Source organism: Diadema antillarum, unplaced genomic scaffold, assembly GCF_040938485.1.
Source record: "Diadema antillarum isolate AM-2024a unplaced genomic scaffold, OU_Dant_1.0 seq00000799_RagTag, whole genome shotgun sequence".
Taxonomy (NCBI): domain Eukaryota; kingdom Metazoa; phylum Echinodermata; class Echinoidea; order Diadematoida; family Diadematidae; genus Diadema; species Diadema antillarum.
Genome location: NW_027271683.1, coordinates 1,360,734 through 1,432,822, shown reverse-complemented (window position 1 = coordinate 1,432,822; position 72,089 = coordinate 1,360,734). Strand labels below are relative to the sequence as shown.

The 72,089-nt window shown below is 38.5% G+C and overlaps 1 protein-coding gene across 1 annotated transcript; it reads right to left on the bottom strand.

Moving 5' to 3' along the window:
* Positions 1–27,178: 27,178 nt before the first annotated feature.
* On the bottom strand, positions 27,179–49,031 carry LOC139739483 (succinate dehydrogenase [ubiquinone] flavoprotein subunit, mitochondrial-like). Its single transcript, XM_071650086.1, has 16 exons — positions 48,818–49,031; positions 47,482–47,580; positions 45,344–45,505; positions 42,165–42,220; positions 40,190–40,277; positions 39,218–39,382; positions 38,231–38,379; positions 37,618–37,742; positions 36,416–36,584; positions 35,879–36,074; positions 35,190–35,390; positions 33,968–34,060; positions 31,902–32,000; positions 31,263–31,406; positions 29,301–29,414; positions 27,179–27,495 (listed from the first exon to the last, which is right to left on the bottom strand). The coding sequence occupies exons 1-16, from the start codon at positions 48,881–48,883 to the stop codon at positions 27,409–27,411; spliced, it is 2,013 nt and encodes a 670-aa protein (XP_071506187.1). The 5' UTR covers positions 48,884–49,031; the 3' UTR covers positions 27,179–27,408.
* Positions 49,032–72,089: the final 23,058 nt, after the last annotated feature.

Below are 72,089 nucleotides of genomic sequence, written 5' to 3'. Positions count from 1 at the left end.
GGGACCACACTCCATTCCGGGTCAGAAATGACAAGGAATGAGGTCAGGATTATGACCCCATTCAGAGTCATGAATTGGGTCAGAGTGACCCCATTCCGCCCGGTCTTCATGACCAAATTCCAAGTAATTTTTGACCTGGACCGGAGTGTGATCCAAACGGACCCTTTTCCGGGTCGGTTCTGACCCGGATGTTTTTAGAGTGTAAGATATACTCTTTACATGTATTGCGTGTATTGCCTCTTTACTAGATAAATGATGAAAATGAAAGATCGGAGTTGTAGTAGTAGTAGCAGCAGTAGTAGTAGTATAGTAGTAGTAGTAGTAGTAGTAGTGGTAGTAGTACTAGTAGTAGTTATAGTAGTAGTAGTAGTTATAGTAGTAGCAGTAATAGTAGTACTAGTAGTAGTTATAGTAGTAGTAAAGAAGTAGTAGTAGTCATGGTAATAGTAGTTATAGTAGTAGTAGAAGTGGTAGTGGTAGAAATAGTAGTAGTAGTAGTAGTAGTAGTTATAGTAGTAGTAAAGTAGTAGTAGTAGTAATAGTAGTAGTAAAGTAGTAGTAGTCATGGTAGCAGTACTAGTACTAGTGCTAGTGCTAGTACTACTGCTAGTAGTGTAGTAGTAGTAATAGTAATAATAGTATAAAATAGTATAGTAATGTCTCGTTTATCCAGTGTAGCCTCTTCACCTAATAATAATAATATATACATATATACATATATACATATATACATATACATATACATCTATATACATATACATATACATATACATATACATATACACTGCAAAAAGTCCGGTGTTAAATAGTGAACACCGAGCTGGTGTTAAATTTTCGGTGCTCATTTATGGTGTTAAATTAACACCTCCGGGTGTCATTTCCAAATTTTAAACTGTTTTTTGAAGAGTTTCTTAGTAACTGCACTTCTTGTTGATTTTTAATTTAAACAAGACGATCAAGAATTTTACATTAAAATACTAGATTTTTGAAAAAATGTGAAAATAAATTAACACCAAAGTAACACCAGCTGGTGTGGTCCCTTATTGAAGCTGGACGGGTGTTAAACCTTTGATATTAACACCAACAAATATCAAATCAACACCATGTGGTGTCATTTTTTGATTAACACCAGTACAGTGTCAAACTAACACCAGGTACAGTGTCAAATTAACACCACGAAGTGTCAGGTGAACACTTTTCAACACCATCACAGTGCATTTTTAACACCTGTGGGTGTGGTCCTCTATTGAAGTTTGATCGGTGTTAGATTTAACACCCGTGGTGTTAAATCTAACACCGATGTTTTTACAGTGTACATATACATCTGAAAACCCACTTGTTCCGTTAATATCAATAATCCACTGGTAAAGCGCATTTGAACATGTATGTTTATGGAAAATGCGCTATATAAATGTATTATTATTATTATTATTATTATTATTATTATTATTATTATATGTAATTATGTACGCGTTCAAACTTGACAACAGAGAAGAAAATGACAAACAACAAACAAACAAGCAAACACATACCAGATAAAGAATATAATTGTTCCGAACATTATATAGATTGCAATAATATTATATTGTGATCGAAACTTATACAAACACTTAAGACACAAGTGAGTTTTAAACTTTTTTTTTGACAGTATAATGACATTATCTCAGCAGTGTGTGGAGGAGATGATATTGCGCTGCATGTATACTCGTACGCGGACGGCGGACGATACTATGACCTTATTGATTATAATTAACACATAGCCCACATAGCAGGGGGCATCCCACGCTATGACATTGACATTGGCCTCAAAGGCTAGCTTAAAAATAGATGTACCTATAGTCTCTTTCCAGTCTCTTTCTTTATTTCCTTACCATTGATGCGACTTGTCTTGAGAAATAGTCTCTATACCCCCACACGCATAATATATATAAATAAATTTAGGCATCTAAAAATTACGTCCATTACCGTCGTGCTGCACTGTATTTCACGTCCTAGGAATGTAAAGGTACACAGGACTTATTGAGATAGACAATGGGTTTTGAGAAGAATAGAGACCGATTTCAAGTATTCGCATGATCCGCATGAGACATACAAAATATTGCCCTTCATGGTGTTGCTATGTTTACATGTAACAACATGACGCCCATGTACTCAAAATGCCGAAACTCTCTACTTATGGTAACGATTGGAAGAGTGAAAGATAGTGATGCATTCCCAGCTACTTATCTTCTATATAGTTTTGTTGTTGTTGTTGTCTGTACATTTTTGCACTTCACTGTCATGTTTTTACCCCTCCTTGTGAGCTTTGTTACCTAAATATCACACACACGCACACACACACACACACATATATATATATATATATATATGTATATAATTATATATGTTATATATATATATATATATATATATATTCATAATATCATATATTACATCAAACATGGGAAACTGATATCCTACAAGCCCTATAAGACTTTCCTACTGGAAAGAACACAGTGTCCCACAGTGTGTTCACAGTGTGTTCACATACCCGACTACGTGAAAACGCTCGATTTTAACAGCGTGAAGATGATTTCACACTGGTGTGGTTTTTCACACTGTCCACATAGTTATGTTGTGCTTCACACTGTGAATTGAATAATTCACTTTGTGTTCACATTGTGTCCGCAATGTTAAAACGCTCTAACGCTCTATTTAACAGTGTGAATTTAGCGGTGTAAGATATCACACCGTCTTCACAATGAGTTCACACTGTGCTTCACATTGTGTTTCACACTGTGGAACACTGTGGGTTTTTTTCAGCAGGAAACTTATTATGACAACATAGTCACATTACCACTTTATTCGATCATTCTAGAAAATGCTTTTTTGAAATGAAGCAATCATGACGGTTTTCAGTCCCGCGACGTTGAGTTAGTCACCACTTTGTTTGAACGACTTCCAAGAAGTTTCGATTCATTTCAACCTGCATGTTGCATTCACTGCCAGGAGATCATTTTTGTCTAAGGATGCACTAAGTTCAGGAAATATTGCAAACATTGCTTTCGATTTCTCCTTTCTAGGCGGGGGGGGGGGGGGGGGGGAGCTAGGGAGAATGTATGGACATTAATTGGTTTGCTTCTGCATCATCGTTGTCAATTTGAATCTAATTTGCCATAGATGTTTCTTTCCTTCCTTCGTTTTCCTTTCCAATCAACATGTCAACTTCTCTTGAAAAGATCAGTTAGATAATCCTGCTATTGATACATCATAAAAAAATGAACGCGTTATGTGTGCGTGATCATGCAGTGCATGAAAATCTTCAACTTTTGTTATTCTCTGCACAAGCATGAAAAAAAAACAACAAACTATCATATTGTATGCATCTAGTATTATTAAAGTTCTCAGAATCAAATCTGTACCTAAATCGTCCAGTTCTGATTAATACCAGCCATTCGAAGAGGAAAGGAGGAAAAGGAAATAATAGATGTCTGTTCTCAGTTCCAGGAAAAAAAAAACAAACCTATAAAGTGCTTTGAGTATATATCACACGCAATTGCTAATGGATGCCTTTTTCGTTAAGACGTCGTGCAAGAGTTATACACTCTAGCAGTTTTTGTGTGCATAATCGTATTTCTTTTAATCGCAGGCCCTAAAACATGTAAAAGTCTGATCAATCTGGGTCGCCACTGTAACACCGTCAGTATCCGGATCAATTTGGCGGTGTTATAGAACTATAGGTTACTCGAGGTTTCCCTGTATTTTTTCTTTTTGACCAAGAAGTCCGGGCAAATATTGATGAGTCGTCTGACAGTAAATTTCCCTCTATGTTCGTGGGGACATATTTATAAAGAACCTTTCTTTTTTATTCATGGAGGAGAAAGATTGTTGCCTATTTCATTTCTGATCTTCCCTATTGATTATGAGACATCCGTCCGCACCATCCCATCAGATCCGTAATCGTTGCATGCATAAAGTTGGCAACAAACAGACAAACCTGACGAACGAACGATTGCAAACAAACAACTCTCTGGGTGAAAAAAAAATGTAATCTCCCTATGATAGCGGACGTCAGAATTCGTGCCACATGCCCCTTTCGTAATTGTTGTTATTATAATGCTGTAATGTCATTAAGTGAACCGTGAAAGATCACGCATCACCTTTTGTATCTGTAAGAATTATTTATTATAACTTATCATTAATGATACGTCATTTTATCTCATTTTGTTTATCAGGCAGAGTCATCTTTCATTTTACCCGGAAGGTTAAAGTGGCATTCCACTAAATTCCCAAAAAAATTTGAAAAGCGATTCAAAAGAAAAGAAAAGGAAATGAGCAGGACAAGTGATTTTTTTTTAATTCAGTGCAAATCAATTTCCATGACCACATTAAGTATTTCAAATACAATATTAACGATAAAGAAAACCCACTGCAATACAGAGTATATTTGAACGTAAATACATTTGATGGCACAATAAACAAAGACATAACCTATATTAAACTATTTGAACAAAATCACGGTGCTATTGGAAAAGAGGGGTCCACGAATAAAGACAAGCTTGTATATAATATATGGAGATGGAACGATGGACGTTTCATTGAAATGAAACAAAGTGTGAGGTTTTTTTTTTAAAATTCCACACTGTCTGCATCGCTAATCTCCTATTATAGTATCATTAGTTGCAGGTCGACAGTTATTACGTAACTATCGCCACACTATTCTCTTATTTGCATCCGGCTAAAAGAAACCAATGTATAGAGATCGTGTGTCTTGACAGTAATCGAACAACTGCAAGCCAGCCTTTGAAGAGAGTCGCTCTCTATAAATTAGGACAACTCTTTGATAATAATGATGCCAAGAATACTCTAATTAATATCGTTTCAAACGAGAACATTATAGTGAAGTTCTTTGTAAATGTGGCACGAATGTCATCTGATTTAATCTATTCAATTGATTGATTTACTAACAATATTTTACAAATTGTTTAGAAATGCATAAATTTCTTAACATATATAAGTTAGAGTTAAGTGACACTTCTTTTCTTATCTTTGATAGATTTTTCTAGAATAATATGTATATATATATATATATATATATATATATATATTATATACATATGAAGAGCTTTCAACCAAAAGGCGCTGCTAAATCCGTTGAAAAATGATGGATTTAGCTCCTTATGGAAGCAGGGTAAGCTTTTCATTTTTAGACAAAGTGAACGTTTACTTTGAGTGAATGGTGATATAACTACTATAGTCACGTGTTTGTAATTACTGACGAGGATATCACAAAATTGGACGCGTGCATAATTCTTGAGATTGGCGTGATACGAAACACGAATGTTATAAAGAGAAGCTTTTTTTTTTTCGAGAAGTTTCTTCTGAGAGTTACGTGACAGCGCCGCCCATAAGGATATAAGGAAGCGATTACTAGACGGAAATTAATAGAATGACGACATAAGTATCATTAAGAACATTAACTGTTTCTTGTGCCAAAATCTTTGGACAAAGTAAAGTGTACAGAGCTTTAAGGTTTTTCTATGCCAATCGGCATGCACGCAACGCTCAAAGGATTAAGTTTGGGTTCACCCCGATGTCACGAGAACCTTCCTCCACTAAAAACTCTATAGATATGAAACAACAACTCATCATCACATTCATGGAAACGAAAAAAGTAGGATTTTATAAGGAAAGGCCAAGTAAAAATCTGTTATCTTCACTTGGATATACATTTGCCTACATGCAATTTTCTGAAAGTCACACAGATAACAGATTATCGTAACACGAAGAAGTTGATATTTCTTCAGACAGAAACGAAAGGGTGTGTGTGTGTGTGTGTTTTGATATTATTTCAAGCGCCAAAAGGCGATTGAAAGTTCACTAAGGACGTTCTCTGCCAAGTAACTCGTCGACCCTCTTTATTTATTTTTTTTTTTTGAATTTGTAAATGTTTCCGGGTGTGAAAGGTGTATATGGAAATTGGCCTCAAGCCAATGCGTTGTGGCCCGGGGCATAGCAGCCTGGAACTTTCTCTCGAAGATAGCCAGGTAGGAACCCAGTCAAATGTTGTTGTTGTTATTTAAATTCTTAAGGCGCGTGTCAATCAGTTGTGAATATTTACTCAATCAAACCGATAGTCTTTATTTCAGACTAAGGAATGACTGTACAGTATGCCCCCCCCCCCAAAAAAAGGAAGAAATACAATCGGATTTTTGCATTGATGATTGAAAATGATTGCATTATCTAAATGCTACCTCAGGGAATGAACTATAGCTTCTTACTTCCGGTTTGCAAAAAAAAAAAAAAAAAAAAAAAAAAACCAAAAAAAAAAAAAAAAAAACCCAGAGAAAATAAATGTGGATCGTCGTATAATATAGCATGTCGCGGTTCCGTTTCTTCCCAGTTCAGCATTTGGATGCTCTTGGAATGATTTATCAATATCGTTATCACAACTAATTGAATTCCTGCCTAATAGAACTTTGAGAAGGAACAGATGCAGAGACTCCAACCCAAAGCACCTTCTGATCTGGAGATTCTCCCACCTGAAAACCCCTAGCAAACGGGAGATTCCAAGTTGATGTGTGCGAAGCGCCAAGTTTCCAGGGTTCTTATAGATGCTCTCTGGTGCTTTCTAGGGCTTTTTTTTTCAACATACAATAGCAATAAGTAAGAAATCCTTTCCAACGAGAGACACAGAGCCAGGGCGGGAGAAATTAAATCTCAAGCGGGAGAACGGGAGATTTTGCAAAAATGGGTTTTCGGCGGGAGATCTCCCGTCGAAAACGGGAGAGTTGGAGTCTCTGCAGATGAATGAAATACTTCATTACTAGGCAGTAGGAAAAGAAACATCCTGAAATACTTTTACAGAAATGGTCTATTCTACATGGCTTGAGGAGACCATAATACATTTGATGCTAATGGCAAGGAACGTGTGCACTGCTAGGGCTAGAGATTGACAGCGTTATGCTCTCAGATCTCGGCTCCTAGTAGAGTTGTAGTTTTGACAGGCAGTGCTGTCTTTAGGTCTTGATAATTATATGAGGATCCCGGATGCTAGCGGAAGGATGGTTCTGACAGCTATGTTAGTTATATCTGTATATAGAGCGATTTCTTGAGGCAACGATTCAAATTTCTCAGTTCGTCGGCGAGGTAATATAGGTGAGATGGTTTTGACTAGTTCGTCGGCTAGGGTATACGATGAGGTGTTTTGACTAGTTCGTCGGCGAGTCTTGACTACTTCGTTGGCTCTAGGGTATACGATAAGATGGTTTTGACTAGTTGGTCGGCGAGGGTAGATGAGATGGTTTTGACTAGTTAGTCGGCGAGGGCAAATGAGATGATTTTGATTAGTTTGTCAGCGCGGGTAGGTAAGATGGTTTTGATAATTAGTACGTCGCTGAGGGTAGATGAGATGGTTTTGACTTGTTCCTCGGCGGGGGAAATGCGATGATATTGACTAGTTCGTCGGCGAGTCTAGATGAGATAGTTTTGATTAGCTCGTCGATGAGTCTAGATGAGATGGCTTTGACTATAGTTCGTCGGCCATTCTGATAGGGTATACGATGAGATGGTTTTAACTATAGTTCGTCGGCGTGGATAGATGAGATGGTTTTGACTAGTTCGTCGGCGAGGGTAAGACGGTGAGATGCGTGGTTTTGACTACCTCCTTCGAGGTTGAGATTCCCCGTTTCTGGTGGGAGTAGCTATTGGGGAATTTGTACATTCTTGGGGGTCAAGGGTTTAAAGGGTTTTACTTCCGGTGATCTCCCCGTAGAAACAGCCGAGTCGGAAATGACGAAGCAATTAGGCCTACGTCTATTATCCTAACGTAGAGAGTTTGTAGGTCAACATAAAATGACAGAATCTCAGGAAATTTCATTTCACAAGCCCGGGATATATTTAGACACTGCCACCCACAATGCAACCCGTTTTGTATTTGAGACATCAAAACAGCGCCAGGGACTGCACTGCAAATAGTCCTTTTACAAGGAAATGGGCACACTGCAAGAATTATATAAGACGTCCTATAGATTTACGCAACAAAATTTAGTAACTTAATAATTATCTCATGGAGAAAATGTCAAAGGAGTCGGAAAATCTAAGGGGCTGGTCAACTTCAAATGAATTTGAACTAAGTTTTCGAAGTTTGAAATTTTGAATGGCAGCGAGTCGACCAATAGTGACCTCTTAAAACACCCTGTTTAGTCACATGACGTCACTTCCGGACCTAAAATTCATTGTATGCGCTATAATAATAAATGGATGGTTTACCATAATACAACCTTTTCTAGCCACGTCCGTATACACATCGATTAGTGTTACATAATACTTATTCCCCCAGTACTATACGTATGTGCCATATACCCATTCATTACACATGCATACAACAGAATCGGTAAGGCAGTGTTATAAAACACTATATTCTCCAAGAATGCAGTGGGAAACACTTGGAAAAGGGTGATTCTCTATTGAGGGTCTGGGGCCCAATTGTCCGCTGAAAGACAAAATATGATTTATATTGACTTTATTATGAAATAATCAACGTCCCGGAATCTAAGAAGAAATTCAATATCCTTTAATATTCATGCGTCCTTGAAATGCTTTTATTGCATGACTTCATAGGGTCATGAACTATTTAAGATTTCTCCCGAATGATTTTCACTGATTCATCGCTCTTATTTCGCATTCTATCCCCAGAATTCACATGTCACTGTTGGATTTATAACATGATTTATAAACTTCCACAGATTTCATTAACATCGATGACAGCATCCTGATCGATACGTGCCGTCATCACTGCAAGTCATCACGCACATACAATGTACTACACTGTTGCATTTAGTGTGCCATCCCCATCATGATTTTGTCATCATACCCTACGACGCAAAAATAACGTCTAACTTTATCCTAGCGTCGTAAATGTCTGGTTTGGAGCAATATATTTGACTTCTTCGTGCAAAATACATGTATCCGTAATGGCTTCACTCGGAGAACGTCAACACTTGGGGCACTTGTTCGCAGATATTCGGTCGCTCTCCGAAGTTTCCTGTTATTGCAGACAAACCCAGGTCTTGATTGATATCTCTAGGCCTGGATCCGCTGTAGTATCGCTTGGCCTTCTCCCGATCCATGGGATCATAGCAAGCTAGAATGTATGAATTCATGTCCACATCAAGTGAAGAGAAGATATTATTGAGGAGGATTTACAGTAAGCTAGCGGCCTATTCACTTGGCGTTTTTCTCTTCTTTTTTTTTGTGGGTGTTTTCGTGTGTTTTTGTGTGTAAACGGGGGGGGGGGGGGGGTGGAGAGAAAGAGAGGGAAAGAGAGAGCTTGTATTACTCAGGCCCCCGAAAAAGAAAAATCAAATGTCATTTCATCATACATGTTCATATAATGAACATGATATATTCAAATGATTACACATGCATGCATATTATGATTGCGATGTGTGTAGGCCTACATTTTTTTTTATTCCTTCCCTGCACGAAAGATGTCAAGATGTTCAACTGAAGCAAAATATATTGCAAACTCCAGAGGAACAACGTTGAGTTCGTTGCTAGATTGCATTTACATCCCTGCCTAAAGAAGAAGAAGAAGAAGAAGAAGAAGAAGAAGAAGAAGAAGAAGAAGAAGCAGAAGAAGAAGAAATCCATGCGGAACTATCTCTAAACAGGCTATTGATAATGGAAAGAGTATATCTTTCGGGCGCTTTAAATACAGGAACAAGATCTATGGATTGTAGTAGTCACAGCACGGTTGGCAAATCATCAAAAATCCATCGATGTCCTTTAGAAGGTGATGCTCGATTGCTATTTCATTGAGAAAATTGTGTCAATGTCATAGGACTCCCTTTTCAGACTGTTAAACTTGGCAAACTATACAGTCCTTTATGTCCTGTCTATAGAGAGCAGAATGATGGAACTTGCTCCCTTGGTAACGGAGACCGGTATACTTAAAGGACAAGTTCACCTTCATAGACATGTGGGTTGAGTGAATGCAGCAATATTAGTAGAACACATCAGTGAGAGTTTGAGCAAAATCGGACAATCCGTTAAAAAGTTATGAATTTTTGAAGTTTCTGCTCAGTCACGGCTGGATGAAAAGACTACTATAGCTTGTGATGTCACATGAGTACAACGATATAAAGAAAGAATAAAGAAAATTCAACATATTTCCATTTTTCTAGCATAACAAAAGAACACTCGACTTCTCTCTTTCAGAAGGCAGGGGGAATAATATTACCCTTAACATACGTTAGTAGCAAGTCGAAGAACTGTGCACTTTATTCAAAAAGTAAAGTTTTGTGAAATTCTCTTTTTATTTTCCTTATGCAGTTGTACGCATGTGACATCATACACTGTAGTAGTCTTCTCTTCCAGCAGTGACTGCGCAGATACTTAAAATATTCGTAACTTTTGAACGGATTGTCCATTTTTCCTCAAACTTTCACTGATGTGTTCTACTAATATTGCTGCATTCTCTCAATCCTTATGTATATGAAGGTGGACTTGTCCTTTAAAGGTATTATTTGCCATTTGCGAATGAAATACAAACCCAGCTTTAGTGCTTCAAAACAGCTCAAAAATGTGAGTTAGGGACAGAAACAACCAATGTAAAAATGGTAATCGGTATAATCAATATTAAATATTGTTAGCTTTACAATATGTGAACAATAGTTGAAATAAAATTGTTTCCAGAATAACCCGTCTACAGTTATGGTTTATTGAGAAATATAGTGATATCTTTATTGGTAGTGATAAAAGTAACCTACACATAATGCATCAAATGTGATAACTCGAATATACAGTGTATATATATATATATATATATGTATATTAAATGACTACTCTCAACGGTAAACAGTACCTTTATAACTGAATGGACTTTAAGTTGAGATTCAACTAGTAGTCGATGTATAGTAAATCTTGTTGCACTCATTATTACCAATGGAGTTCAAGTTTTTCGAATCGCTTTAATTTGATATGCTTGTTGTTTTAATTAGGTAATGTGAAACCCATGACATTCACATAAATCAAAGTACATGTAATGGCAATTTTGTAGTTTAACAATACAATACAATACAATACAATACAATACAATACAATACAATACAATACGATACAATACAATACAATACAATACAATACAACACAATACAATACAATACAATACAATACAATCCAATCCAATACAATACAAAATGATATAATTAGTGCTTGGTACGCAATGGACAGTTTGAGAACTGTTTCCGTTTTTTTTTCTGTATGATCCTATGACAACTTCGGTCGTGTTTTATTTGACAAGACATGAAAGTTCATAAATGCATATACATTTTGCATGGAATATAGTAAGCAACTGGTGCTGACCGTCTTGATTAAGAATTTGTAAGCATTTTCTGATATTTTTCTACGACTCCCCCTTTTCTGAAGAGAACTTATCTTGAGAATTAATAACGACCTAAATTGAAAGTCATTTCAATCACTGAGGTAGGGAAGTTGGCAAGACTTTCTTTCAAGACAGGAGAGTTCCTATAGGAACTTCAGCTAAGTCCTCTACACAATACCCTTGTGGAGTGAACTTACCGCTTCCTTCAATTTCTTTCCAGAGTTTAATTGACTTAAGCTGACCCAACGAAAATTGTCCAGTGGAAGTTCAAGAGGATTAGCGTAATACCACTAGTTGCTAAAATTGTCATAAGGATCTGAAGCTTATACCCCTGATATGTTTAGGTCGAGGAAACCAACTCCCACTCCCCTAACGGACAGATTATCACAAAGTTTCCTGTTTTTTTTTTTTAAGGTAGGATAAACGAAGAAATGATTTTGAATAAAAAAGAAATCCGTTGAATTCAATTCAAATGAAATTTCATTTCCAATAGCACATTTTTGTTGTCAATACAAGTTCAAGGAAAACAAAACGTGCAATCTACTACATATACACATACATAACAATTGGCCAAAATAATTGTGCTATTGGAGAAAAGAGGCCCACGTAAAAGACAAGCTTGTAGATAATGCGGGCCAATCAATAAATCGAACTTACAATAGAAAAATGCAAAGGTAAACTATGATAAACTCGAAAATGAAAGAACGAAATAATGTTAAGGAAATAAAATGACATGAAATGAAATGAAATGTCACAAAAATTATAGTGAAAACTACGAGGAAACAACTGTGACGGAAGACTATTGCGTCGTGTGGGGTGGGGTTTGTTATTTTCCGGTCGGTCACACGGACACGTGCCGAGTCGTGTCTGAGCTAGGAGCGTGATCATCGCTGTTCTCATATAACGGACCTGTCAATCACGTCAAAGGTCACGTATGTATGATATGTCGCGCGGAGCTGACAGCTGGCCTGTCATCGCCGCGTCCGCTTGTACAAGACGGACTCGATCGCATTGACGCGATTCGCTGAGCCGACTACCTTCGGTTGGCCAATAAGGTCAGACTACGGGTCTACTAAGTTAGTATAGTGTTTGTTGTCTCCTATCCCTTTAGCCTTCAATCAAGGTTTCCAAGACAGGTTTTTTTAGGTGATCCGAGTATCCTCTCGGATCACCTATTGTATCTGTACGGATTCTTTCTTCTTCTTCTTCTTCTTCTTTCTTTATTAGGTGATCCGAGTATCCTCTCGGATCACCTATTGTATCTGTACGGATTCTTTCTTCTTCTTTATTTCTTTCTCCTCAAATCTTGTGCAGCGGTTAACTCAAAAAGTCCCCCACCTATCACTTTCAAACTTATACCATGTATGCATCATGTCCTAAGGACGACAGATCTAGTGTGTCAATGTGATCAGTTGACCGTGACGTCATTATGACGTCATTATCTGAAATCACGTTTACATCAATATCTCATTAATGGAACGGAATTTTTGAATGAAATTAAGATATCATATAGTTCAAGTCAAGGTCTATTGATATATTTCATAAAATTTGGTCACGTTCATAGTAAACGAGCGCGTACGCGCGCGTTGAAATTTAAACATGCTCTAATCAACCTCAAAATTGTTTTGCACACGTTTCATGTCATTTACAGCATTTCAAAAAAAATCGACGGACGCGTACGCGCGCGCGCATATACGCACGCACAGCTCATATGCAATAGAAATTTCCCGTTTTATCGCACGGATCGAATGTCTGAAATGTCAAGGAATATTTCTACCAAGTTTCAAGTCGATCCGACTCAATATGACGTCATACGGGCCAATCAAAGTTTAAATTCCGCGCGCGCGTCAATGGCGATATACAGTGCAACTATGCCAAAAAACCGCCAATTTTAAATCCGATTTTACTCGTCAGGATGGACGGTGACCCCCCATTTTCTTTACATATTTTGAAAGCTGATGAGTTGTACATGTCATTTCATGGGGTGGTAATGCTGACAAAATGATCAAAAGATATCAAATTTCTTAATAAAGTAAAAAAGTGAATTTTCAAAATGACGTCATCAAATTTCAAGTTTATTCGAGCATATCTCACTAGTCCTTTGTCAATTTTCACCCAGATTTCAGTATATTGTAGCTTATTTAATGTTCTTACAAACAGAAAATTACAAAGTTTTGATTGGATAACGGTATCACCTCGTAAAAATGGATTGAAAGTAATCTTGTCAAATTTGACCAGTTTACGTGTTATCTCTATGGGAGTGCAGTTTTTTCTGGAAATGAAAATTGACATGACTATCTTTATCGAGCACTAGCTCACTTACCCTTCGGTAAATTTCTCCCAGATTTTAATATGTCGTAGCTGAGACTTTACGCTACCGTAAGTGTGTCCTTCATTTTTTCATACGCTGTCGGGATCACGTAAAAGATTTTGGTTGAAATTCAAGCTTATCTTCGATGTATTGAGATATTTCTTTCTTTCTGCAACTTTCTTTGCAATAACTCAAGAAAAACGGCCTTTATCACTTCCATATTTTGCACATGTTAAGTTCATGTCACGTAAATTATTTCATAAAATAACAACTACTTGATCAGACACCATCTTGGGTATGTAAATTAGGGTCAAAGGTCATAAGTATTTCATCCTGTATCTTAGTGAATACCTGTACTATCTTTCCCATATTTTGCACACGCATAGACCATGTTACAAGGATCATTTCACAAAATAACTACTTTTTACTCAGATGCCATCTTGTCTGTGCAAATTGAGGTCAAAGGTCATATGTACTTCTTTTTGTATCTTCGTTATGACGTGTTATCTCTATGGGAGGGAATTTTTTTAAATGTGAAAATTGACATGATTGTCTTTATCGAGCACTAGCTCACTTACCCTTCGGTGAATTTCTCCCAGATTTTAATATGTTGTAGCTGAGACTTTACGCTACCATAACTGTGCCCTTCGTTTTTTCATACGTTGTCGGCATCACGATAAAAAAACTTGGTCGAAATTAAAGCTTATCTTCTATGTATTGAGATATTTCTTTCTTTCTGCAACTTCCTTTGCAATAACTCAAGAAAAACACGCCCTATCACCCCACATGTTTAGTTCATGTCACGTACATTATTTAATGAGATAACAACTACTAGATCGGACATCTTGGATATGTAAATTAGGGTCAAAGGACATAAATGTTTCATCTTGTATCTTGGTGAATACCTGTCCTTATATCTTTCCCATATTTTTCACACGTATAGACGATGTCGCGAGAATCATTTCACAAAATAACCACTATTTCATCAGATGCAATCTTGGGAGTGCAAAGGTGGGTCAAAAGTCATATGTACTTGTTGCTGTTTCTTTGTTATAGTGTATGCAGAATTTGGTACCAAACATGGCAGATATGACTCCCTTTGCTAAATGAGAATGCAAACATCACACGGCCAATGTCTCTAAACACAGATGGAACTTGTATGGTCATGCCTATTGCAATCAGGACTCGAATCATTGATAAAAAAAAATCGGATCACCTTAATTTGTCAGTGATGACAAATTACAATCTCTAGTTAGGTGATCCGAGTATCCTTCGGATCACCTTCTGTATCTGTACGGATTCTTTCTTCTTCTTTGTTTCTTTATTTCTCCGCAAAAGTTGTGCAGAGGTTAGCTCAGAAAGTCCGCTGCCTATCAATTTCAAAATTATACCATGTATGCATCATGTCCCAAAGACGAAAAATCTAATGTATCATTGTGATCAGTCGACCGTGACGTCACTATGACGTCATTATATGAAAACACATTCTCAATCATATCTCATTAATGGAATGAAATTTTTCAATGAAATTTACGTCACATATATTTCAAATTATGCGCATTCTACTCATGTTCTCAAAATTCATATTTTCTATTAAAACGTGCGCGTACGCGCGCGTTGAAATATTTGTATGCTCCAATCGAGCTCAAAATTTTTTTGCACACGTTTCAGACCATTTAGAGCATTTTTTAAAAAATTGAAAAAATCGGACGGACGCGTACGCGCGCGCGCATATACGCACGCACAGCTCATGTGCAATTGAAATTTCCAGTTTTTTCACTTTGATCGGATGTATGAAATGTTAAGGAATATTTATACCAAGTTTCAAATCAATGCGACCCAATATGACGTCATACGGGCCCGTCAAAGTTGAAATTCTGCGCGCGCGTCAATGGCGATATACAGTGCAACTATGCCAAAAAACTGCTAATTTTAAATTCGATTTTACTCGTCAGGATGGACGGTGACCCCCCATTTTCTTTACATATTTTAAAACCTGATGAGTTGTACATGTCATTTCATGGGGTGGCAATGCTGACAAAATGATTAAAAGATAGCAAATTTCTTAATAAAGTAAAAAAAGTAAATTTTCAAAATGACGTCATCAAATTTCAAGTTCATTTGAGCGTATCTCACTAGTCCTTTGTCAATTTTCACCCAGATTTCAGTATGTTGTAGCTTATTTAATGTTCTTTCAAACATAAGATTACAAAATTTTGATTGAATAACGGTATCACCTCGTAAAAATGGATTGAAAGTAACCTTGTCAAATTTGACCAGTTTACGTGTTATCTCTATGGGAGTGCAGTTTTTCTGGAAATGAAAATTGACATGACTATCTTTATCGAGCACTAGCTCACTTACCCTTCGGTAAATTTCTCCCAGATTTTGATATGTTGTAGCTGAGACCTTACGCTACCGCGAATGTGCCCTTCGTTTTTTCATACGATGTCGGGATCACGTCAAAAATTTTGGTTGAAATTCAGGCTTATCTTCGATGTATTGAGATATTTCTTTCTTTCTGCAACTTTCTTTGCAATAACTCAAGAAAAACACGCCCTATCACTTCTATACTTTGCACATGTTTAGTTCATGTCACGTACATTATTTCATAAAATAACAACTACTTGATCGGACACCATATGCGCACGCACAGCTCATATGCAATAGAAATTTCCAATTTTTTTCACACGGATCGGATGTCTGAAATGTCAAGGTGTATTTCTACCAAGTTTCAAGTCAATCCGACTCAATATGACGTCATACGGGCCCGTCAAAGTTGAAATTCCGCGCGCGCGTCAATGGCGATATACAGTGCAACTATGCCAAAAAACCGATGATTTTAAATCCGATTTTACTCGTCAGGATTGACCCCCCATTTTCTTTACATATTTTGAAAGCTGATGAGTTGTACATGTCATTTCATGGGCTGGCTATGCTGACAAAATGATTAAAAGATATCAAATTTCTTCATAAAGTAAAAAAAGTAAATTGTCTAAATGACGTCATCAAATTTCAAATTCACTCGAGCGTATCTCACTTTAATTTCGCCAATTTTCACCCAGATTTCAGTATGTTGTAGCTTATGAAATGTTCTTTCATTAATGTTAAAACAACATTTTGATTGGATAACATCATCACCTCGTAAAAATGGATTGAAAGTATCCTTGTAAAATTTGACCAGTTTACGTGTTATCTCTACGGGAGAGCAGTTTTTCTGGCAGTGAAAATTGACATGACTATCTTTTTCAAGCACTAGCTCACTTATGCTTCGGTGAATTCTTCCCAGATTTTAGTATGTTGTAGCTGAGACTTTGGGCTATCGTAAGTGTGCCCTCCATTTTTCCATACGACGTCGGCATCACGTCGAAAAACTTGGTTGAAAAATGGCACGTGGCTTCGATGTAACGTCATTTTGCTTAATACACAGGGCCTATGGAGCATGAAATAGGTCATTGCATAGCGCATCCGACTCGTAATCCTAAGGTCCCTGGTTCGAGGCTCACCCCTGCCAATAGTTTTTTTAAATTTTTTAAACACTTTTTTTTTCTTCTTTTTCTTTAGTTAGTCTTAATCTCCTTTCCTAACTTTATCTTTTTCTGATTTTTTCATGCTTCTCCTTCAAATTTCTATAACAATTACATAATTTTTTCTTTATTTTTCTTTCTTTCTACTACTTTCTGTGCAATAGACGAACAACAACAATGACTATTAATCCCATATTTTGCACATGTTTTGTTCATGTCACGTACATTATTTCATAAGATAACAATTACTTGATCGGACACCATCTTGGGTATGTAAATTAGGGTCAAGGTCATAAATGTTTCATCCTGTATCTTGGTGAATACACGTCCTATCTCTCCCATATTTTGCACACGCAAAGACCATGTTATAAGAATCATTTCACAAAATAATCACTTTTTGCTCAGATGCCATCTTGTCTGTGCAAATTGGGGTCAAAGGTCATATGTACTTCTTTCTTCATCTTCGTTATGACGTGTTATGTCTATGGGAGGGAATTTTTTTAAATGTGACAATTCACATGATTGTCTTTATCGAGCACTAGCTCACTTACCCTTCAGTGAATTTCTCCCAGATTTTAATATGTTGTAGCTGAGACTTTACGCTATTGAGAATGAGCCTTTGATTTTTCATACAATGTCGGGATCATGTTAAAAACTTGGTTGAAATTAAAGCTTATCTTCGATGTATTGAGATATTTCTTTCTTTGTGCAACTTTCTTTGCAATAACTCAAGAAAAACAGCCCCTACCACCTCCATGTTTTGCACCTGTTTAGTTCATGTCACGTACATTATTTCATAAAATTACAACTACTTGATCGGACACCATCGTGGGTATGTAAAATAGGGTCAAAGGTCATAAATGTTTCATCTTGTATCTTGGTGAATACATGTCCTATCTTTCCCATATTTTGCACACGCAAAGACCATATTGTGAGAATCATTTCACAAATTAACCACTTTTTCCTCAGATGTCATCTTGGGAGTGTAAAGGTGGGTCAAAGGTCATATGTATTTGTTGCTGTATCTTCGTTATGTAGTGTATACAGAATTAGTACCAAAGATGGCAGACATGACTCCCTTTTCTAAATGAGAATCCAAACATGACACGGCCAATGTCTCTAAACACAGATGAAACCTGTATGGTCATGCCTATTGCGATCATGATTCGAATCATTGATTAAAAAAAAAATCGGATCACCTTAATTTGTCAGTAATGACAAATTACAATCTCTAGTTTTTTTTTTTTTTTTTTGAGAGCTATTTGTACTAGACGGGTTTTACCAATGCGTCAAAAACTACTGAATAGATGGACCCTTACGACAAATACAACGTTACCCTTAATTAACAAAAAGAAATTTACTTGAGAGTTGCCAAAAAACAAAATAAAACACGACAATAGACCGGTTTACTAACACATTCAAATTTCATGCCTATTTTCTTGTCATTTATTATCATTTTTTCATTTTTTTTTTACACTAAGGTTGTTTCTGACAACCAAAATCTTGCCCGATCAACACTCTAAAAACATCCGGGTCAGTCTGACCCGGAAAACGGTCTGTTGGGGTCACACTCCGTTCCGGGTCAGAAATGACAAGGAATGGGGTCAGATATGACCCCATTCAGAGTCATGAATTGGGTCAGGGTCACCCCATTCCGGGTCTGCATGACCAAATTCCAAGTCATAATTATTTTACCTGGAACGGAGTGTGACCCCTTTTCCCTTTTCCGGGTCAGTTCTGACCCGGATGTTTTTAGAGTGGAGGCTTGCCCAACACACCAACAACTAATGTATGCAGGGTAGAGATCAAATTGCAGTTTGCTCATCAGGGGCAAAAGGAACCCAGGAAAGAAACGTTTATCAATTTGACTATAGGCCTATAGAGCCACATTATGAAATCAGTATATTGCATGCAGACTTCTTTGACTGGATTGAAATGTACTCAACTGGAGCACCTCAGTAGGAGCCTACTCATTTACCAAGTTCTTGCGGAAACGTTAATGAATTTTAATACAAAATGCCCATCTTTTTTTTTCGGACGCGAACTGCCTCTTTCTTAAAGGAAACCAAAACCCAAAGAGAAATATTGTTTAGGTTAGCCTTGAACTAAGACCATGTTTAAGTGTCAATCAAAGAGCTATAATGAGAGTCAATCCAGTTCTCTAATTTTTATTGTTATGTTCTACTGTTGAAGTTCATTTGCAAATCAAAAATAAAACAGTATATGACAGTATACTGAAACGAATGGAATAAATGTCAGATGTATTGCAAGTTTAATAGTAATATACTCTCTAAAAAAAATCGAGTGAAAATATTCACTCCTAAAGAAGTGAATACAAAAAAGAGTGAATTTCGAGTGAAATTGGAGTGAATTTTGAGTGAAATGTTTATTTTCACTCGTTTTAGAGTGACCTCAGGGATCACTCCAAAATCTTCGAGTGATCCTTGAGGTCACTCCAAAATTAGTGAAAATGAACATTATAATGATTTTTTAGTAATATACTCTCTAAAAAAATCGAGTGAAAATATTCACTCTTAAAGGAGTGAAAATGAACATTTTCACTCAAAATTCACCCCAATTTCACTCTAAATTCACTCTTTTTTGTATTCACTCCTTTAAGAGTGAATGTTTTCACTCGATTCTTTTAGAGAGTACTTGTACACTAATTCCATGTGTTTGTTTGTGAGGGCAGCGCGGCGGAACGGTGAAGGGGGGGGGGGATGGGTGCAGCCCCTACCCTACACCTTTGGCTGAAAAGGAATAAGAAATGACACACTCACACACACACACACACACCCAACCATTCAAACAAATAAACAAACAGACAGACAAAAAAACGTTCCGCGGTTCCTGTCTTACGTTTTTATGTACGCCTGATGAATGCAGGTATGTCAGATCTGTATTTTTATTTTGTTTGTATGTGTGCAGGCAGCAGGTCTACGTATGCATGCACGTAGAGACCTTCGTAATATTTGGGCAGAGTGAGGAACAATAATAGGGCGAATTGGCGATGCATCTATGGGGTTTAAAATCGGAAATATCTCTTAGCCAAGTAGATGCTTGTGTTCGCTGTCAGTGACGGATTTCCGTGAAATTTCTGCATTTTTCCGAAGCCTCTAAGCCCATCAAGTCACTGGTAATCTCCCGAATGTAAAGAAACAGAGAACAACATGGTTTATCCCTCGGAATTAATGGGCTGCGAACCGCACGCTCACTTGTCACTTTGTGATCGAGCGTTGCGGTTACTGTCCGCAGTTGAACCGGTCATGGAGATACAGGATGTGGAGAGTTATACGTCACTCGGTGTCAGTATCAACTCTGGTCAGTTGGTTTACTATGCACTGATTCGTACTTTTTGCTTCTTCATTTCTTGAACGAGATATCATCAATTTAAAGGGATTGTACAGTGCTGGTTGAGGTGGGGATTCATGTTTTGAGCATTCCTTAGTGAGACAGTGGGAAACCTCTTATGAAATATGAAAGAGCATGTGGTTTTAAGAAGGATTCAACATTTATTTGATGAAAATTGGTTTTCAAATGGCTGAGATATCCAAAAAAAAAAAGTGATAGGCCTACACGTAATGATAAAAGGCGTCAGGCCACGCCTTTTATAGGATCTCTTTGTTTCACCTTGTTTTTGGATACCTCAGCCAATTCAAAACCGATTTTCATCAAATAAACTTTTGATGCCCCTTAAAATTGCATGCTCTTTGACATCTCATAGAGTGGTTTCTGAATATCTCGCAAAACGTTAAAAGCTAAATCCTCACCTCAACCAGAACTATACACACCCTTTAATTCTTAATGTAGAATAAGTTTTCATCATGGTGGGCAACCTTATATCGCCGTCCACCAAACGAACCGATAAATAGTGTGACATAAGGCACAAATTGTCGAAATTGGGGTTTTCACATAATCTTGTTGTACATACTAAACTCTTTTAACTTCTGACAAATTTTCACACTAAAATTCAATCTCAATTCCGAGAAAATATCATTACCCTTTTTTTTCTAATCAACACATCGGCCCGAATTCACGAAGGTGGTACAAATGAAACCATGGTTGAAACCATAGTTGAAACCATGGTTGAAACCAAGGACAAAAACCATGGAGCGCCAAGTGTCGCACGGAAAATTCGTTACGAAACTATTTCGTCGACAAAATGACCGTTTCGTTAACGAAACCCGTGGACGAAATGTTCATTTAGTTACAAAATGTTGTCATTTCGTTCCAAAATAAACATTTCATCAACAAAATGACTGATTTCGTAACGAAATATTCTATGCGACACTTGGCGCTTCATGGTTTTTGTCCATGGTTTAAACCATGGTTTCATTTGTACCACCTTCGTGAATTCGGGCGTTTTAGTTTAGTTACATTCAATCTTCATAAGGTATTCTTCCTATTTCCGTCATTTCCATTTTGTGTTTACAAATATCTCTTTCCTCTCACTTTGTGTTTCCAGAGTGTTTTCTTTTGCATTCGGAATTTATTTATTCATTCAATTTCTATATATATATATATATATTTGATTCCGTCGTCCTGTCCCCCTCTTCGGCTTCTATCAAAGCCTTCCTTCTTTCATTTCCTCATCATTACATCAATTATTCTTTTAGGAGACCAGCATTAGCCATGTTAGCAGCATGATATTTTACAAAAATGATATATCATCTTTGGAAAAAAAAAATGTGTGTGACGCCGCGGTTTTTTGGGGGACTGCTCTACTTTCCTCGCATGGCCATGCAAGGCGGTTCTTTATAATGACAAACTGCGCAATGATTGTGGACGTCACTTTCATATCTTTTTCGGGGGTGGTTTGCCATGCGGCGAACTTGTGATTGATCGCGGCTTATTTTTAGGCGAAATAGTCAAGGGTGCAAGGACACCATGGGAAAAAAAAGGAGGGGAGGGGGGAGGGGGAGATAATCTTTATCTGCCAGAAAGCGGTACACCAATTAGAAATGGATATCATTCTCCGAGTTATGTTAGTCGACTACTTAAGAACGCCTGTGGAGGGTTAAATTTGGGACTTGAAACGAGAGTGGTTCCCAGAAGCCTAAATATAGTCAGGTTGGGCGTTGATTGCGGACATAAGAAATATAGGACGATGCGGTAATTCGGAATGAGATAGGCCGAAAACTGATCTTGCAATTGTATCACTGCATATATGAGTCATGACTCCCCTTTTACACTGAATTAAACGCATGAAGTTTGAGATTCTTAAATGTCATAACCTGAATTACTGTTGCTTCTTTTTTTCTTTTTAAATCTCAATTATGGTAGGAAGGTTTACTTCAAACCTGGTCTATTCTACACATTGCGTACACTATAGGTTTCTTACAGTGGCGTCATTTTGCCAAAGGCCAGCAGATATGCAGGGTGCGGAGTATAGGAAAGGAGAAGAGGACAGAAGAAGAACAGAAAGAAGATAAAAAGGGTGGAGATTAGGAGAAAGAAAAGGAAGTAGATACAAGAGAAGAAAGGGCAAGTAAAACAAAGGTAGATATAGATACCTAAACATAATAGTGCCAGTACAAAGTACGTGTAACCAAATGAGGAAAAATAGCAATATCATTAAAATGCTGCTACTATACAATCAGTGAAGATCTCTATTTTTGTCTCATTATTATTATTATTACTATTATTATTATTATTATTATTATTATTATTATTATTATTGTTATTATTATTGTTATCATCATCATTATTATTGTTATTATCATTATTATTATCATCATTATTATTATTATTATTATCATCATCATCATTATTACTATCATTATTGCCATTATTTTCATTACCATTATCATTGCTACTATTATCATCGTTATCATTACAATTTGTTTTCATTCTCATTGTTAATACATGTATCATCATAATCATCATTACTGTAATCACTTCTATCATTACATTATCATTGTCAATTCAACTTTGATGCACGATGAAGAAAAGCTAATAAAAAAGAAGGAGGAGAAGAAAGAGAAGGGGCGAATGGAGAAAGACGGTATAATAGGTGGACAAAAAGAGGGGACGTGCCGTCATACCTAAATTCGGGCGGCAGGACGTGGCGATAACCTCTTTTCGAAATGTTATCGACAACATCGTCATGTATGGGCGGGGAGAGTAGTCTGAACTTCACCGAAAATAGATTGCGGCCATAAATGACATTTCTTTACCGCCGTTAAAAATAATAACAGAGAAAAAAAATGTAATGTGCGGGCACTTGACTTTCCAAAGTCTGTCTTTATATGTCAAAAGAGTCTTGAAACATTAGACGCGTGTGTCCGCATCACAACCAACATGACATTCACCACCAAATGTTCCGTACGTGTGATCTACATACGAGCGCTCTTTATATGGGTTGTCACGTAGTATGATTGCATCCTGTGGGTTTTCAGCGACTAGTCTTGAGCATGAGAGGCCCGATTTTAATTCTATTCTCAGCAATCATTTCAGACCAATCGACAGAAATGAAAAGGTGACGATTTCTATTTGGTCAATACCCATATCTAAGCACAAAATGTTGGAACAAAATCACATCACCCCCCTTTTATTTTGGTCACTTTCATGTATCTTTTTTTTTTTTTTTTGGTGTCAGTTCTACGATACACCTCCTTGAAATTGTTAATTTGAGGGATTGAAAATTGTTGGTGCTCATACTTGCAATATGTATTTATATTATTAACACCAATTAATTACACAATCAGTGATCTAGACTGTCCATTGATCTTAGAAATGAACCTTCACTCCTCTTCATAGAAGGTAACTACACTTTTGTCATTACTTTTTCAGTTTTCCCCCTAATGGCATTTCATAATCTCTGAATTTTCCTATTCTGGCTGGCAGAAGTTCAGCAAACTTAAACCAGGCATTAGAACTTTTCCTAGGAAATTAATGCTGTCGGACAGTCATGGCAGAAGTTTTAGGCAAAAAATTACAAGGGTAAACAATGTTTCCAGAGACCAATGACCTTCAGTGGTGGATGGGGTGGGGGGTGTCCCCCCCCCCCCCCTCCCCCCTTGGGCTGTCAAGTGAACATGCGATGTGCACAGAAACACACCTTAGTGTTCTCCTAGCACTCTGTCTCGGGCTCAGCCCAGCTCCCCAAAATTTAGATTTTCATTTTTTATTGTCAGTCCATTTGGGAAGGAAAGTGGCAGGAAAAAAAAAAAAAAAAAAAAGAAGAGATGTCCCCCATTTTTTTGCTTGTCATAATCCATCATCATTGGGTTACTTCCCTCCCCCCCCCCCCCCCCGCCCCAACTGGAAAAAACTAGATCTGCCCCTTGATTACCTTTGACATTCATAATGTGTTTTCTCATAACGGTCTGGGATGAATAGCAGGACGAATGGAAAATAATGGGCTCTGAATGAGGGCAGGCACACACGCACACACACACAAAAGAACAAAAAAAAAAAAAAAAAACCACTCATGGCATGCTTTCGATTCAATTCGATTCAATTTTTAAGAATGTATCCACTCAAAGTGCTTTTAAGTCTAGATATAAAAAATATCTTTTAAATGCCTATTGAATTGTATCAGTCCATCTTTGTTAGTCTTGTTCTGTCTGTTTGTTTTATTTGTGTAATGTAGTAGCATACACAGGTCTTTTATTTCATCTTATTTGTCAATGTTATCTGTAACTGTCATTAAGTAATCTGAATGTAACTCTGAATCTGCATTTGCATGTATATTCTTATGTATTCAACTCTACAAAGGGGATCACTTGTCTCAAGCCTTTGGCTTTCTTTGTGAACTCCCCGACACATTTTACTCTGTATATACATGTATTTCCATTTTTATGATTATCAATAAAGTGAACTGAATTGAATTGAATTGAATTGAATTGAATTGAATTGAATTGAACTTTAACTGGGGAACACGAGAAAGGTAGTCACTGACACCAATCAACCTAAAAGAATGGGATCGCAACAACATCAAGGAAATGGACAAATCAGGAATATGGTTTTACATATTTATTTCACTTAGAATGTTTCTAGTGTATACAAGTTAAAGTTTTCAACCGTTCTTTTTTTATTTCCATACTGAATTCAAAGAGGCATTTCTCGCAAGAAAGCGCTATCCAACTGTCAAAGTTTATTACTTCAGGTTTCACAAAGTGTAATTACAATTTTACAGCCACTAGACATTGAATTAGACTCTCAGGTACAAAAATGATACCATGCAACACTCCAGAGGTAACACTTTTACTCATAAATTCCACAAATTCTATGTTACACAACAATAAAGCAATACTTCTCCTTCCTGCAGACTGTCAATCGGAGAAGCCTCGCTGTATCTCATCAAAATTCTTCCAAATTCTACTGGAAGAACAAAACTGGCATGGGGTTCTGTGCTGACTGGACCAAATTTCCGTACACACATCATGTACATGTCTGATGCCTCTTCCTTTAAGGTTATCGCACTTTGACTCTTGCTGTTGACGTAAAATCAAGCATACAGGGGGTCATAGAGACATCACACTTGCCAAAAATGTGTTTCACAATGAATGTTGTGTGAATTTCTGCAGGCAAATGTATGATTATGCATAGTTTGAGGTACCGGCAATAACATATTCCAAATATCATAATTACCTCCAAGATGATAGGGAAAATAAGCATTACATGAGGTAAATAAATGTCTAATGGCATTACTCAATAAATCAGACTGTCATTGAGATCAATAAATACTTCACTGTGTGATATGTATATTACATTGTCAACCCTCTATGCAAATTATTCACATCTGTACATTAACACCTAATGACTAATTTTTATATTTCATTTGTATCCACATGTAAAAACAAAACAAAACAAAACAAAACCCGAAGTATCAGAAAACACTAAAAGTGTATCACAAATCACATGATAAATGGTGTTAGAGTAGAAAAATGGCATAAAGCAGAAGGCTTTAAGGGTGACCTCAAAATTATCGTAGTGTTTGAAAAACCCATGTCCCAGTAGGCTAATACTAGTAGTCCGGTCAGTATCAGTTTTACAGTAGGAAGGCATCATATGATATTCACAGAAAATAGTAATAATAATAACGCCCTTCTGGCTCTTTTCTGTCAGCTTCTTCAGCTATAGTGAATACAAGAAACATTAGTGTATATCAAAAAGATATTAATATAGAATTTCCTCCTGTAAAAAAGAAAAAGAAAAAAAAGAGAGAGACAAATATAAATGTTGGCCCATCTAATAGAAAGTTTCTGAGAATTAACACATAATCAGGGTTAAGTACTAGCATCTCTAAGTGACAGAAGAAGTCATCATAAAATGTATGTGCCAGACAAGAAGAAAAAAAAACAACCCTCACACACATGAAATATATTATTAATAATTTTATTTGGTATTGCAACACGCTGTCCCCAGATTCCATGGTGTATCAGGACAACATTCAAAGGTCATTCAGGGTCCATAGGTCAACATTCTTTCAACTTTCAGCTATGCACTGGTGTGTACATAAAAAAATGGCATCATACCATCCTAGGAAGTTGAGTATCAGGCTCCAAATATACAAGGAGCACCTGCACTTGTACACAATGCTTGGCCTTTTCATGGTAGCCAGGGGATTGAAACAGGCAATGAATTTGGTTATGCCAAGAGATGTGCACCACACATCTCATTTGCATTAATTTCGTTCATCACGTTTTATCCTGTACTTAATACCCTTCCAATATGATAACTTTGTAACTTGAGGATACATGTAGCTAGCTCACACACACTCGATTACAACAAGACGAGAACAGCTCTGCACAACTTGAACCATACTTGAAAAACTCTGGGTACAAACTCGACACAAATTAGACATAACAGGTCTTGGAGTGTGGTGTTTGTCTTTCTAAATTGACGACAGTTGGAAAAGGGGAGAGACCGCCTCATGAAGGAGCTCCAGTGACTTGCACCAACACTATCCTAACAGTCAAGTCTAAATTTCATGAAGATGTCCAAGCTCACAATGATAGTAAGAAAAAAATGTGAATAAATGCTGCAGTCGCCATGGCAACAGGTTGAAGATTATCCATCTGCCTGCACTCTGATGGCTTGAAACAAATAAGACAACCAACAACACACTTTGTCGGGCCCATCAGATAAGACGTGCAAAATTCTGTATATGTCCGGTGCTGTGGGTTCTCTTTCCTCTTTGCCCACTGCATACTGTATAATGCTTCCATTTGGTATCAAAGACTGGTATCCTTTCTCCCTTAGTAGGATCGCACTGCTGGTGGCACTGTGGCACAGTCCTCCTGGTCCAGCGTGTGGTCAATCACCGGTCTGTAGTCCAGTGTGACCTGTCCGTGTGAAACACAAGTACAAAGATGTTAATGAGTGCCTCAAGTCATACAGCTTTCACGGGTTAGGACACCAGACTTGGAATCTCATACTGTAATAATTTTCATTTCTCCTGTCAAAGTAATTATCATTAGTGCCCATAATACAATTATTGTAAATATTTTTCTTTACAACTTTACCACTTGTGTATGCAAAGAATGTATTCCGTCACCAAAAACGGAAAAAAGAGATTTTATGGAATTTTACGCATAGGATTAATGGAGATGAGCTCACAGCTAAATCATAGATTTGCCAATTTGTGCTTGAGTGATCACAGCTTCAAAACACCATACTTTTTCACAGCTTTGATTAGTATTTGCTCGAACTTTACCTGTCCATTTCCTCTCATATTTCTATTCTTAGTCGCATGAAATAATTTTCTAGGCATACTTTCACTTGAAAGGTTATGTATGCCTTTTGCAAACGTCATAAAATTTTGTACGGTTGGAGAATAATGTCTTGCAACCTGTATGAAACTTGAAACCATAGTACACCTTAAGAGTTTTTTAAAAAGAAATGAACAGCTTGACCCATGTCACTCGAGAATATGGTTCCCTTCTGTACCGTGAATAACAGTTGGATTTTTTATTTTTTTGTTTTGTTCGAACAAATTCACTGGAAATCTATACAATTGTTTCCCCCTTCATCCCCCAAAATTTCAAATTTATAATGAGGAAAGTCTGAGTCACCTACTACAATATACTAACTTATAAAAGGAATGAATTTTGGAGTTGAAAAAAAGGGACACACAAACTTTAAAGGTACAGTTGACCGTTGGGAGCAGTGATTTTAAAAATGTTTAAGTTATCACATTTGATGCAAATGTGTAGGTCAGTTGTATCACAAAACATCCTACCATATAAAAGAAAATTGCAATAAAGCCTAAAATATAAGGAGATATCACTGATTTTCTCAATAAACCGTAACTGTCGACGGTTTAGTGTAGAAACGTTTTTATTGTAACTACTGCTTACATTTTGTATATTCAACAATACTTAACATTGATTATACTGACTCAAATTTTTCATTGGTTGTTTCTATCCTAACCTCACATTTTAGAACTATTTAGAAGCACTAAGCTGGGTCTTTTGTTTCATCTGCAAATGGTATATAATGCCTTTCAAGGGGAAATCCAGTCCAAATATAGCCTGATAAAAAAAGAGTAAAATCTTACAAGTTCAACAGTAAAAATTTGACTGAAATCGGATGAATTATATGAGGAAGTTATGACATTTTAAAGTTTTGCTAATTTCTGCAAAACAGTTCTTGTACAGTGGATATGAATATGCAAATGAGTGAGCTAACCATGTCATATCCTCACAATTTTCCATTGATTGTGTACACACAAAAAAATTACAAAATTCAATGTTTCTGTCATTGAAGTCTGAAACATGATGTTATTCCTGGTTGAATACACTGTAACTTCAGAATAGTGATCAGTTAGATATTGCGTTTGAATTAAAAACTAGAAATTTCAAAATTTCATGTACAAACTATATGTTAAGTTGTGAGGGAATGACAAGCTCACTTTGCCATTTGCATATTCATATTGACTGATCAAGAACTGTTTCCCCCAAAAAATAGCGAAACTTTAAAATGTCGTAACTTCCTTTATTTTTCATCCGATTTCGATCAAAATTCTACTGTTGAACTCGTAAGATTTTACTCTTATTTATCACGCGAACTTATTTTTGGACGGGATTTTTCCCTTAAGAGGGGAATGCCCTTTAAGAGGGGAATGACAGGATATTCTACTTGCACTCACCTTGCCCGTCTTTTCATCCATGTAGGACATGGTGTGTTTCCTCCAGTGTTCTTCAAACGGTTTCTCCTCCTGTCCCTCGAGCGGCACCTTGTAGTCAAACTCGTCCACACGGTCCTGTCGAGGGTAGCACAACGAATGAGTTAATGTTATGAGGTAACTAGAAATGTCGCTACAGCGACTGGTTATACCCCCGCCAAACAACATTTCATAAGCTTTGGTCAAAACAACATTTCATAAGCTTTGGTCAAAAAACTGAGGAAGTAGTTAAATCCGCAAGATCTTTCCTTGATCTTCTGCCATTAATATGCCGTTACCATGGCAACGTACTTTCGGGTACTGTCGAAAAATGCGTCTTGCACATCTACAACCAAAGGCACACATCTGTACCAAGTTTCATGGAAATTGGGCAAAAACTGAGGAAGTAGTTTGCAACACAAAATTTTCCATCATTTTGGCTCATAATATGTGAGCTGTTACCATGGCAACATACTTTTTTGTCACTGTCAAGAAATGTGTCATGCTGACCTATATCCTAAGACAAACATTCAAAATGAATTCCATGAGAATTGGAAGAACACTGATGAAGCAGTTTTGCCATGAAGCATTTTGCCCTATATTTTACCAATAACATGCCGTTACCATGGCAACGCACTTTTTGCCACTGCGGAAATATGTGTCTTGCACATTAACATATTTAGATGAACATCTGTACCTAATTTCATAAAAATTGATCAAAAACTGTGGGAGGAGTTCGCGACGCAAGATTTGTAGCCATTTTTGCCCATAATATGCCGTTACCATGGCAACGTACTTTTGGGTACTGTCAAAAAATATGTCTTGCACATCTACAACCCAAGGCACACATCTGTGCCAAGTTTTATGGGAATCGGTTGAAAACTGAGGAAGTAGTTCGCGACGCAAGATTTGCAACGGACCGACCGCCCGACCGCCCGCCCGACCGACCGCCCGACCGTCCGCTGATTCCTATATACCCCCTTCAAACTTCGTTTCGCGGGGGTATAATAAAGTTACGCTGCAAAACACTGCGTTGATTTCCGTCACTCCACGGTAGGTTTACTGTAAAAGTGGACATTTTCATAGCGTGGATTTTTTCTCGCATCGTTGCAACATGAAAATACAGCAAAAATAAAAACATGCAATCTTTTTTTCTTTATATAATAAATACTTTATATTTCAATTCTGTGGAATTAGAAACAAGAGAGATGCATCATACCAGGCCAAGCATGAAAAATTACTTATACAAAAAATGCCTGCTTTTACAGTATAATAATAATAAACCATTTTGTAGAGCACAAATTACATCTGAGACTCTAAGTACAGTAGTCATACAAATCCATCATTTGATCCTTTCATCAATCACTTAATGCTATGACTTTGGAGATCAAAGAATTCATATTTGCTCAAAGATCCACGAAGATGATGAAAGCAATGGCAGAACCATTGGAGGATATTAAGAGCTCAAGAAGGGGGAAAGAATAAGAGAGGCAAGCTTGCCGAGATGGTTACCAATGGGCAACAAACATACATAAATCACAACCAAGGAGATACCTCTGTGTTGCTTGTATCTTACTCAGGCAACAATACCTATTTTTTTTTTTTTTTTATCAGGGAGACTTGTACACTTTCCTATCTAGACCTCAAGTCCGAATTCACGAAGGTGGTTTAAACTTAGACCATGGTACAAATTTAGACCATGGTCTACAATAAGCATGAAATAGGCATACCTTTGACATGTGCGTATCAATGCGCGTTTGCTACAGGACGTCTTTTGACGTATGCAATCTGTTTAAAATCGTATTTACGCAGAAGAAATTTGCATAAAGCATGGTTTAAACCATGGTTTCAATTGTACCACCTTTGCGAATTCGGGCCAAAGAGCTACTAGAATTCTCAGAAAGCCTCCTGCAGTATCGGGGGAGACATGGTGACTGTGTCTAGTACCTTGAAGTCTTCCCTGGCGTGTGCTCCCCTGCTTTCCTTGCGGTTCTCAGCGCTGTACATGGTCTGGACCGAGTTGAGCAGGAGGTTCTGTAGCTCCAGGGCCTCTACCAGGTCTGTGTTCCACACGATGCCTCGGTCAAAGAGCTAGTGAGGGGATGAGGGGAGTAAAAATAAAGATGGTTTACAGCTGGCTGAGATGAAAGCCTGATTAAAATACCAGTGCCCATTGGACTCATGTACGATCTATCTGACAAAATTGATATTCAATGAAGGCCACTTCAATGACTGAAATCAGAGAGGAGGATAAACAGTGACAACGCAAGGTCTCACTTCGCAGATCGTCACATTTGAATCCTAATGATCATAATTACATAGCTATTTTGCTATAGCATGGTGCTTTGCACTGGTATAGCTAACTGTATAGCTATTCATTCCTTTGGCAAAGGTCTTTTATAGGCATATCTAGTATAACTAAGACAACAAAGACAGGAAATGAGTGGATAGGAAAAGTGGAGGAAATGAGTGGATAGGAAAAGCGGAGTAAATGAAAACATGGCAACTTCTTTCTGCCTTTTTGAGCAAACAAAATTTCATTTCAGACTATGCATACTTGCAAATGTCAGACAGCAATATTCTCACCTTGATGTTGTCCAGGTTCGAGTAGACGTCACTGATCAGTTCGCATCCTTCTATCAGTGTCTCGCCGGTTCTGAAGACAGCGGCATTGTTCTGCATAGTCTGTTGTGGGGACAATCAGGAATTAGACTCTTCAATACCCTTGTCTCACTTGGACTTTTCATGGCACTACGGACAATTCTAACGAAGAAACTTAAAATAAGCGCGCAATGAGAGAAAGAGAGCTTTGGAGTAACACCATGTGTTTAAGGTGCATAGTGCAGGTAGTGTAGAGGGCGCTGTTGATAATACTGCCGATCCACCGTTAGCATTGATAAGAAGATTGCCGAAGTTGAGCTGTCATCGAGAGTAAAGTGCATAGGTGTACGTTGCTGGGTAACGTTGCCTTCGTTGTCTTCTCTGCACATCACGCAGTCTGTAGTAATGCCAGGGTGCGTGCATATGTGCTTCTTATTGTGACATCACAAAAGAAGTTTGCTAAAGCTGCCATCTCCCTCAGCCGAATCATGAGCCGAGCTGTGATTGGACCACTGACTACAGTGGATCGGACTTCTTCGGACTCGGGGAAATGGGCCAAAGCGTAAGCGCTAAAGAGGAGTCGATAGCGTAGGTTTCTATAGGAAACTTGCGCCGTGCGCCTGTGTATGCATTTGACTAAACCACCGGGACCATGTGCCTTTAAGGTGTTACTGGAAACCTCTCCTCATTTACATCACTATGCAAATCTTTTAAACAACTCATAACATGGAATGCTGGTTCACTGCCACTACTCCTCTGCACAAATGCTAGTCAAGAACACAAAACTTTTGTGAGTTATGTCTTCTTTATAGCAAGAAAGCAACATTGCACTATAAAAGTGCATTTTTGCATTTGGTAAGTTATGATGCATTTTGCATGTTTTTGTTTTGATTGCTACTGTCAATTCACTCATAATCAAAACAAAAATTATCAGAATAAACCAAAAACACTAAGCCTGGGTAACAATGCATTTTTGTGTTTCTATTTTCAGGCTGCAAGGTCAACATGTGAAATCCATAAAACCTTCACATCTCAAAATAATAGTAGTCCCTGTCTGTGGCATTGGCACTATTTGTATCATATGCCGCTGTGGACGGCTAATATTCTATTAAAGGGTGTGTACAGTTCTGGTCAAGGTGAAGATTTCGCTTTTAACGTTTTGTGAGATATTCAGAAACCACTCTATGAGATGTCAAAGGGCATGCAGTTCTAAGGGGTATCAAAAGTTTATTCGATGAAAATCGGCTTTGAAATGGCTGAGATATCCAAAACAAGGTGAAACAAAGAGATACTAATAAAGTTGGGGCTTGTCGCCTATTATTATTAGCACTTTTTTTGGATATCTCAGCCATTTGAAAACCAATTTTCATCAATAAACGTTGAATCCTTCTTACAATTACATGCTCTTTCATATTTCATAAGAGGCTTTTCATTATCTCACTTAGGAATGTTCAAAACATGAATCCCTACCTCAACCAGTACTGAACAGTCCCTTTAAAAGTGAAGAGGAGTGGTGCAGTAGATTCAGAACCTGAGCTTGTAATATCATTAATCAGCAGACAGTGTAATATTACATCAACTGAAATACAAGTTTGGAAGACGCCATAGCGAGAGAAGACCATGCAATGGGAAAGCTGGCCTGACTCAGATAAATTTGCAAATGTCAGTAGAAAGGGAAATGTGTACCGCTTTACACGTAGCACACACGCAGCCAAAGAATACTGACTTGAGTTGACATAGCCACTGAATGTTGAGTTGAGTTGACTATTACCACTGAGTGTATGCTTTGGTGTGCATATTCGCTGATGCACAATCTATTCTCGCATGCCTGCGACAGTCGTGGTTTTCTGGTATATCCCTGTAGGCAGCGAATGAAAATTAATTGATTCAATCGGTCCAACCTTCTCTCCCCCATGCCACAAAGTCTTTAACCCGTTGAGGACGAGCTGATTTTGCTACAACACGCATTTCCCACAGACACCTGCCCGAGTATACTCGGGACTTGTCCTCAACGGGTTAATGCACATCGCTGCCAGGGTGGGACTACTCACCTTCTGCATCTTAAGCCTGAGCTCAGCTGTGGGGATGTCACCGTCAGCATATCTCAAGTTGTCTAGGTTGGCTACCGAAGCTTCTCCAGCATTCTGGAATGAAAAACACACACACACAATATTTCAACTCATTCAGTCAAAAATTTCAACTAATTTAGTAAAAAATGTAAACTCATTTAGTCCTGCTGAAGCCACCTACCTCTAAAGAGAAGACCTTACTTCACAACTTCCAGTACAGCATTTGATCTTTATACATGTACATGTACTTCCTTTTTTTTTTCAGATTAAGCCAGTGACTTCAAAGGTGTGGTATGATGTAGGAGAGCTCCAAGAACTACATGTTATGTACAGGTCAACATGTCAACACAAGGCGCTATTAAACAACAGTTCACTTCATCTTATTCAAACTTCTTATATCTGAATCATCCTCACAAATTTCTGGTAGCTCTTGCCAAAACTAGAACTAATCTAATCCTAGTCTAGCATGCCTTGTTGCGATGTGAGAAACTCGCTATTCTTAATGTTCCCTGGTAAATCTTTTAAAGTAGACTGGATACACGGGTGACATCAACACACGGGTTAGAACAAAGGAGGCACTGATACTTGATAAACTATTCATAAACTGTGCTGCTAGCATGGCACATAAACTAATCATGCCAAATTATCAAATGGCTTGCGCAGAATGTCTTACTCCTCTCAACAGAGCTTGGGACAACAAAATATCAATCTAGTCAACTTTTCATTGGGTACATCACACGACGCTCCAAAACAACTCTTCAACTCAGCAGCAATGAACACTGTGCACGATGTCATTAACACATACCTATCATGTCATGATCTGACAGTGTACCTAGACCTGGGTGACCTTTAACTGATGGGCCTTTTGACTTGGGCGGAGCTGCCAGTACTTGCAAAAATTTTGCTCTCATAACATTGGACCTTCATGACAATACTCTTCACATCTTAAGGCTCATCACATCCATCCACATCTTCCATTGCTCTCCTCCATCACATATTTTTATGGACATCACCAATGATAACTTTTTACTTATTATTTTCTTATTTTTTTACTACAGTTGCAGCTACTACTCGATCAAGATCCGGACACACATGTTAGTGTACAGACACGTAAAGCACAGACATACAAACACACACACTCATAACAAAAATCATGTAAAAAAAGCATAAATTAGCATGCTTTTGGCATGTTTGTTGAACTAACCGCCTTGATTTCTGGGATGGGCTCTCCCGGCCTATTCTCGTCCTTGATTGTGAGGGCGCAGGCACGTCCAAAGACGACCAGATCGAGCAGGGAGTTGGCACCGAGTCGGTTGGCACCGTGGACTGAGGCGCAGGCTGCCTCTCCACAAGCATAAAGACCTGGGACCACCGTGTCTCCATCCTCCTGGGTGTACTTCAGCACCTGATGCGAGACAAAAATAACTTCACCATGAATACCGAACTTAACAATTGTTTTTCAAATCTTATGCATCATTTTGTAAATTTTATCGGCAAAAACAAGCATACCATTTCACATGGTAACAGACTGCAATTTTGTTAAGTTACAATATTTGCTGTTACCATGGTAGCAGGCAGCTAACAACAAATCAACTGTCAGTGTGCGAATTGTGCGGAAGATAACTGGTAGCATGTGAACTGGTATGCTTGTTTCTTTTTTTTTTAACCCAAACTAATAAAATAAGAGAGAAGAAGAAAAAAAAGAGGACAGCATAGTGTTAAAGACTTTTCACTGAGAAGAGGTCAAAACAAAGCTCAAAAATTTTTATTCCAGATTTTGGGTTGGAAACAAGAGAAGTATTTCATCCACAAATAAAGAGAACAAACTAAAAGGAAGTAACTTATTGCTTCTGTTATAATGATAAATTGCACATCTGTGCTGCATTCACTCACCTGACCCTTGTAGTTTGTTGGGATGCCACCCATGTTGTAGTGGACCGTGGGGAGCACTGGGATGGGGTCACGGGTCACGTCTACCCCGGCAAAGATCTGTGCCGTCTCTGATATACCTGGCAGCCTGGTGGCCAGCTGCTGGGGTGGGAGGTGAGACAGCTGGAGGTACACATGGTCCTTGCCTGGGCCGACGCCCCTTTTTGAGAAACAAGAACACATATCATTATTCACCGTCACTTTCAACACACACAGGGGGATGAACACAAATCACTTCTCCACGCACAACTTGTGAAGTATCCTATCAAAGGTACAGAGACTGCAACACCACACTATTAACACAATGTAGTCTGTTCATGTTTTCTTAACACCACAAAGTGCATAAGATTTGATTCATATGAAACATTTTTTTTCTTCTCCTTTATAACCATTTCTGTGACAGGGACTTTTGACAGTATGTACGGTGCTACAGGGTTCTTCTACGCCAACTGGCCTGAAAAAGTATACATAGGGCTAACCAACACCATTTGTCATCTTTACCTTCCCTCCCTGATCTCAATGGTCATGGAGCGAGACACGACGTCCCTTGAGGCGAGGTCCTTGGCCGTCGGGGCGTAGCGCTCCATGAACCTCTCCCCCTCGCTGTTCAGGAGGTATCCTCCCTCGCCACGGCAACCCTCAGTGATGAGACATCCTGCACCATATATACCTGATGGAGAGACAAAAGAAAGACAATTATCATACTACCAAATCATGAATTGTCAAGAAACATCATGACTGAGGTTGAAAGGTGGATCTTAGCACTATGCAAGTAGCCATCACTATCATTACTATTGTTATCATTATCTTTAATATCATCCTTATCATTACTATCTAATTCATTCCAATAATACTTTAATTCCATCCATCCAACAAGCAGTAATACATAGAGCATACACACAGTCATACAGTATTATCGACGTATATTCTGACATCATACACACTGCAGCGTATAGCGGACAACATGGTATGAAGATGTGTTGAGGAAGAATGATGATCACGTTCCGAGGAAAGTGCGGGAGTTCAAAGTGAGTGAGCCATCAGAGTGAGGATGACCTAGGAAGATGTGGAAGAGACAGGTCGAGGAGGAGCTTGGGAAGGTTGGCTTGAGAAAGGAGGAATGCGAGATGGCGAGAAGGTGTGAGAGCATTTGCTGTGAGAGTGAGGTAAATCCAGCCACCCCAATCATCACGGACAAACCCGAATCAGAACTTGATGGTGCTGATGATAACACACCTGTCAGATGAAGGAGTTAGAGTGAGATATTGGATGTAGCCAACCCCTTACCAAAGACATACTGTAAAACGAGGAATTTTCGCATGCATTTTAATTTGTGAGTGGCAACATTCACGAAATTAAAATGCATGCAAAAGTTCTTGCCTACACAATATGCACTGGATGTTAGAGGCAACTCGTGAATATTTCATGCCGCGAAACAGGCTGTCGGCTCCAATTCACGAAAATTTCATGCCGCGAAAATACCGTGTTTTACAGTATTCGATGTAGCCAACCCCTTACCGAAGACATATCTGAAAAAAAAAATACTGGATGATGATGATGATGATGATAACACATCTGTCAGGTAAAGGGGTTAATATTCTGCCTACCTGTTGGGGGAAGGGATTAATATTGTGCCTACCTGTTAGGGGAAGGGATTAATATTCTGCCTACCTGTTGGGGGAAGGGATTAATACTGTGCCTACCTGTTGGGTGGAACTGCACAAACTCCATATCCTCATTGGCGAGGCCAGCCCTGCTGATCATGGCTGTGCCGTCCCCGGTGCAGGAGTGTGCAGAGGTGCAGCTGAAGTAGGCTCGCCCATAGCCACTGCAAGAAGACAGAGTCAGAAAGAGAACAGTCAATGGGCTGGATATATTATATTCAGGCTCATGCTTATGAATTCACATTCATGTGCATTTATAAATATGCATGGCAGTTGTTGAAGTGTACAGTTCAGTTTGCCTAGAATTCATGGTGCCAGGAATTCTTGCAAAAATGGCTGTCACAGTCTTAAATTCATGTCATCATTTCATAAAAAAACAATCAACGAACATTTCTTGGTCAAGCATTGGTAATATTACCCAACCTCTGTAACTTTTTTAACAGTCAAAAGTTACTATCGCGTGGATAATTTTTACCAATGCCCTTCATAACATGCATATTTGTACACTGCAATTTCTATAGAAATAGTCAAGACTGCTGCATATCACTCATCATCTCCTTTTTGAATAGATTACAAATTTCATGAAACAGTTGTCACTGAATAAAAAGACATTCCCAAGGCAATGTGGACTGGTGGGAGCCTAGGTGCTTACCCAGTGGCAAGGATGGTGTTCTTGGAGCGGATGCGATGGATGGATCCATCTTCCATGCAGAGCGCCACCACGCCCCTGCACTCCCCTTCCTCCATGATGAGGTCGAGGGCGAAGTACTCAACGAAGTACGAGGTGTCGTATCGCAGGGACTGCCGATCGGAGAGAATGGATATTTCTGATCACGAACCTTGTCATCATCGGAGTCATGTCAATCTCTCTTATGACTACCTGACTATAAACATAGTAATCCTACACACATTCGTGCCGACCATTATCATCATTATTATGCCTACCATTATTACCATTAACACATCATTATTGGAAGCAAAATGGTTCCTTCATGTAATCCCAGAAATATGTAACATAAATAAGGAGCTGTCGGCCAATGCAGGAAGTGCTTTACTTTCATACTATCATAATTTATATCACAAAATTGTAAACACTATGAACAATTCATCTTGCTGTCATGGTTGTCTCATCATCATAACTGTGCGTCGGCTGAAAATGACAAGGGCATTTAGTTACCACTAAACCCATAGGCCCAAATTCACGAAGGTAGTACAATTGACACCATGGTTTAAACCATGGACAATTTGTACGGAGCAAACATTGACGAAATGACCATTTCGTTGACGAAATGTTCATTTCATCAACAAAATGTTCAATTCATCGACGAAATGTTCATGTTGTCAATTTCTTACGAAATTATCATTTAGTCGATGAAATGACTGATTTCATAACCAAATAGGCCATGCGACATCTGCCACTCCATACAAATTGTCCATGGTTTAAACCATGGTTTCAATTGTACCACCTTCGTGAATTCGGGCCATTGTGTTCAAGTCAACTTAGTGCCCCACTCATTCTCAACTGACATGTGTTGCTTTTTTATGTCATCTATTCATATACATATATGACAACATTCCAGCATGTTTTGATGTTTGACTCTCCTGTTGAGGTAAAAAAATGAAAATTTGCGATCCATACCTGACCATAAAGTGTGTGAAGAAGGGAGTGACCCGTTCTGTCTGCCACGGCACAACATCGGTGGGCCTGGCCCCCCTTGCCGTAGTCATAGCTCTGGCCGCCAAACGCCCTCTGGTAGATCTTCCCGTCTTCCGTCCTGCTGAAAGGCATGCCGTAGTTCTCCAGCTGTCGGGAGCCAAAAGGGGGGAGAAAAATCTTGTTGGAGATGTACATCCAGGCTTCTGTTTTACTTTATGAGATTTGCGGCAGCTGTGACTCAATAGTTGGAACAATGCCAGCCACTGAAACACTCCAGCTTGATTGGTTGCTGCCTATAGCATGTCTTCATGGACACTAAAATTATTGTAGTGGACATTTGTTGGATACTGTTTTTTTCAAATGGAAGCCTTGACTACGTATCCCTCTTTACCCAGTGAGGATGAGTCCTGAGTATACTAGGACAGGTGTCTGTGGGAAATGCGTGTTGTCGCAAAATCAGTCCATCCTCAACGGGTTAAAGCAGCTCTTTAGATTTTCATCAACATCAAACATGACTATGAAAGAGGATTAATGTGAGAGTATAGGGAGCACATGTTAAGTGAACACAGTTATACCAAAATTTCCTTACAACAAAGTTAAAATACATATCCCCAAATTATAATCTTTCAATATCATCATACACTTTATAATTCGGTAATAACAAATTTCGATATAACAAAAGAAAACTGCCAACCTGAGGGTTTTCTTATAATGGGAGTCATCTGAATTTTGAGACGAATTTCAATATAACAAAAGAAAACTGCCACCCCGAGGGCTTTGCCATAATGGGAATCATCTGAGTTTTGAGGCTTTTGCCAGAATCAGCTCTCTTATACTGTACTTAACTGTTTTGGAGCTAAAGGGCTTTACCACACCACCAGTTGGCATCGTGCACATTATGCTTGCCAGTAATAACAGCTGTATTGGAAACATGGTGAACTGTTATCTACTAACCTCAATGACGGCTTTGGGAGCTTCCTCGGTCATGTAATGGATGGCGTCCTGATCTCCCAACCAATCAGAGCCCTTTACTGTGTCATACCTGAGTCATGTGACCAAAGGGCAAAGGGCAAATCTTAATACAGGTAGTGAAATATCTAGAGAGGTAGCACTTCCATAGTCAGGTAATGGAAATACACGAAACAAATGAGCTAGGAACAAGAAGCACAACTCAAGCTATGTTCATTCTCACAAATGCAAACTAGAAATATCACTTAAGGTGATTAATACCCCCGCCCCGTGACGACAGTCTTACCCAAGGAATGATCTTTCCTTGATCTTCTGCCATTTAAATGCCGTTACCATGGCAACGCAGCTTCCGACACGTCCGAAAAATATGTCTTGCACATCTTCCCACCAAGACTATTGTGTGTGCCACATTTCATAAGCTTTTGTCAAAAACTGAGGAAGTAGTTCAATCCACAAGATCTTTCCTTGATCTTCCGCCATTAATATGCCGTTACCATGGCAACGCAGCTTCCGACACGTCCAAAAAATGTGTCTTGCACATCTTTCCACCAAGACCAATGTGTGTGCCACATTTCATGAGCTTCAGTCGAATACAGAGGAAGTAGTTCAATCCGCAAGATCTTTCCTTGATCTTCTGCCATTTATATGCCGTTACCATGGCAACGCAGCTTCCGACATGTCCGAAAAATATGTCTTCCACATCTTCCCACCAAGATCAAGGTGTGTGCCACATTTCATAAGCTTTGGTCAAAAAACTGAGGAAGTAGTTAAATCCGCAAGATCTTTCCTTGATCTTCTGCCATTAATATGCCGTTACCATGGCAACGTACTTTCGGGTACTGTCAAAAAATGCGTCTTGCACATCTACAACCAAAGGCACACATCTGTACCAAGTTTCATGGAAATTGGGCAAAAACTGAGGAAGAAGTTTGCAACACAAAATTTTCCATCATTTTGGCTCATAATATGTGAGCTGTTACCATGGCAACATACTTTTTGTCACTGTCAAGAAATGTGTCATGCTGACCTATATCCTAAGACAAACATTCAATATGAATTCCATGAGAATTAGAAGAACACTGATGAAGCAGTTTTGCCATGAAGCATTTTGCCCTATATTTTACCAATAACATGCCGTTACCATGGCAACGCACTTTTTGCCACTGCGGAAATATGTGTCTTGCACATTAACATATTCAGATGAACATCTGTACCTAATTTCATAAAAATTGATCAAAAACTGTGGGAGGAGTTCGCGACGCAAGATTTGTACCCATTTTTGCCCATAATATGCCGTTACCATGGCAACGTACTTTTGGGTACTGTCAAAAAATACGTCTTGCACATCTACAACCCAAGGCACACATCTGTGCCAAGTTTTATCGGAATCGGTTGAAAACTGAGGAAGTAGTTCGCGACGCAAGATTTGCAACGGACCGACCGCCCGACCGACCGCCCGACCGCCCGACCGTCCGCTGATTCCTATATACCCCCTTCAAACTTCGTTTGGCGGGGGTATAATAAAACACACTTATCAGCTGTACTCTTGAGGTACATTGAATGTTAAACATTATCAAGAAGAGAAGGTTTTTTGTTTTCCCTATTTTTTACTCTTTATTTGAAGAAAACAGATTAAGTAGCAAACAATGACATACATGTGCATTGAGTGGTCATACGATTTTGTATGATATCGTGATGGCTGTCAATGGAACGTTTTTAATTGAAGAGGAATTTCATGTTGTCATCACAGTTACCTAAATACATCACATACATTGTATGTTTTATGTACAAGAGAAAAATGCTCTCATTTTTGGCTCTAACTTGTCGGGACGCAGCTACTTTGTCATACTAATTGGTGGGATTTGCCAACAAGGTTTCCGATGGATACTCAGTTCAAATGTCCTGGACTATTAAAGCAAAAAGTTGCTCATTATAAGATGTTGAGTAGAAGATGACTTACATGTGCCACCTCCAGTTGTCAGGCTCCATATTTCCAAGTGCTGCATTGATGCCTCCCTGGAAATCGCAGAAAGAGAAATTGAGCATAATAAATCTTTCAGTCAGTCAGTCTGTATCTTTGTCTGTCAGTCTGTCTGTTTGTCTACCTACTTTCCTATCTATCTGTACATGTAATATCTACAAACTATCCATCTATCTACAATGTGTCAATCCATCTATCAATCAATCCATCAATTGAATCTATCTATGCATATATCTACACTGTATCAATCTACCTATCGATAACTGTAATATTTATTGATTGTTATTTTGTTTTTGTTTTTGAAAACTTAACCCTAACTAGGCCGGGCTATTTATGTAGATGATAGAGCCGGGGGGGCCTCCCAGGCCCCCCCTCCAGATCTCGGCCGACGACTGCACGATCGCGACGAAAATTGGCACACACATTGCCTATGATGTATTCTAAAGTACCATGAAGTTAATTTTTTAAAAAATTATCATTTACACTAAATTATGCTAATTTATGCATAATGATGCATGAAATCAGACAATTTAGTATAAATCACTAAATAAAGCTCAAAACAGGCACTTTTTGTGTAAACATTCTTTTAAGTGTCCTTAGCAAATGTAAGAGAAAAAAATTGCGCAACCAGAAAAATTTCCTAAGTATTTTATTGTTTATTTGAATTTCTTACATATTTCTTTGTTTTTTCGACTTGATGTTTTTCATTGTTTTTTCGATGAAATTCGTCCGCGACATTGTTCCGAACAAGAAAAGATGTTATTAATTGATTTTAATCAATAAAACCCCCAAATAATCATGCTTTTATGAAATTTGCCTGTAAACACAGTTTGCATTGAAATTGTACACGATTTCACGTTTTTGAGCAATTTTTGGTCTGACATGCACGTGCATATTTATGCGCAACTTTGGAACCGCGATAGCGATACATCGCGCGAAACGTTGAGGGGGGGGGCCTCCCCCCCCCCCCCCCCCCCCCCCGGCCTAGTTAGGGTTCAATAAGCATGCCATTGCTCCTTTCATGGGGTGCCAGAATACAAAGCTGTAAACTCAATTTTTATCATGTGAATAAACATTCTCTAAAAACTCTTCTGGTTCATAATTTTTGTAAGTCATCTGGTCCAGAGAAGGATGAACTAAACCTTCGAAATCTGCTGTTAAGAATGGGTAAGCAGAACCATTTTAGCAAACTGGCTAACATTTTGTAATCTTACCTAGAGTGCATTAACTAATTAACTATGTATTACACATTTTCATTCCATTAAAGTGACTCAATATCTTTATGAGACATGCATTGTATGCTTTATACATGCAAAAGCTTTACATGAAATGAAAAGAAAATGCACTTGAATTCATTCTATGGCCCTACTGTAAAAGGATTTTATTGTCCTATTCTAATAATGATCAAATATGTACATCATTAGATTAGAAAGGTGATAAATACAGGATCAATGTATAAAATCATCTTTATTTGAGCACCAAAGTGCAAAGTAATATAATAAGCTTTACAACCATGTAGAGCAATGTCACACATTTGCTTTCTACACATGTACAAGGGACATAAAACCTCTTAAAAGCTTGGCAACATATTAAAACGGCAGGGTCATGTCATGTGTACATTGGGCATTATAAAATTTGTCACATGAAAAGTTATGTGTGTGTGTGTGTGTGAGTGTGTGTGCCCTGTGAGAAAAAAAAAAAAAAAAACAAGGAGAAAGATGGTGAGCCACGTATGTATGAGCCAATGTCTATAACATTGTGAGTAACTGTGCATGCATATCTTATATCTTACAGGGCATTAATTTCCAAAAAAAAAAAAACCCTGAGATATATATGCACAGTGCAATGTTATGGAGTACATATTTTGAGAGTCCGAATTGTATCCTACTCTGCTAGTCAACTCATATGCCAAGATGTCAGCCAGGGTTTAAAGCTTGACTGAAAATGAAGAGGCACCTACACGACAGAACATGTTGAAAATTATAAAAACTTTGTGCCACAAGGTTTTGGAACTGGAACACCGTTCAATATGTCATTTAAAAAGAAGAAAAAAAAATGCAATGGAAAAAAGTGCAATGAACAGATTACTTAACAATTTGAGTTTGTTCAGTTTGCGATTTTTTTACTGCACAGTGTTATCTGCAAGTATTGTACAGTATTGTTTCATGGACATGACCTTTAATGACTAAACTATAGTCTCCTAATATTTTTTATCTCTGGTCAGCATTACAGAACTTGTTGCACGGTACTTTTGTTTTGTAAGCTCATGTTCATCAGCTGATTATTAGACCAGTGGGTATCACTTATGAATAGTGGAAATCAATAGAAAACTTTTTTGGCCACAATCTTAATGTCAAGTACGTCATGACAACAAGACAATCAGGGCACCGTTTCATGAAAGTTGTCAGCCCTGACAAGTTGTCAGTCTCTGACAATATCAGTCGAATCGTTTGTTTTGATTGGCTGAGAAGATCTGGTGACTGACTGTTACTATGGTGATTGTCAGAGACTGACAACTTGTCAGGGCTGAGAACTTTCATGACACGGTGCCCAGAACACTTCATTGACAATCATTTCAACCATAGGGTGCGTTCGAGCGCTCTAAAGCGAACCAAAGCGAACTGAACTAAAGCGTACCGTACCGTACCATGCCAATTTTGGTGCGTTCGAGCGCTCTGCTTGTCTGTGGAGAAAGCGTACCTCACGAGTTATTTTTAGAAAAGGTCACGCTTGTTTACAGCAAGAATGTCATTCACCTCTCGCTTGAACTACTTACAGCTGTCCCGAACAAAGAGAATGATGTTTTTGCATTGTGACGTATGCGCTTGATACGCGCATGCTTTACAACGAGTTTTTGGTACGCTTTGGTACGCTTTTGGAGCACATCGGGAAGTGGTCCACTTTTGGCTCAGTACAGTACGGTACGGTACACTTTAGGAGCGTTTGAACGCTCCTCTGGCGCGGGTACGGTACGGTACAGTTCGCTTTAGGAGAGCGCTCGAACGCACCCTTAGAGAATGAGCTGATTGTGCTATAACATACGCTCCCATAGAAACTATGCCTAGATACATTCGGGACTAGTTAGTCTTCAATGGGTTAAGCATCAGCTTCAACCTGCTCTGCTGAACACAAGATGAGGGATTGAATTCTTCTTTTACCTGTGCTGCCACTGTGTGTGATCTCGTGGGGAACAGCTTTGTGACGCAGGCAGTCTTGAACCCTTCGTGGGCAAGCCCAAAGGCCGCTCTCAGGCCGGCCCCACCGGCACCGACCACCACAGCATCAAACGTGTGGTCCACCACTGGGTAGTCACGGGAGATCTGTGTAGAAAGATACAGTGACACATAATAGAGAACTGTATTTATCTCTTTTTCCTCTCAGAACCAGACAGATAATACCAGTGATATTTCTAGTGTTTGCTGCCAAGATGATGAAAATGGGCATTACTGTTACGGTACATCTTCATGTTTCTTCTCTGACAGTGCTCTTTGATGCCCCAAACTGAAATATAGTTTGGTACATTTTTTGTTTCGTTTTTTGTCTGACAGTTTGTTATCTTGAATGTGAAATGCTTCATAACAAAACAATAATAACAACAATGACGGTCTGCTTACGTGGTGAAGTTTCAGCAGGTGTCACAGTATTTTCTAAGTCTCCTTATCCATACTCAAAGAATTTTATGTTCACCTACAGGTGTCAAGATAGACACAGGGTGGAAAATGCATATTGTGGATCACAAATGTACAACCCTTGTACATACCTTGGTACTAAGATCCATACACATTGTATCATACTGCATGTACAATGTACTATGGGTATGCTCTGGGTATGTTTAGACAATATGATACCAATTTTTTAGTCTAGACCCTGTCTAAGACACTGCAATGCTCATACTGTATGTTGACTACAGCCAGGGCAGTGTTAACAAGTTACAACACTGTACAAACAATTGTTGAGACAGATCAATGTCTGTGACAGCACAATAAAGCAGCAGTGATATGAGCGCCATTGCACAGTGCGTCTCAAAGATCAATTTGACCTGTATTTATTTAGCATGATCTGGTGTATGTGTTGAAATAACACAGAAGTTTAAAGAAGATTACACACTTTGGCCCGAATTCACGAAGGTGGTACAAAAGAAACCATGGTTTAAACCATGGACAAAAACCATGGAGCGCCTACTGTCGCACGGAATATTTGGTTGTAAAATCAGTCATTTCGTCGATGAAATTATCATTTTGTAACGAAATAACTAAATTAATATTTCGTCCACGAAATGATAATTTCATTGACGAAACGGTCATTTTGTCGACGAAATGACCAATTTCGTAAAGAAATATTCCATGAGACACTTGGCTCTCCATGGTTTTTGTCCATGGTTTAAACCATGGTTTCATTTGTACCACCTTCGTGAATTCGGGCCATTCAGTGTAAAGGAAACTGCAATACATGGAAAAATGTACCATATACACAGTAATATTTATCCCTAGGGTAAAAAGACCTTCCATCTCAACTCGCACACATCGTACATTCAGTTTGATCCTAACTCAATTTTGAGTATCAAAAATACTGATTTGAGCTTAAAAATGTAAACCGTACAACTTAATACTTATCAGTAACATAATATTGATGTAATTCCCAACTACACTACAAATGTATTTCACATTAACAGTGATGCTATTGTTCATTGCAAAAATATGTAGCAAAAATGACAAAAAAAGCTCTTGCAAAATTTAATTATTTTTAAATATGAGGCCTTGTCACCTCATGGGCAAAATGCTTTCCTTCCATTTTCAATACTAGTGCTCTATTCAATGGAAAACAGACTCAACTCCAGGATTTAATGACAAAATCATGCACTTTAAGATTTCAAATCTAACCTGTGAGTAACCAGTGTTAGACTACAATCTCTACATTGTATAGATCAATGGTATGATGCATAATTTTCAAAGTCCTTCATAATTTTTATTTTCTTAGAAAGTGAATATTATAGTCACAACAACACCATGAAATCGATGTGGCTGATAATTATCATTATTTTATTTTTAAATGAAAAGCCTGAATGCAAATAATCAATTTCAATATTGCAAATAGGCCTATCTGACAATTCAAGGCACTTCAGGAAGTTCAAAAACAATAATAAGGTACTGGGCAACTAAAATTTATAGATAGAATATATTACAGTTACTAGTAAAGACAAGTTTTTCTTTCACAAACTGTTCCCCAGACCATATCTAATACCTGGACCTGACACCTTGGTGGAACTACTCACAACTTTTTATGTTGGCATACAAACCTGACTTGTTTTTGCTCCATCTCCAGTTTGCCTTCCGCCAACAGTGAAATGAAAGTCACGCTGACTAGCAAACGGCTTCAGAAGCTTGCTTGAAGTTATCTGTGACACGGGAAGAGAGAGAAAACACAGAAATATATGGTAATCATTGCTCCATCTGTGTTAAATAGCCTTCCTACACACTACAGTCGAGTCGCTCTCTGCTCTGCCTACCTACAACGTATGGTAAGGGTACCATCTATCAGCAGGCGGGCCAGGGGTCGCACTTAACTTGTTTTTTAACTAGCCAGGCGGACTACTTAGAATCAATTTTGACACTGAAGCAATATTTTGGCTAGCCAGACGGACTAGTTACTTCAGAATTTTAAGATTTTTAGCTAGTCCGACATGATTTTGGGTGGCCAATGGCCAGCGGACCATCGCCAATTTCGAACCCTGCAGGGTACCTTGACATCGGCACCCTGCGACAGTGCGTATCATGGCTGTTTGCATTCTAGCATAGAGTCTAGAGCGAAAAGGTACGCATGGGATTAAGTGCCACTAGCTATGAAAACAATAAAAATGAAGAAACGAAAATCAAACTCATGAACAATCTAACAAACCAAACTAAACACGTTTCAATTACACATCCGCTCAGTAACGACGCATGACTGTGAAATTCACATATATAATATAACCTATATGGAGGGAAGGGGTGCCGATTATGGGATGAGGTACCCTTTCAAGCCGCGCGAAGAAAATGCATCGCATGCACTGAAATTGCGTTATTTCAATACACCACGGAGATTCAGAATAAAGAGGGCGCGTCGTCACGACATTCAAAACTGCAGTATTTATGGCATATTTGAGGTAAAAATTAGGCGAATTTGTTTTATACTTTTGGAATAAACAAGCTGTTTAGATCCTTAGGGCAGTGTACATAGGGTGACGAAAGGTGGTACCCTCAATCATACATCATAATCAGAGTCCATAATCCCCACGCACACCACGCTGATGGGATCAAATGTCTTTAGCTAATCAAAAGTAGGTCCCGAGCCCAGTCGCTGTACATGGTAAATTACGTCGCATAGCGTAGTAACAGCGTCTGGTCGGGCTAGTCCCGAGACGCGAGTAGGTAGTTGTATGGTAACTGTCATTACCTATCTTAAACGCAAATACGAAACAAGCACTGCCATCAATATCATTACAAAAAGACAGAAAAAGAAAATGAAGGAGCACCTAGTGGTTCATCGTGTTCATAAAGGTCTGAAAGTGAAGGACTCGAGGAGTATGAAGTAACCGGTGCACAATTGCCACAACACAACATCAATTTGTAACTTATGTAAGAGAATCTACTTACAGACTTCGGGACCACATCTAGTTTTCTGGCCGCTGACCACAATCTAACGCCAAGTTGCGATGCCATTTTCCTGGTATTTGTGACTTGTTTGGCGCAATATCCGTAACGGAAGGACTTCACTTCGTCTCCGAAACGCACTTTTCACCGCAGAAAGACCTGCTCCTATGCGCCGACAGAGCTTGTTTGTAGAGGAATATAATTCACGTACAGTACATCCACATACTATACACTGCGCTGTAAACTCTTCCAGGCTCCTGTAGATCACTACGTAGCGGAATACTAGTGGACCAGTGCAGTCGTGAGTGCAGTACCCATAATCGTGCGTGCAAGACTGTTTTAGCTGCTTCAACAAGTGTTCTTGTCCGTACACTGCTGTATACGAATTGCCATTGCAGGTAGCACGGATTGTCATAATACAGGGAGCAGCCAACTCCTTACACAACCGAAAACTAACCTGTGATGTAATGTGTGTTATGTATTGGGACTGCCAACGTAATACAGTACATGTGCACTTAATTCAGGGGAGTCACCAGCTTTTTTTCAAGGGGGGTGCGTTTTGACACTAAATGTTTACGAGATTTTTTTGACAGACATTTGGAATATAGGAAGCTCTCAATCCCTAGACTTTTACTGTTTTTTGAGGGAAGCTGGGATTTCATCTTGGGGGGGGGGGGGGGGGGGGGGGGGGTAGTATGCGAGGGAGCGAGCAAGGGTGGGGGGAGGGTGTGGAAGTGCCGGAGAGGGTTATACCCCTTATAAATGGATTATGGAATGACGGTGTGAAACGACAAATTACTGGCAGCGATATCAGGGGAATGGCATCACGACTACATGCGAGCGAGCGGAGCGAGCGAGCTTGAAAATTTTGACATTTTACAGTCCCCAAACTGCCGTTTGTAGCCATATTTTTTGCTTTGTAAATTAAGGGGGGCTCAACGGGCGCAACTGCTGGCAATTACTGGCAGCAACATCAGGTGAATGGCATAATAATTAAATGCGAGCAAGCAAAGAGAGCGAGCTTGGAAATTTTGACATTTTACAGTCCCAAAACTGCCATTTGGAGCCATATTTTTTCGCTTTGGAAATAAAGGAGGGGTGGGGGCGCAACGGCCGCAACTGCCGGTAATTAGGCCTACTGGCAGCAACATCAGGAGAATTGCATAACAATTAAATGCGAGCGAGCGAGCGAGCGAGCTTGAAAATTTTCACATTTTACAGTCCCAAAACTGCCGTTTGTAGCCATATTTTTTTTTTTGCTTTGTAAATTAAGGGGGCGCAACGGGCGCAACTGCTGGCAATTACTGGCAGCAACATCAGGTGAATGGCATAATAATTAAATGCGAGCGAGCAAAGAGAGCGAGCTTGGAAATTTTGACATTTTACAGTCCAAAAACTGCCATTTGGAGCCATCTTTTTTCGCTTAGGAGATAAAGGAGGGGTGGGGGCACAACGTGCGCAACTGCTGGTAATTACTGGCAGCAACATCAGGACAATTGCATAACAATTAAATGCGAGCGAGCGAGCGAGCTTGAAAATTTTGACATTTTACAGTCCAAAAACTGCCTTTTGTAGCCATATTTTTTTTGCTTTGGAAATTAAGGGGGGTGGGGGTCGCACCGGGCGCAACTGCTGGCAATTACTGGCAGCAACATCAGGGGAATGGCATAACAATTAAATGCGAGCGAGCGAAGAGAGCGAGCTTGGAAATTTTGACATTTTACAGTCCAAAAACTGCCATTTGGAGCCATATTTTTTCGCTTTGGAGATAAAGGAGGGGTGGGGGCGCAACGTGCGCAACTGCCGGTAATTAGTGGTAGCAACATCGGGAGAATTGCATAACAATCAAATGTGAGCGAGTGAGCGAGTGAGCTTGAAAATTTTGACATTTTACAGTCCCAAAACTGCCTTTTGTAGCCGTATCTTTTTTTTTTTTTTTTTTTTTTTTTTTTTTTTTTTTTGCTTTGGAAATTAAGGGGGGGGGGGGAGGCGCACCGGGCGCATCTTACTGCTGGAAATTACTGGCAGCAACATCAGGGGAATGGCATAACAATTAAATGCGAGCGAGCGAAGAGAGCGAGCTTGAAAATTTTGACATTTTACAGTCCCAAAACTGCCATTTGGAGCCATATTTTTTCGCTTTGGGAATAAAGGAGGTGGGGGGAGGGGGGCGGGCGCACCGGGCGCAACTGCCGGCAATTACTGGCAGCAACATCAGGAGAATTGCGTATGTAATGCGAGCGAGCGAGCGAGCGAGCGAGCGAGCTTGAAAATTTTGACATTTTACTGTAAAAAAAAAAAACAAACAAGCTGCCGTTTGTAGCTATATTTCTTCGCTTTAGAATTTAAGGGGGCGCATCGGGCGCAACTGCTGGCAAATACTGGCAGCAATATCAGGAGAGCATAATGATTACATTCGAGCGAGCGGAACGAGCGAGCTTGAAAATATTACATTTTACAGTCCACAAACTGCCGTTCTTTTCTTAGCCATATTTTTTCGCTTTGGAAATTAAGGGGGAGGGGCACCGGGCGGAACTGCTGGCAATTACTGGCAGCAACACCAGGTGAATTGCATAACGATTAAATGCGAGCGAGCGAAGAGAGCGAGCTTGAAAATTTTGCATTTTACAGTCCCAAAACTGCCGTTCTTAGCCATATTTTTTCGCTTTGGAAGTTAAGGGGGGGGCGCACCGGGCGCACCTGCAGGCAATTACTGGCAACAACATCAGAAGAATGGCATAAAGATTAAATGCGAGCGAACGGAGCGAGCGATCTTGAAAATTTTGACATTTTACAGTCCCCAAATTGCCGTTTGTAGCTATATTTTATATATTTTATATTAGCACCCCCCCCCCTCCGTAGTTACGCCACTGCTTTTGGGTGAACAGATTTCTTGAATTCTAACAAAAAAGCAAGAAAATCTTTTCAACGCGGGAATTATGATTATGTGGGATGGGGCAAACGTGTATAAGTGCTCCGTATCGTACGGATGTACAGTACGGTCGATAAATAGTAAACACTGTATAATACTAATAGATATGTACAAAATCAGTGCTGCCAGAACCAGGGGTGCGAATTATTATTATTTTTGTGTGTTTGTGCGTGTGTGTGTGTGTGTGTTTGTGTGTGTCCCTGGTGCAAAATATAAAAACAAATTAGAAAAGAGTAATTATTTAGCGTCCGGCGTTGAGGTCGCTCGCAGACTGATTTTTTTTTTTTTTTTTTTTTTTTTTTAAGGATCTGAAGGGGGGTGCGTTCGCACCCAACGCACCCCCCCTGGTGACGCCCATGAGATTTCATATCACACACACACAGACACACGCACGCACACAGAGACACATTTGTAAACATTGTATTATTATTTCCATAATATCAAAGCAGATTTGTTTGTTAATTCAATGCATAGAGAGGGGGAATATAGACTTAACAATTTTGTGTTCCTCTCTCTCTCTCAGCCGCTTTTCTGAAATGTTATGCTTTGCTTACCATGTAACAAGAATACTATTATTATGATAATTCAAAGTTCACTTATTTTTCAAAAATCGTATATATACCAGAACACAAAAACGATCGATGAAATGAATATAATAGGATACGGCTTACGAGCTGGATTACGGTTAGTGAGTCACGGCGGCGTTCATGACATCACAACTTAATTTACAGTGAATTGCAAATAATTATAATATCATGTCACACGCAGACATCAATCGGTACCATGCAGAATCATTACCCTATACTCATACAGCGTGTAGTCTTTCCATTCATTTTTATTCTGTATTTCTAGCCAAATGGCTCATGAAAAAAAAGAATAATGCATATTTTGACAATATTTATATGTATATAATTATGCTCATATCATTTTACACAAAATTAATTTTCAAACCCCGAGCCAGCTTCCATATCATTTTATTTCATGAATATGATCAACATGCAGTTCAAGTAAGATATTTGTAATTGAAAACATACAAGAAAGTGCTGTACATTTCACAATGTGTAGACAAATACTTGCCAGTTTTACTCAAACGTCTATATAATTCTTTTATATCGAAACAAAAAGAAAATGTCGAAGACGTTTGCAGTCTATTCATTTCGTCACGTATATCCAATACCATATGTATATATAGTCGTATATGAAAAACGTGTCATCATTTCTTTCATCCATAGTAAAGACCTTTCAGGCTTTGCGACAAAGAAAGACGCAGATACTAGAGTTCTGATATTTTTTTTTTTTTGGTCATTTCACTGAATTCATGCAGATCAGCTAAACTAAATTATGACGAAATGCTTCCTTCAGAAACCCAGTAAAGATTGCTTTCCACGCAGCATTCTGTCTTCACTTTGCTTACATTATTTCATTAATTTTGTCTACCTCAGTACAAAAATTAATGTGTAAGATCTCAACTACTGATATTTATTTAACAAACATGTTATTTCTGGAGAAAAAAAAAGAACCAGCGGGATTCGAACCTGCCACCTATTTTACGGAGAATTTTACGGAGAACGAACATTTGCTTTCAATGACCCTACCTCATGGAATAATTTACCTCAGAAATTAAGACAAATCACAGATAGATTCAAGTCTGCTTTGAAAACGCATTTGTTTACAGTGTATAAGCAAACATGAAGCTCGGTACCATCACTGTAATTGGAATTGTATGTTATTATATAATACTATTATCTATTGCACCCCTCTGCTTTGATAATCTCTTGCTAATCATTGCACCTTAATGGATCATTGTTATTTTGTACTATTCTGCTATTAGATCCATTTCCGTGGCACTAAGTGTCTATACTGTATTATCCGCAACTGAATAATCCTGCACATGTAAGATAGATTATCCGGGCCATCTTCTATCCCTTCGAATGAGCTCGATCGGTTCTAAAATCATCAACACTTCATTATCAGGGGCGTCACCAGCTTTTTTTCAAGGGAGGTGCGTTTTGACACTTAATGTTAACGAGATTTTTTGGACAGACATTTGGAATATAGGAAGCTCTCAATCCCTAGACTTTTACTGTTTTTGAGGGAAACCAAGCGGGGAAAGGGCACCGGCGTAGCTAGGATTTCATCTTGGGGGTGGGTGGGGGTGGGGGTGGGTGAGGTGGGGGGGGGGGGGGGGTTAGTATGCGAGGGAGCGAGCAAGGGTGTGGAAGTGCCGGAGGAGGTTGTACCCCCTATAAATGGATTATGGAATGACGGTGTGAAACGACAAATTACTGGCAGCGATATCAGGAGAATGGCATAACGACTACATGCGAGCGAGCGGAGCTAGCGAGCTTGAAAATTTTGACATTTTACAGTCCGAAAACTGCCGTTTGCAGCCATATTTTTTTGCTTTGTAAATTAAGGGGGGGGGGGGGCGCACCGGGCGCAACTGCTGGCAATTACTGGCAGCAACATCAGGTGAATGGCATGATAATTAAAGGCGTGCGAGCGAAGAGAGCGAGCTTGGAAATTTTGACATTTTACAGTCCAAAAACTGCCATTTGGAGTCATATTTTTTCGCTTTGGAAATAAAGGACGGATGGGGGGCGCAACGGGCGCAACTGCCGGTAATTACTGGCAGCAACATCAGGAGAATTGCATAACAATTAAATGTGAGCGAGCGAGCGAGCGAGCTTGAAAATTTTGACATTTTACAGTCCCAAAACTGCCGTTTGTAGCCATATCTTTTTGCTTTGGAAATTAAAGGGGGCGCACCGAGCGCAACTGCTGGCAATTACTGGCAGCAACATCAGGTGAATGGCATAACAATTAAATGCGAGCGAGCGAGCGAGCGAGCTTGAAAATTTTGACATTTTACAGTCCAAAAACTGCCATTTGGAGCAATATTTTTTCGCTTTGGAAATAAAGGAGGGGTGGGGGTGCAACGGGCGCAACTGCCGGTAAGTACTGGCAGCAACATCAGGAGAATTGCACAACAATTAAATGGGAGCGAGCGAGCAAGCGAGCTTGAAAAATTTGACATTTTTACAGTCACAAAACTGCCGTTTGTAGCCATATTTTTTTTTTTTTTTTTTTGAAATTAAGGGGGGGGGGGGGGCACCGGGCGCAACTGCCGGCAATTACTGGCAGCAACATCAGGTGAATGGCATAACAATCAAATGCGAGAGAGCGAGCGAGCAAGCTTGAAAATTTTGACATTTTACAGTCCCAAAACTGCCATTTGGGGCCATATCTTTTCGCTTTGGAAATAAAGGAGGGGGGGGGGGGGCGCACCGGACGCAATTGCCAGCAATTACTGGCAGCAACATCAGGAGAATTGCGTAACAATTAAATGCGAGCGAGCGAGCGAGCGAGCTTGAAAATATTGACATTTTACAGTAAAAAAACAAACTGCCGTTTGTAGCTATGTTTCTTCGCTTTAGAATTTAAGATGGCGCATCGGGCGCAACTGCGGGCAAATACTGGCAGCAATATCAGGAGAGCATAATGATTACTTCGAGCGAGCGGAACGAGCGAGCTTGTAAATTTTACATTTTACAGTCCAAAAATTGCTGTTCTTAGCCATATTTTTTCGCTTTGGAAATTAAGGGGGGAGGGGCACCGGGCGGAACTGCTGGCGATTACTGGCAGCAACATCAGGTGAATTGCATAACGATTAAATGCGAGCGAGCGAAGAGAGCGAGCTTGAAAATTTTACATTTTACAGTCCAAAAACTGCCGTTCTTAGCCATATTTTTTCGCTTTGGAAATTAAGGGGGGAGGGGCACCAGGCGGAACTGCTGGCAATTACTGGCAGCAACATCAGGTGAATTGCATAACGATTAAATGCGAGCGAGCGAAGAGAGCGAGCTTGAAAATTTTACATTTTACAGTCCCAAAACTGCCGTTCTTAGCCATATTTTTTCGCTTTGGAAATTAAGGGGGGCGCACCGGGCGCAACTGCAGGCAATTACTGGCAGCAACATCAGAAGAATGGCATAAAGATTAAATGCAAGGGAACGGAGCGAGCGAGCTTGAAAATTTTGACATTTTACAGTCCCCAAACTGCCGTTTGTAGCTATATTTTTTCGCTTTGGAAATCAAGGGGGGGGGGGGGCGCACCAGGCGCATCTGCCGGCAATTACTGGCAGCAACTTCAGGAAAATGACATTACGACTAATTGCGAGCGAGAGGAGCGAGCGAGCTTGAAAATTTTGACATTTTACTGTCCAAAAACTGCCGTTTGAAGCTATATTATTTTTTTTTTTCGCTTTAGAAATTTTGGAAATTCATTCAAAAGCAGTTTACTAACACTTGAACTACTATTTCGGTAAGTCTTCTTCTTTTTTTTTACCAGCGGATTGGGAGGGGGCGCACCCCCCTCCGTAGTTACCCCACTGCTTTTGGGTGAAATGATTGGACAGATTTCTTGAATTCTAACAAAAAAGCAAGACAATCTTTTCATCGCGGGAATTATGATTATGTGGGGTGGGGTAAATGGTGCGCTTGCCCTCCAATATTTTAATGGGGGCAACATTTTTGTTTTCTTTCAAAAGCAAGAAAATCTTCTCATTTCGGGAATTATTAATTATGGGGGGGGGCAAAATTAAAATATGCTTGCCCCTCCAATATTTTTATGGTGGTAACTTTTTGTTTTTCTGTCAAAAAAAAAAAAAGATAAGACAATCTTCTCGTCTCTGGAATTATGGAGAGGGGGGGGGGGGGTGGGCAAAATGATATGCTTGCCCCTCCATTTTTTTTTTTCATTTCTTTTTTTAATGAGGCTAAGGCTCGCTCTTGGGCTGGCAATATGGATTGGTCAGAAGTAACGTACATAGTCCCTACATACTTGTAAGTAGCACACGTACATGCAAACGTGTATAAGTGCTCCGTATCGTACGGATGTACAGTACGGTCGATAAATAGTAAACACTGTAGAATACTAATAGATATGTAAAAAATCAGTGCTGCCAGAACCAGGGGTGCGAACTGTTTTTGCCGACGATTTTGTGTGTGTGTGTGTGTGTGTGTGTGTGTCCCTGGTGCAAAATATTAAAAAAAAAATAGAAAAGAATAATTATTTAGCGTCCGGCGTTGAGGTCGCTCGCAGACTGATTTTTTTTTTTTTTTTAAGGATCTGAAGGGGGGTGCGTTCGCACCCAACGCACCCCCCCTGGTGACGCCCATGTTAATTAGATAATAAATGTATGTTTTTTAGTCAAAGAAAAGGATGATTTTGATTGGTCCAAACAGAGCTCTAGTTACCAATATAGAATGAAATAAAATGAAATGCAGAACTGTAAAAAGTCTGTTTTCGAATGATTCTAGAATTGGCAAGATTCTTTAGGAGCTTATTGATAATAAAAAATCCTACTCGAATAGCTCTCTGTTGTCGTTGCTGTTACCGTGTTTGTTTTGTTTAGTTTGTTTGTTTGTTTGCTTTTTTTTTGGGGGGGGGGATTCCGGACAGTACCTATGTTGATGAGTAAAAAAGCAAACAAAAAATACCTACTTAGCGGTTAAAACAGACTACCACCGAGTAGGGTTTGCCTACTTAAAGGCCCAATGGATGAAATTAGTCATGATTGCAATGTTGACGAAAAATTTATATTTCTTTGATGATATGTATGTTGTCCATGTGTATATAGGCCTATGAAAAATAGATTTAATGAACAATGAGAAAACTATCAGAACCCAAAGTGCTGCTCAGTTTATGAACCTACTGCTCAATAGTGCTTTTAGGCCTACTCAATAATAATGTTCGATACTCATAAAATGCGTATAGTGCCTATATATAGTCTAAGCCTACGGGCCTATATTTTTCTTTAATTCAGAACGCTGTGATATATAGGCAAGCAGTGTTTAAATAGGGTGTTTTGAGAAGTAAAGTAGCAGATTAGTCAAAGCATCACGTTTGATGTTTTATGAATGTAGGCTAATAGGTCCTACTAGGCGATCTCAGAGAACTCTATAGGCCTATTGAGTAGGGACCTATATGTTCTACCCAAAATAGTTCACCTGTCTGGTAGCAAAATGGGTCATGAAGATTCTTGGAGATATTTGGTATTAAAGCAGCTAATTACACACAAAAAAAAATAAGAAGAAATCATGAATTTTTTCATGACTTTCAAGAAGATTCGAAAGTTTATATTACAAGTCAGGCAGACCCACCCTATCGTGGGATATAGGTTTCATAGTTTGCCCTATCGCTGATCATGAACTTAGTATATACCTTCCTTTAAAGTGTTCAAACATGACGTTTAACCAAATTTTGTATAATAATGTTACTTCACTACTTCATCGTGTTCATTTACTAGTATTTGAATACAACTTAGCTTCTAGTTTGCACCTAGTTTTCACTGAGTTTCTATGTTTCGGATCGTGACAATAATTTTTGATGGTGTTTTACCCACTACGGTGCTGTGTATTGAATTTTATTTTGTTTGGAAATACTCCATTCACTAAAGTATAGTAATTAAGTTGTTTTGTTTTCAACATCCATGGTTCAAGAAGACTCGCGTCGTTGTCAAGAACTGATTTTTTTTTTTCAGTGAGGGCGCTGTTTAATATGATATGGCAGTATGGCACAGACACAATACTAGTATTGTACAACGCACTGAACATGAAAAGCAAAGAGCACTGCGAGCTGCGTGCGCTTCTAGATACTCTTTGTTGAAAAGTCTATTGGCAGAACCCGATGAATCCATTTCCTTTTTTTTTAGGGGGGGGGGGGGGGGGGGGAGGGGTCTTTTAAAATCGGGGTTGTTGTTGTTGTTGTTTGTTTGTTTGTTTTTTTTTTGGGGGGGGGGGGGGGGGATCCGGAAGGAGGAGGATTAAACCGCGTTGGCGTAGCGAATGAGTGACATAAAGATCAGTTAAGAATTTTGGTTACCAATGTAAAAGAATGAAAGATGATTTAATTTCGGAAATACACACCAAGAGTAAAAAAAAACCCAATAAATAAAAAATAGTACGGTTCAATGCGTTTTGCGACAAAACAACAACAACAGCAAAACAACAACAGGTAAGTCCACTTCTCGTTCTGTTGCAAATGTCGATAAGACCACGGGTGGTATCCGAGGACAGGCATGATTTCGGTCCTTTTCAAATATTGCGGATAGATCTATAAGCCTATAATAGTTTTTGAACAAAGCTCATGAAATTTGGCATATTGTTATAGCCTACATTGTCATGTGATGATGATGTGCAAGACTAAATGACTTGTTATTCGAATGTGATGGAAAGTGCATCGCTATGCACGGGAACGGCATAAAATTGCGATAAATCAGAACAAAATAATTCGGATCGGACTAACTGACTTCCGCTTTTTTGAAAGTGAAACTTGGCACACACATTTGAAGACCTGAATATAAGAACGACCCAAGTCCAATTTTTGGCCAAATTCAGTTTGACATGGGAAATTGTAGCTTATGCATGGACTCATCTTGTGTATAAATGATAAATCCTAATTACCCCCGGAAGTGCCTGAAATAAATGAGTTAAGTCTTATATGAATGTAAGAATGAAGGACTTGGGTCATTCTTACATTTATATTATAGCGCCCTCTCTTGTCCTTCTCTCATCTCTATAGCAGAATATCATGTATATGAATCAAAGAACGACCCAAGTCCATCACACAAAATGGCCTCTCCACAATTAATGTAAATGTTAATTGTCATAATAATGTATATTATGTTCTAATTGTATAAACAATGTTGCTTTCCCATCACAGTTAAATAGAATATTATTGGACAAATAAAAAAGATATGAAGTTTTTTTTTTAAGTTTACTCGAAATGGTCTTCCGTGGACTTGGGTCGTTTTTATATTCATATACTCATTTGCCTTGAGACGAAAATGTTCCAAACACAGTTTTTAACGTGCCAAAAATTGCGGATCACTCTACTTTTTCTTTCACCGACGAGTCGACGAGCATTTTAGTCTGAATAATGTAAAATGCTCGTTAATTGTTTGACGAAGAGTAAAATAAATTGAAGAGTTATCGCATTCTCATTAAGTTGAGATATTTGCTAAAAAACAGAGAAAATAACAAGAAAATAAAGAATATTGTTTATAATAACTTTTAGAATAGTCCTTGTTGTCACAAAACTTAGTGAGGCATTACTTCAAGTGAGGTATTATTGGAAAGGTTTTATTTTGTTCTATCTGATGATGGACTTACTTTGAAATGTTTAAAAATGGCGCTTTGCTCATTTTCAATAAAACTCTTCAATGAATTGAATGACAGAAAACTTAAAAGTTGAATGAATGTCTTCATGGCAATGTCTTCTCGAGCGATTCTGAATGACGTGATTATCAAACTGAATGACAAACGTACGAAAATGACAGCAAAAGTATGATATACTGCCATGGACAACTTTTCTATATAGGCATACTCTCTAACAGTATGCATTATTTTCTATTGTTCGTAACGAACGCCTTCTAACTGATAGAGTTTGGACAGTCTCTTCAACCTTACCAATCATACAGCGAAAGAGCAGTGCATTACAAAACTACATGAAGTTTTCAAATGAAGTATCGTTATTCTATAACTGCTAGAGTTTGGACAGTCTCTTCAACCTTACTAATACAGCGAAAGAACAGTGCATTATATACAAAACTATACATGAAGTATTCAAATGAAATATCGTTATTTACATGAAGCAACATATTCTATGCAAACAGCAACCTGATGTAAAAGCGGATATTTTCACGCGACTAATTTTTCGCGCTTGGCCGGGTGAGAAGAGTTTCGCGTGTTTTTTATTCCGCGGAATCAAGACACCAAGCACAGGAACATACGGCAGCAAAAATATTCGCGTGCTTTTATTTTCGCGCTAGTTTCTGGTCGCGCGAAATGCGCGAAAATTTCAACACCGCGAAAATTTCCACTTTTACAAGTACTGTACCTTCACATTGAATACTAGTACAGTAGCTCATCATGACTGTGTCGGTGCTTCAGAGTCAGTGATAGCGCCCTCATAATGTTGCCTATGGGGCTAACACTGTAAATATAATGGAATGAATAAAGAAAATGAAATTGATTAAACTCAGAAATGTAGTTTGGCAAAAACCTGAAAAGCAGCAGATATTGAGTATGAATTCTTCTACAAACTGCATTTCAGTTGGGAGATGAAAGCTTTTCTCAGGGATGATTGATTGGTGCATGATGTAGCAATGGCGGATCTAGGAATTCTGTAATTTAAGGTGGGGGGGGGGGAGGAGGCGCAACTAATATTTCTGGTGCCACTTCCGGGTTTCATTTATTTTTTAAAAATATTTACTTCTTTTGTTTTTAACGGAAAATAAAGGGGGGGGGGCATGCGCCCTGTGCGCCCCCTCTGGATCCGCCACTGTGTATGGAAAAATATGTAATTTTTGAGTAAAAAGAACTCGTAGTATGGCTTTCCGAACTAGTTAGGTGAAGAACCCTCTTGGAAATTTGATGGATGAAAGGTTATATCTCACTTTTTCAGGTTACCGAAGATGAAACACCTCATTTCTCCCGGCTATTCTACAGAGTTTTTTGAATTCTGAATTTTAACACATGTTTCTATGGGGGAAATATTTACCCGTGTGAGCCCTATAGGGGGCGGTAGGCCTATAGACTTTGCGATGAGCATCCTCTTATACATGCTATACGTATCCAGCTAGTTATGCGAAACCGGTACTCTAAATATTTGATATGTCAACAACGACCTGACAGCCAGAAAATCAATGCGTTTATCAAGTGTTTCTAATCTTGTGTTGGTTTAAGCGAGCGAAAACTACTCTTTCTTAAAGTGAAAATGCTGGACAAAAAACAGTTAGTCTCTATAAAGAAAGAGAAAAGTCCTACAAGCACATTAAAGGCTTGGTTACAAATGCCTCTACGAACTGCTACGAACTATTGAAGATCTTCTTAACAAGGCCGTATATACGAATCCAACGTTCGTGGACCGTTCGTAAGTTCGTAGCCTTGTCGATGGTCTTGTCCAAGATTTTTTTTTTTTTACCTCGTACGAAACCCTCTCTTCGTAAGGCGGCCGAACGAGCGTCGTACGAACATCGTAAGAACTATACGCAATTTAAGATTTTCCAGGGTCGAGAGACAATATTCTAGAAGCCTTAAGTTCTTACGATGATTGTAAGAACGCCTTAAGTCGTTCATAGAGGGCTCATATACGTCTTTCGTAAGAACGCCTATACGAACGGAGATTCGTACGGCGTTCTTAGGAACAACTCTTCGAGTTTGTAAGGCGTTCGTATAAGGGACTCGTGAGGCGTAGGTACACAGTCATTTTATGCAACTGTTGAGTTTTATAGGGGGTATAAAAAAGCCAAACGCGCGAAAAAGTTCAAATCCTCACTTTGCTCTAGGTGTTCGACAAGAAAGCATCTCTGTTATTAATATGGGACTAAAAGGGAACGCAATCAAAGGGAAAAGGGGGAAGGGGAATAACAAGAAAAGAAAGGAGGGATATGAGGAGAAAGGAGCTAGAGGAGGAGAGTTGGAGCAACAACCTCCTCCTCTTCTACTATAGCTGCAGTTGTAGTCTCCTCGGCACTACTGCCATCTTGAAGTATACAACTTTCAACTGTTACAGAATTTTTGACAGGACACGGCAGCGTCTTGTTAACAACCCGACAAATATAAAAAGAAAGTAGTAGAATCTTCTAGCGAATGGCTTGAGATTGCCATGAGTTGCACGTACGACCATCTCACGACAAAAAGAAATCGTAAGATGGCCGTAAGTCTGACGAAAGAATAACTCAATCAAGGCATTCTTACGAAAAACGTGCGAATTCTAGGGCCATTGTATAACTGAAAATCATTTCGTTGCTCTAAAAGGTCTTAAGTTGTTCTTGCGAATTAAACAGCGTTCGTACAAAATTCGTAAGAAGGCCGTAAGAATCTGTGCCCCATATCTACGAATCTCTACGAACTCTAGAATTCGTACGAATAGTGACATTTGTACGAACGCATCGTTCGTACGAACCTTTGTGACCGTAGCTTAAAGTGTGATCAAATCTGATAAAAATGATTTTTACGGAAGTTATGAAATAGTGAAGTTATGATTATGTACACTTATTAAAGTAGAATAACTGAGAACATCTAAATGCATGCTTGGAAGGTTGACAGGGGATAATAACTATGGAAAAGAGTGGTCCACTTAAAAAATAAAAACACCAAGTTTTGTAATACATGGATCACTTTTAAACATGATAAATAACAATTTACTATACGTCATTTTTATAAACAATTTTTGTTTTAAAGTAGGCCTACAAAAAAAGAAGCAAATTCAAGCTAATCTAACAGTCTTCAACCTGCAGGCAGTATTCAGTGAGCCGTGTGTTCCCAACATACACGGGCCTCTGACAACAAAGACACAATGTACCCCGTTACCTGTCCACATCCACCATGATGTTGATAAATGAGACAATGCAATTCAGTCACAGCACGCTTCATTGAATATGAAGCCATTTCAGCATCGGGATGATCCATTGTGTAAATATGAAAAGCCGTGTAAGTGGATACACGACACATTAATAATGAAGCTATCCATTTGAGTATACGTAGTAAGCACTAGCATGCAATGTGTCCCATTCATTATTATGTGATATGCAGAAACTACACTGTATATAGTGCTTGAGCCTGCACGTTATAACTGACATGTAAACGGAAGAAACTGCATAAAATCTGCACTATGTTTAGTACTTAATCATACATAGTATACGATTTGAAAGAATTTGGCATAAGCCTGCTCATTTAAACAATTTTTAAAAACAGACCAATCCCTAATCGAGTGATGCTTTTGATTTTCATGTGCTTAATTCGACGGAAACCAATTTCCCCCCAGAACGATGCCCTACACAACACAATGTGTTGGTTTGCCTGTATTGTGGGCAAAAGGTGCTTGAAATTGGGCTTTCAGTGCTGATGTTACTTATTTGCATATTTTGAGCATTCATAAACACATATTAATTAAAGATATGAGCGACTTAGAACCTCTGTAATGTTCATCTCTCTGTGAATCCCATTCTATGTATAAAGACATGGAATCAATCTATTCAGCTTGATGTTAAGGATTTACTATAGAAAATGTGTCTCTGACCTAGAAAGCTGTTTTGATGAATCGGCAGTCATTTCGTTTCTTCTGTCTAGGTCCTATAAAGTCAAATCAGTACCAGCTGCAAGTCTTTCCTTATAGGCAAACTCTGACTGTAATTTTTGCAAAATTATGTCGTTCCAATGATGTATGGCGTTAGTGTAAGTTCTAAGGCCTATAGGCTTAGAGATTTCTGACAACCTTCCTTGTCTATCTACAGCTGTTAATGTCATTTCTAAAATTGCGGCATCTGCCTATAACTATATACAGACATTTATACAAGTCCTGCGCAGTTGCTTGATTTCAAAAGTAAAACAAAAGTTTGATTTTTCAGGTCCCTTGGCAACCATTAAAGAATCAGCAAAATTTTACGATTTTTAATGTTGATCTATAAAACGTTAGCTTTGATGATGAGGCAAATGAATTTTTGTAAATAATTAAAACAACTTTCTTCAAATTGATTTTGAAAGAGCTAAGATTTGGGGCCGCTCTTCAATTATCAGTGAAGATATTCTGATTTTCGCTACTTAGTTTGGTCAACAGCCTGTATGTGCAGTTATGCTGTATTAGGGCATTGTCAGTCACAGGCATTACAGTATTCGGGGGCATCCTACAAAACCGACACCCACTATAGTCATACGGCCAATGAGTTCGACATTGAAAAGATGTCCATGAGTTATACACCTCACGATTCATACAGCCCATGAGCTCGACACTGTTAGGTAAATAAAGGCCATGAGTTCGACACTGGGCAAATAAAGCCCACGAGTTCGACACTGGGTAAAAAACAAGCCCACGAGTTCGACAGATACAACACAGGGCTTAATGTGTCGGTCTCGTGGGCATTGTAAGCTGGTGACGAACTCACGGGCTGCATGTATGACTCGTGAGCTCCATAACACATGGGCTGTATGACTCATGAGCTGTATAACTCATGGGCTGTATGACTCGTGAGCTTTATGACTCGTGGGCTGTATGACTCGTGAGCTTTGTGACTCGTGGGTTGTATGACCCGTGGGTGACGGTCTCGTGACGTGCACCCCAGTATTATTCGGCGTACACTATGCAGTGCACAACGCAGTGGTGAAGTTGGAAGCCCTAACAACCCGGATGCTATTCTGAAGGTCACAATGTTCATTATAAAATAGCCTGTCTTTTGATGGAGGCGGTTAATGGGCTTAAACAAACAAATAAACAAACAAATAAAAAAAGACCCCCCCCCCCCAAAAAAAAAAAAAAAAAAAAAAAAACCGTGGCCAAAATGTGCGAATGTATGCACAAACATTAGTATTGTAAGATTTTGGATGTGGGCTTATGGGGGAATGCGAGAGCCATTCCACAATGAACTTGGGATCAGGTATAATTCATCGTAATTCAGGTATGATGAAATATTTGAAACCAGCTTAACAGGCGAAATTCCAGTGAAATGCAAAGAGCATGACCATTTTATTTGCATAAACACACTGACTATTAGATGATCAAGTTTTTGAAATCTTTCAAGGTACTCTTAACAGACATACTAACTCCACAAAAGCGCTACCATGACTATCAGAGAGGAAGCAGAGGAGTTGACAAATCCTCATCACTATAGGCAACGTTCATACGGTGATCCTTTGCTTTTTAGGTTAGCTAAAAGATAAGCTCTTGCATTTTAAAGGGATAGTATAGTTTCGGTTGAGATGTGGATTTAGATTTTAACATTTTTCTTTTTGTTCAAGATAATCGGAAACCACTTGTTAACATATTCATTAGACAGAATACGATCCTAAAATGAAAAGTTTATTTGATGAAAATCGGTTTTGAAATGACTGAGATTTCAAACATCAAAGTAAAACAAAGCCGACCGAGTAAAAGATAGGGCACACCATTATTAGGCACGTTATATATTAGGACCTCTATGGTTTTGGATATCTCTGCCATTTCAAAACCGATTTTCTATATGATAAACGTTTCCTTTCAGAATTGTATCCTATGCTCTTTTATATTTCGTACAAGTGGTTTCTAATCACATCTCAAAGATTTAAGACCTGAATCCCCGTCTGTACCATCTGTACAAACTGTACCATCCCCTTTTAAGAGGAACAAGAGCTTATTCTCGAAGTTAGCTAACCTTGAAGTTAAAGATCACCGTCTAAACGTAACCAAAACCCATACAAAGGGGGATTCAAAGTTTATTTCATAAAAATCGGTTTTGAAATGGCTGAGAAATAATCCACAGACCAAGTAAAACAAAGCGATCCTTATAAAGGGTGGGTCCTAAGGTGGGTCCCACCTTCTTTTTAAAGAATCGCTTTGTTCTAGATATCTCAGCTATTTCAAAGTCATGCAACTTTTATCAAATACGTTTGGAATTCCTTCAGAATTATAATATAATTCTGAGGGAATTCCAAATGTTCTTCAATATTTCATAAGGGGTTTTTCATTGTCTGAAAAAGAATCATCAAAAAACGTTGGAAACCTCAAGTACCATCTCAACTGAAACTGTATCGTCCCTTTAAATGAGCAAGATACACTTGATTGCATTCACTCAATGGTTTCTTGTCTGCAACTTGGTTTGATTAGAGATCTGAAGTATGTGCAGCTCTATTTTCTGTAGTTCCTCCACCGTTACGAACCAATGTTTGCGTAGTCAGGTATCATCAGTCACGGACAACATAGATACACACGGGTGTATACTAGAACTGCACTATATACAGTGGTAAAATATTGGAAATAATGAAACTCCTATACCCGGAGTACAGAATTTCTCAAGGTCACAGTGATCAGTTATGTGGAATTTGCACATTATAAGTATACCCTGTATTATTATCATTATCATTATAGAATTGCCCTTAACGATTTACGCGATTAAAAAAAGGTGACAAATTATTATGTGCGAATGTACAACATTTGCCGATTCGTCATGTTCATATATTTACATACACCGTATATCTATAGGTTTTAATGCCAATGTACGTGAATGTTTAATAAAGACTTATTGAGGTCTTCCCCTGTTTGTTTCCTGTATTGATCTCGATGGTTTGTCTGGACCGGCATTTGGTCTACATAGACCTTCCACAATTTCCACGATATGTTGTATGCGGCTCTGTGCGGCACCTGTGTTACCTTCTCTTCTTTCTTACTCCGAGGTTTCGTCTAATGATTTTTGAATACAACAAAGAAACTTTTGTAGCTGTTAGTTGTGACCAAAAACGACACTCTGACGTGGAGCAATCACATTGCGAACATAAAGGCCAAACTCTCTTCTGTGTTGTACTACTTCAAGAGAATAAGGCCATAATATATTCTGCAAGACACAGCCCTTATTTCATACAAAGGCTTGATTTAGCCCCACTTGGATTATTATTAAATTGTGTGGAGGAACACCGGTAAAATTCTAATAAGTCAAATAAGTGTTTTGCAGTAAAAGGCTGTCAGCACCATTTTATTAGTAGATACGAGTAATCGTTTTAGTATAGTCTAGCGTTGTATGAAGTATCTGAGGTGGAAGCAATTAGTAACCGTTAGGAAAAATACGCTGCAATATTCATTCCTAAATTATTACACCAGTTATTTTTTTTTGAAGAATATTAGATTTTGTGTGCTATAGTATATGGATTTCATATGTTTGAGCTAATTTCAAAAGGTCTGCATTTCCTGAACCTATTTGTGTCACCTTCTTTTGTAGCGTTTGTGTTCAGTGATTATGTCTATATTTGAAGAGTTTGTTCGCAAAAACCGATAAGTCCATTTTTGAAGATTTTGAAGTACAGTCTCTGTCATAAAGTAAAAAATAATACCTTTTGAGTGATATATTGGTCACTACATATAAAGGTACATTTTTGAAGTTATGGTCAAAAGAAGCAAAACTTTTCTTATTATTCTCTTTATTTTTTCTTGACCTTTAATCGCAAATATCTCCATTTGGCAAATATGGACTTAACAAAACAAACAAACAAACAAACAAACAAACAAACAAACAAACAAACAAACAAACAACTCTCTTATGACCACTAAGAAATCAACATTTAATTCATTGATGAGAGGTTTTTATTCATTTTTCTTTTGCAATTCTGATATCTAACACACCACATGACTCCTGATGAGCTGTGAACTGTAGCTGAACTACTGACATTCATAAAGTAGACTACTGCAAACAAACCATTACAATGGTGGAAATGCGAGGGCTTTGAATACTACGGTGAAAAGAGTGCATACCAGTTGTCATCACATAAAAGACTGAGTAAATATCACACAAAAATTTACAGTGGAACGCCTGGAAACAAAGAATGATGACCTCATGAGTTGTGGCACTGGCCTATTGTAATGATGATGATGATGATGATGATAATAATAATAATAATAATAATGATTATTATAATATTAATAATAATAATAATAATAATAATAATAATAATAATAATAATAATATAAAAATAAAAATAATAATAATGATAAGGCCTTTTTCAGGGTAACCTATCCATGCAGTGTTGCCATTACCAGAGAGCCCTTCCCTCATTACCCCAGCGTTGCCAGGTACCCATTCATACACCTGGGTTGAGAGGGACATTGAGGGTAAAAACATCTATTGTCCAAGGACGAAACACTCTGCCAAAAGTATGCGCCGGATCGTGGGAATTGATTTTTTTGAAATGTCCGGGATATCCCCCTCACACACCCATCCCCTCAATCTCAGTTGCTGCGCTCGGAAATAAGATTTTTTTTTTCTTCAAATTATTGATCAGTAAATGAGGCATGACGTAACATTTACAGAATCTAAATTGTGTGGCGATTTTCATTTCTTTCAACTTAAATCGAAATAACCAACATCTAATCCTACTCTTTTCTTTGAAAACTCTACAAATTCCACCAAAACTGTACATCAGACCGTTGAATTTCAGTTCTGAAAGCGCAAAAGCTCCATTGCTTGCGTGTCCGCCCCACGAAAAGAACATTATATTTGCACCCCCAAGAAAACGTTTCTGTAAACTTCCATGAACTTGGCCAACGTCTCTTGCACTAATTGACATTCCATACTACAAAGTGATTAACCTAAGATGTGGTTGATATTATCTTCAACAAACATAAATCCGCGAAGAGATGTTGCCGAATTTGGTACATTTAGAAAATTCTGCATATCATAGAAACGCGTGATTACTGATTTCTCTTCTTAGCTGATGCAAAATAATATGTCGAACAAAGACTTCTGAAAATAAAGACTAAAAAAATGCATTGACTTGTGCGTTCAAAGCTGTTAACCTTTCCCAGACAGTACGCCGTTTTAGGGTCGTTCCACATGCACGCATCATGAGAATGGTCCATTATTTCCAATAAAAAAAAAAGATCATCCAGCTTTGTGACGGACCTGAATCAATATGATTATCAATAATGATAAGAACTGTGCATGCATGTCACCACGGTTAGAAAAAAGCAAACAACAGAATGATATGCATACACATTATCTGCACATACGCAATCTCCAACGCATGATCCAGCACCCGTCAAAGTAGTTTCAAAGTCCATGCATGCATAAGAGTGTTTCCGTTATATCTATCATTAGCCCCCATAAAGTTGGGTCTATACATGAAATGGAAGCTCAAGCTGGAAGGCGAGATGACAAGTCAATTCAGGCTCAAGTTCAAGTCAATTGAAGTCAATTGATTAGAAAGAAAAGGCAAATTTTTGAAATTCCTTTCCATGCTTTGTTTATGACGAGACTGGGTGAATAGACAAAAGGGTGAATTGTTATAACTCAACTATTGGCAACTTCTTCAGAACGAGAAACAGAAGGGAAACATTAGCTCACTCCTGCTGTTTGTTTAGGACGAGAAGGGGAAAAGGCCATTCATGTAGTTCAACTTGCCTATATATTCAAAGCAAGTTAGAAACCCTTGGCGATCCATTCGTTGTAATATCCCTGACTAAATTTATGCGTATTTGTTGTTGAGATTCTGAACATGCGGGATGTACCTGACAGTTCCTACAATATACTCCGCTCCTTTTATAGGATACATGATATTTGCCACTGTTGTCAGTTATTCTTGGTATGTTGGGCAAGTTATGCTCTTCTCTACACTCTAAAAAAAAAAAAAAAAAAAAAAAAAAAAAAATGCGGGTCCGTTGGGGTCACACCCCGTTCCGGGTCAAAAATGACTTGGAATTTGGTCATGAAGACCCGGAATGGGGTCACCCTGACCCAATTCATGACTCCATTCCTTGTCATTTCTGACCCGACCCGGAACGGGGTGTGACCCCAACAGACCCTTTCCGGGTCAGTTCTGACCCGGATGTTTTAAGATTGTACACCATGATAGGGTGATGTACTATTTTGAACTACTCTTTAAAAAAAATCGAGTGAAAATTTTCACTCTTTAAGGAGTGAATACATAAAAGATTGAATTTAGAGTGAAATTGGAGTGAATTTGTAGTGAAAATGTTCATTTTCACTCGTTTTAGAGTGACGTCAGGGATTACTCCAAAATCTTCGAGTGATCCCTGAGGTCACTCCAAAATGAGTGAAAATGAACATTTTCACTCGAAATTCACTCCAATTTCACTCTAAATTCACTCTTTTTTGTATTCACTCCTTCAAGAGTGAATATTTTCACTCGATTTTTTTAGAGAGTATATTTACTCCTTAGTTATTGTTTTTTTTCCCAACCCTAAGTCAATCTAACTTTAATTTGACAATAACAAGACTGTATGCCTAACTGCACGTGAATACATTACTAACCATGTACGCATATCTTGCGAGTTGATCTGGCAAGGCTAGTATCTGGAGGTTGCTATCACCTCCCTCTACTTTCTCATTTTTTCTGTCTCCCTTTCCTTATTCAGTTTCAGTTCAGTTTCAGTAAGTTTTACTTCTCCACTTGTACATAACAGAAGTAAGTATAACAATATCAAACATGTTATTCAAAATTCATGAAAATACAAACAAGATTTGACATTTGACGTATATAATAATGTGAAATAATCTTATTTCACATGATTATACCATATACCTTATCCCTCTACTCCACGCGTATCATTTCAGTGTATTAATGAAATGTATCATCGATTGCCTAAGAGTCAAGCTTTTAACTTATTGTTGGCAACAATTCTGTAAGCCTAAGTGATTTATAATGTATGTAATTATATGTCGCAGATATGATTGTGCGTATTGAAAATAGTTGACATTGTGGAAAAAGCCATGGTGTGTAAGAACTCAAATCAAATCAAATCAAATCAAATCAAATCAAATCAAATCAAATCAAATCAAATCAAATCAAATCAAATCAAATCAAATCAAATCAAATCAAATCAAATCAGATCAGATCAAATCCAAACAAGTCCTGTATTACTTGTGAGGGGAATGCACCCTCAACAAGAACTACTTTTTAGCATTCCTCCCCATTTCCAGCATATCAGCATGTTTACAAAATTCTGTAAACCCATTTTTTTTTAATCAATTGTGGTGTAATTTACGTACTCAATTTCTGTAAGATATGTAACTTTTTCTGTTGAAAATGGAAAAAATGAATTAATGCATCTATCAAAGAAATTGTATGTGAGGGGAATCTCTCAACCATTCGTATTGCAAAACCGTATATGCACCGTTAACTCCAGACTTAAAGGAGACCTCCGGATGATTTTCAAACTTTTACATTTGAACAACTATAAATTATAGTTGTACCGAGTACAGAGTTTCTGAATTTATAGTGATTGGGATAAGGAATAAAAAAAATAATGTTTTCAAAACGTTTCAAATGTTTTAAAGCAAATCGAAATGAACAAGGATGATGACATGGCAGCCTCACCATAAGAATGCATGAGTTGGGGCTCAATGAAGCAGAACAAAAGAAGAAGGCATATGCAAAGAATCGACACAGGTGAACTTGTTAAGCAATGGTATGGTAATAGAATTACACTGCTATAGTGAGGTTCCTATGTCATCAACACTGTTCAGTGTAATTTGTTCAAGATTTTTTTTTAGAGTATTGCTTTCTCTGCTCAAGTGCCACAATAAATTCCATAAATTTAAACATGGAGCTGTCGATTTATGTGCTACATGATGTGAAATTATGAAAATCGTCTGGAATGTCCCTTTAAAGCAACCGTGACATAACTTGTCTATACATGATATTTCTTTTTTTTTATTTCATTTCAAAACAATACAGATGAAGTTTGAAAACGTCCAAAAAAACTTGTAGGCCGTATATTTCATGTAATACAGTTTCTATAAGTGTTGCGTTTAAATATGATTGGCAGTAAATGTGGGTTTTTTTTCGCCCTCTATCCTA

Bases quoted from the DNA above. Each gene is read 5' to 3' on its own strand.
- LOC139739483 (XM_071650086.1), bottom strand. From the start codon at position 48,883: ATGGCATCGCAACTTGGCGTTAGATTGTGGTCAGCGGCCAGAAAACTA. The intron at 38,380-39,217 runs GTATGGATCGCA...TCCGATCGGCAG, and splicing joins TTCACACACTTTATGGTCAG to TCCCTGCGATACGACACCTC. The intron at 29,415-31,262 runs GTACTAGACACA...TACCCTCGACAG, and splicing joins ACGCCAGGGAAGACTTCAAG to GACCGTGTGGACGAGTTTGA.